The 72,089-nt window shown below is 43.1% G+C and overlaps 2 protein-coding genes across 2 annotated transcripts; both read right to left on the reverse strand.

The window, feature by feature from the left end:
- Positions 1-10,089: 10,089 nt before the first annotated feature.
- bloc1s5 (biogenesis of lysosomal organelles complex-1, subunit 5, muted) lies at positions 10,090-31,938 on the reverse strand. Its single transcript, XM_063036948.1, has 5 exons — positions 31,725-31,938; positions 31,318-31,400; positions 28,113-28,242; positions 17,191-17,249; positions 10,090-10,561 (listed from the first exon to the last, which is right to left on the reverse strand). Exons 1-5 carry the CDS (start codon positions 31,741-31,743, stop codon positions 10,388-10,390), a joined length of 465 nt encoding a protein of 154 aa, XP_062893018.1. The 5' UTR covers positions 31,744-31,938; the 3' UTR covers positions 10,090-10,387.
- A 7,277-nt stretch (positions 31,939-39,215) lies between these two features.
- On the reverse strand, positions 39,216-59,503 carry eef1e1 (eukaryotic translation elongation factor 1 epsilon 1). Its single transcript, XM_063037076.1, has 4 exons — positions 59,385-59,503; positions 55,412-55,612; positions 49,195-49,290; positions 39,216-40,716 (listed from the first exon to the last, which is right to left on the reverse strand). Exons 1-4 carry the CDS (start codon positions 59,439-59,441, stop codon positions 40,576-40,578), a joined length of 495 nt encoding a protein of 164 aa, XP_062893146.1. The 5' UTR covers positions 59,442-59,503; the 3' UTR covers positions 39,216-40,575.
- Positions 59,504-72,089: the final 12,586 nt, after the last annotated feature.

Consider the following 72,089-nt stretch of genomic DNA (forward strand, 5'->3'; position numbering starts at 1 on the left):
TACATAAGCCTGAAGTCCCACACTACCAGTTTCAAGAGCAGCTGCTTCTCTTCAACCATTCAGTTCCCAAGCCAATCTGCACAAGCCTTACCACTACCTTGGCATAGCGACACTATGACCACTGTGCCCACTTTGCACTATTGCTTGTTCTAATTGTGTTCTGTTTGTATAATTTATGTCTAATTTACATTTTTACTTGTGAATGTCATGTATCAGATGCTACGATCTGAACCTGATTCAGATGTGCCTGTGATGCAGCTGCAAGTTTTCCATTGCACCTACGCATACATAGCAACAAACTTGACTCTGACCTTCACAAAATGCACTGCAGCTACTCACAGAAACATAGAAAACCTACAGCACAATACAGGCCCTTCGGCCCACAATGCTGTGCCAAACACGTACTTACTTTAGAAATTACCCAGGGTTACCCATAGCCCTCTACTCGTCCAGTCTATTCTGACAGCATCTGTCAAACTCGCTCTCTCTGTCACCAAGGGCAGCAAGTGCATAGGAACCCCATCAACTGCAGATTCCTCTCAAAGTCACGTGCCATTCCGACTTTTTACCATTCTTTTATCATCACTGCGGCTAAATATTGGAGATTTCCCCCCTTTTCCGCCCTCCGACAACATTGTGTGAGTATCTCCACTGGAAGTAGTTCAGGAAGGTAATTCACCAACATCTTCTGGAGGGAAGAGGCCATAAATGCAGACCCTAGCACTGATCTCCTCACCCTGAAAAATAAATAACATACAAGGCTCTAATTTCTTGAGTGTCTGTCCTGATTATCCCTGAATAAACTAATCACTAAAATTCAAAGTTCAAAATACATTTATTATCGAAGTATGTATACATTATATAATCTTGAGATCCATCTCCTTACAGCAGCCACAAAACAAGAAACCCAAAGGAACCTGTTAAAAAAAAACAACAAACATCCAATATGCAGAGAGGGGTAAAAAGACAAATCATGCAAACAGCAGCATTAAGAATGAAAGTGAGTCCACAGACACAAAGCCCAAAGCAGCAGGAGCAGGCCACAGCCTCGGCCTCAGTTCATTACACGGTGGAGCAAAACGTTATGGAGCTTGGAGACAAGAAACCTGGAGCAGCTGAAGCAAGCCACAGCTTCAGCCTCAATCCGGCGAAGAGTGGAGCAAACATCATGGTGCAGTGAGCAGAAATGGCCTGACCTTCGCCTCTAGTCCTGACAGTTAAATCATCCAAACATTGGGTGGTTTCTTGCTCTAAGACTCAGGCCCTGTCGTGTCAAAACGTTTCGGGCCTGGACCCCACTGCCACCTTCTGGTCCTTACCCGATCTTTCCAAATTGGCCTGTCGCTTAGATCAATCGGACCTCACACGTGGTTTAGCTGGACAGGCTCCGAAACTCCTCCACTATGACTTTTCCCCATCTTGTACTCCTCAATTCCATCTTGACCTCACTCCAACCACTTCTCTTTGAACATGCCTCTACCTCACTTCAACTTTGCATCGCACCTGCATGCCTTGACGCTCGAGTCAGCCTCTTCATTGTTGGCGGTGATCATTTACCATAGTTATTTTTACAGAAGAGGTGTTATTATTAAATTATTTAGTTGTATTTCTTGTTTTGTTAACCTCTAGTAAGTTGTCACTTATGTTCAGTAGAGCCCTCTTACAATCAGAATCAATAGCTCTCTATGTCATGAAGAAGCTTCCCTTCTGCTCAGTCCTGTAAGACCAACTCTTATCCTGAAATAATGTTCCTAATTTCCTGAAGAAACAGGAATTTCTGCTTTTAAGCATCTTCTTAACAATTCCCTTTTAGGATTTGCGTGTCTCTATTTGACACATTTTACGGAAGTCTAAAAAAGAGAGGTGATTTGATTGAGACTCTATCAAAACACCTCTCTCTTTTAGACTTTTATAAAATGTGTCAATCACCCTTGTTGTCTCTTCCCACTAATCCCAGATATTAACACAGTGAAGTTCATATGAAGTGTTTTTGATATGATTACAAGGAAATGCAAAGCTGGGTATCTCCACAATTAAAGTCAGCCAGTACTGCAATCAGGCTAACACTTCAATACAAAGTAATACATCTGTCCTGTACTTCTGGCGCACCAGTCTTACTGAGACACAAAGGAAAACCGAACACTACTGCGGATACTGGAATTAATACAGAAAATTCTGGAAGCACTCAGCAGGTTTGGTAGCAGAAACAAAATGAATGTTTTGTCTGGGACCCTTTGTCAGAAGTACAAGTAAAGTTACAACTCTCATCAATTTACTGGTGAGAATGACAATTAAATATTTTCTATTGGCTTTTAAGACTTTAGAAAGAATATTGAGTCCACAATAAAAGTTATCTTCTAACAATTTTAATATTAGTAAATATTTAGTATTTACTATATTGCCACGGACAGTGATCTGGGTTTTAGTTGTACAACTCTGCTCTCTGGTGGTTAAGTCCATACACTGCAGCCAATAGCTGTGCACTGCCCGAGGTTTCATGGTAAACCTTTTCTGTTGCAGTACACATTTTCTGTTCATATTTTTGTGCTGCAGAGACAACTAGAGCTTCTGGTGTGTCACACATTGAGAAGAAGGGAACTGGTAATTCCTTAAATAATACAAAAGAATTGCTGTGGTATTTAGATTAAGGAAAGCCAATGGAGGGAATACAATCAGCTGGAAGAACTGAGCAGGTGGAGGAATACCAGAAGGGGAAAGATACTGCTAATACTTCAGGTCAAAATCCTGCATCAAGACTGAAAGTAGGAAGAAGTAATGAAATTGGGGCCAGTAGGAGAGGTGAAAGGTGAAGGCAGGTTGGCGGGGGAGCGGTGTGAGGGATGACGCAGTGATGATGGAGTGGGCTGCTGGAGGATGTTAAGTAGGAACACAAAAATTGCCAATGCTGGAATCTGATAAGTGTAGAAGGTGATAATGGTAGGTCATAATCTCCCTCCACTCTCAGTCCCGATGCAGGGCTTTGACCCAAGTCATCGACAATTCCTTTCCCTCCACTGACGCTGCTCAGCCGGCGCAGTTTTGCCAGCAGATTGTTTGCTGCTCCAGATCCCAGCATCTGTCGTCTCTTGTGTCTCCGATGGAGAGGCAAAAACAAGATGAATACTTCAGCTTACTGACAGATCATCAGATCCCACCTTGTGTGCATTAGCCACAGTGAAAGCAAGGCACAATTCAAAGCTCAGCGGGGGTGTGACCCTGCAGTACAGACTGCTGTCCAGTGGTGTTGCACAGTCTGGGTCTCACCACAATCATGGGTCCCAGGCATTGTCATATAGCCCCTATCTCTCCACGGTGATTCTACACCTGGATTTAGAGGGTGGTTAGGACCTTTCAGAAAGTCCATCTCTTCTCTACCTCTGCAGAAATCTCTTTAGCTGAGCTTATGTCTATGTTGACACTGTGTCTTTGTTATATGATCATGTCCACTGTCAGAGCGTGTGAGCCGAGGAAGGTGTGACTCAAAGACCCTGACAGTGGATACAGTCATTGAACACATGCTAACACGAGGAAATCTGCAGATGCTGGAATTTCAAGCAACACACAAAAAAGTTGCTGGTGAACGCAGCAGGCCAGGCAGCATCTCTAGGAAGAGGTACAGTCGACATTGCTGACTCATTTACACTAAGCCTGCACAGATCCCTTCACAGGGGTTCAAGTGTATATGGATAGTCAATTATGGAGTATCAAGGTATTGTAATAATGTGATCTTCTAATCACTAAATAAACCTCCTTTGTAAAAGACAATAAAAAGCCAAAAAAATCCCATTTTCTTCTCCCTTAATTCCCACCAATTTCCCCCATATGCTACCCCTGAACTACACAGTAGGAACAATTTACAGTGATCGATGGCCCTACCCAACAGGTTGGCCTAGGGATGTGGGAGGAAACCGGAGCACTCGGAGGAAACCTAAGTAGCCTCTGGGAGAATGTGCAAACTCTATGCGAACAGCACACAAGGTCAAGATTGAACCCAGATCTCTGTGCAGTGAGATTGCAACACTTGTTTCATATTAATCATTCATTCAGATCCATTTGTTAATTTCCATAATTTAAGTTTTCTAACATATCTTTGCTATGTCTGAAGTATGTTTATGAGATTATCTGTCAGATAAATTTCACCAGATATGATTCCTAGATCTTTCTTCTGAGGATCAGCCTCTTGACTGACCCTTGCACTAACTTTCAGAGTATTAACTTCTCCAGTCAACCTGAACTGAACGCTGTTATTTCTGGCTGGAACAATGCACCATATGATCAGGAGCTCAACTTCTTGCACCTGGATCTCCCAGATTTGACCAATGTTTTGTGAAACTCCCTGTTCAGTCAGAGTGGTTCCTGGTGCAGGAAGGAAACAAGTCAGAAAGATCAAAGCTGCTGTGTTCCTGCTCCTGATTGCTCTTCAATACTCAATGAAGTAGGTCAAAAGAACTTGTATTTCCTTATTGGCTAGCCACCAAATCTATCAACACATTGGCTGCATTGACTACATACATCTTGAAGATATTTACAAAGTAAGCACAAATTTCCAGCAAGGAAACTTGCGATATTCAGCTGAAGTTTAGTGTGCCGTTCCCTTCACCACATTGCACAGAGGGTTTTAGCTTTAGAAAGGAGCGGAGAAATTTTGTAAGTTGTTGCCAGAGTTTAGTAGGCTGGGCTTGTTTTCTTTGGAACAAAGAGGCCAAGGGGAGATCTAAGTGATATTTATAAACAGGAGAGCTATAATTTGGATGAGGGAGGGAACTATTTCCCTTGGCAGAGAGGTTAATAACAAGAAGATATAGATTGGAGATAATTGGAATTTGAATTAGATGGAAACTGAGGAAAAACTTTTTCATCCGGAGATGTGTCTAAACTCATTGCCCGAGAGTTAAGTTAACCCAAACAACAATCCCTTACAAGGTTGAACAGTCTCCTACATGGGTGTAAATTTCTCTGGTTTTAAATTGCTTAACAATTTCCTACCTCCCTGTAAAATTTGGAGAGGTCATTATTGACTGGACTTAACACTTAAATGATCAAAGGACAAGCACGCCAATATCATGGAGTTGGTGCACCCACTTCTAAGGAGCAATCCTCTTCAAGTGAAACTATTCTGGAGTTATTCTACTTTGGTAACAACCCAACTACCAAAAAGAAACCCAAGTCATCACCACCAGATAAACTAACACTAACTAAACCATGTATTATGTTAAAAATACCCCAACATTTATGGCAGCAAATTTGCCTCTAATGCTAAGCAACAACAACAAAAAAAAACAGCCACCACTCCTAGGAGTGGTTTAAAGCATTAAAAATGTGCGAAACAGTTAGAAACTGGAATCTGATCACTAATATTCCTTGGCCAGGATTAATTCATTCAGTTAATATAGATAAATTTCTTCATCTATTGGGTCAAACCCCCAAAGTTTGCTGATGGTCCACAACTGAACTCAGAACACTTGCTTTTACTTTTACTCACCCAACTGAAGAGCTGTGGTCCTCTTCAATATCTTCTGTGGATCATGAAATCTAATGCTGAACTCCTCACTTGCCTTCCTCAAAGTACATAATCATTATATAACCATGGCAGCAAATGGATATATTTTCTCCAGTTTTCTTGTGAAGAATTAATTAAAGATGATTTTATTTGTTGAGTAAGTTAAACTTGTATCTTGTATCTCAGTTGCAGGCAGAAGCAGACTGCCCTCAGAGTTAAGACAAATAAATTCTCAAAGTTGCTACCAACTGTAGATTTGTTTGATTGTGAATGCAGTTTAGGTGTAGATGCTGAGCTCCTGATTTGGTAAATCAAGTTGCTCCATTAAGGGAAGGATTTGGTGGCTTTGGAGAGGAAGCTTACCCGGATGCTGCCTGAATTAGAGGGCATGTACTATAAGGAGAGGTTGGACAAACATGGGTTATTTTCTCTGGAGTGGCAGAGGTTAAGGAGAGACCTGATGGGTGTTTGTAAGATTATGAGAGGCATATATGAAGTAGCAGCCAGTTTCTTTTTCCCAGGGTTGAAATGTCTAATACTGGAAGGTATTTAAGGAGAGAAGGGTTACGTTCAAAGGAGACATGCAGCACAAGTTTTTTTTACACAGAGTGGTGGATGCCTGTGATGTGCTGCCAAGTGTGGTGTTCAAGAGGTTCATAAATAGGCACATGAATGTGCAGAGATTGGAGAGACACAGTCACTCTGTAGGTAGAAAGGACTAGTTTAGTTAGGCATTTAATTACTATGTTAATTGGTTTGGCACAACATTGTGGCCGAAGGGCATGATCCTGTTCTAGGAACTACACAGATCCAAATGTGGCAGTATTGTCTGAAGGAATGCATGTCATCTATGAGCCTTAATCCTATTCAACATGCCTGACCAAGAACAGATTACCTTAAAGCACCAGCCCTGTTGCTTGAGGGATTCAATTAGCTGTTCCGTTGGACCATTTGACTCCAATGGCTAAGGCCTGCTCCTACACCAGTGTTAAGATCTGGAGGTCCCTAGGAACAGAGATGCCTTGTAGACAGTAATTCTCATAGAGTATTGTGAGTGTTTCGGGTCCCTTATCAAAGAAAGGATATGTTGGCATTGGAGAGGGTCCAGAGAAAATTCATGAGAAGGATCCCAGGAATGAAAGGATTAATATATGAGGAGTGTTTGTTAGCTCTGGCCCTGTACTCGCTGGATTTTAGGGAGGGATATCATTGAAATCTATTGAATATTTAAAGGTCTAGATTGAGTGGATGTTTCCTATAGTGGGAGAGTCTAGGACCAGAGGGCACAGCCTCAGAATACAAAGACGTCCTCTTAGAACAGAAATGAGGGGGAAATTTCTTTAGTCAGAGGGTGGTGAATCTGTGGAAGCCAACATTGACTACATTTAAAGTGGGGGTTGATAGGTTTTTGATTAGTAAGGAGGTTACAGGGACAAGGCAGGAGAATAGGGTTGAGAAGGATAATAAATCAGCCACGATAGAATGGTGAAGCAGACTCAATGGGCTGAGTGGTCTAATTCTGCCCCTATGCCTTACAGTCCTGTGGACTTATTGTAGCATGAATGGTTACTTCAAGAAGTATAATCTCCAATAGCAAGGGAATGAAAATCCACTGGCTTCAGAACTCTACAAAATTGATAGAAACTGTATGATTGGTGAACTTCTATCACCCACTCTAATTGACATACAAAGTACTTGTCATATTACCTCAGGAGGATTTTCAATTGATGAAAAATAGCAGTTGACTCTCCAGATTATGGTGTGAGTTGGGATATATTAGAAGTCCTCTAAGTTACCAAAATGAATTAGATTTCATTATCATATTGATAATGAGATAAAAGATCCAATGCATTTGCAGCTGAAGACAGAAATTCAATCGTTAAGTGACATATTAACATTTCTACACAGATTAGCGTTAGAGATGTGTCAATATCCATGGAAAACCATTGACTCACTCTAGTGATAACACGCTCTAATTAATTGTCACATTTATTAGATGGTGTTTCCAATTCTCTTTATAGAACAACCTGGGGCATTTTGTAGACAAGAGATGTGCTGATAATAGTGCTGTTTAAGATTCTGTCCATATAAACTTTCACCATACTTATTTATAAGCACGTCAAATAAAAATGAAATGACATTCCAATGGGCTATATCACAGTTAAAGGAGCCTTCTGTATCACCTCAGGTAGTAATCAGAAACACATTTCAATTATAGATAAATGACCTGTTCTGCTTGCATTGGGTTTCAAGCAAATCCCATTCACTGGCATTTTAAAGATACTAAGGGCCATAACTCACAGCCAACCACAAGCCAGAATGACAGAGAATGTCCAGAATGGCCTGTGACAATTGAGATACACTATTTATAACAAATTATTAGCTATTCTCAAAACAAAGATTCTTCAAAACCAGAGTTTGTTTTCAATTGAGAAATGTGATCTGCACTGGACAAACTTACCTACTGCCCATTATGCAACTGGTGTTAAAGGCAGCAATGAATGTCTTCCTTCTCTGTCTGTATAGAAGGATTCTTTATTGCTGTTTCTGTAATAATTGTTTTTGCCTAGTCAGGATTGTTAGCCCTGAGATGAACCCCCAAACCTGGACCACTCTACCCTTTGACCTGTTTGGCATGGGTGACCCTACCAAGAGCCAAAGCACAAGACCCTGACTCCAGCCAACATAGCTCTCTGGGTCACTGAGGCACGCAAGCTTCCAAACACTATGACAAGGTTGTGGTCCTCTTGGAGGGCACTGGACAAAGGAGACTCTATTTTCATGTTAATCCAACAGTTGATATTCAGGCTGCTAAACTAACCAATCACATAAAAGATTAATAGTTTCTATCACATACAGTAGCAGAACTGAGTGAAAATCTGCCATTTTACATCCAATCATAAGGAAATCGTTTCAAAAACAGTTGCGGGGGTGCAGGTTTAAAGTGAGGAGTTATTTTTCCCCCACAGATTAAGGTGCATAAATGGAATGAGCTACCAGAGGAAATGGATGAGGCAGGTACAGTAGCGAGATTTAAATGATACTTTGACAGGTACTTGGATAGAGGGTTACGAGCCAAACACAGGAAAAGTGGGACTAGATTAGATGGCATCTTGGTCGGCATGGATGAGTTGGATCAGAGATCCTGTTGCAATTGGACTGCATTTAAATGTAATTTGGATACAGTCAAATCTCTACTGAGATTAGCTGTACCGATCTGATTGTATTAAAATTCTGTCTGCATCCTTTGTATCAAAATGAAAATACAGGAAACACACAGACAGCACTTGTGGAAGGAGGAATAAGTTACCATTTTGGATCAAAAACCCTTGAGCTGAAACTATGACTATGTATTTAAACACTGTCACCAGATATTGGGAATGAAATTCTGGAATAACATAGCAGATTGAAGAGTGACTGACAGAACTATCACCTTGCTAGTGTGAGGACTTCAGTAATCTTACTCTGATCAAACTTTTCCCTTGAAATGAAATAATGGCTCAATTACTTCTGTGTAATGGCAGGGAAATTAGTCCAAATATTAATGGCAGTTTGAAAAGCTGTATGAACTGATCTAGAGAACAAAGACCCTATCCAACTCCACCCTGCCAATAAATTAAAACAACACCAAAGCTTTTGCTTTAAACTCAGGTTACACTACAGCAGGCTCTCTGCTTGGGGTGCATACACTTTGGATGCCACTGAGTGATTGATGTTGGATGAAAACTATGACTGTGCTTCAATGGTATCAAAACAGATCTGAAATATTTATTTCATCTGCTCCAACACTTCAACATGCTGACAAGAATGGAACTCCACAATAACCCCTACATAGGGACAGGCACTCAACTTTAGGCTTTTCCCCCCTTCTCTATTGTGGGCATGAGAAATCCATGAAGTTAACAGGACACTTTAATGTGCAGATCGGAAGAAGCACGTAAAATTGCTAAAATTTTTTTAACAAAATGCCTCCTATTGGGCCCCCTCCTGCCCTCCCCACCTCATTTATTTGGCTCCATGCTCCACCTTTCTTTTCAATCACATTCCATCACCTCAGCCCTTTGCTGTCTCCACCTCCCACCTCACAGCCTCTGTCACTATTTCCACTCTTCCCTCCTCACCTGGATCCACACAATGCTTGCCACCTCTTTAGCCTGGCCATCTCCCTCTCTACCTTTCAGTCCAGATGAAGTGTCTGAAACATCGACTGTTCATTTCTCTCCAGACGCAGCTTGACCCACCGATTTCCTCCAGCATTGTTTTTTGTTCCACAGAGACAACATCCACTGTCCTGACCTCATCCATCCTCTTGAAACATTCAGTCACATTTGTGGACATTATCTCTCACAAATAAAGCTGTGTTCATTATCTGTAATCAGTCCTTGCCATTACAAATGCAAATAAATCCTGTCCATTCAGTAACTTTACCATTATTGATGAAAACAGTATTTGCATGAGAGCATAGGAGTTCCATGTCTATCTTTATCTAAGTGCAAGGTGGAATGCTGTTCCCTCTAGCATTTTATTTCTTGTTCCAGTCCAACTTTTAAGTATCATTTTTCAATACCCATGTATCCATAATGAATATGTGCAATTAATGACAAAGCACTGCAGTTGGTGGTTGTAGGTTTTTATAGAAATAATGTCACATAGTGCTTGCATAGATGGTCTGTAATTGTATACAAGTCTGCTGCTGCAGCGTGTTGGAGAACTTGCCGTATAATTTCCTTCAGCCACCATAAACACGACAGAAGTCAGTATTGCACCCATTCTTAAAGTAATTCGAGAATGGAATAACTTCACTTCACTTTCCTCTCTTGCCGTTTTCAGTTTTAGCATCGAGCACCAATCTCACATCCAAAAGGTGAGTCTGAGTTTGAGGACCACTCAGAACGTCTTGAACTTTGCCAAGTCCTTTTCCATTGCCGCGTACTGCTGAGTCAGCCAATCAGCTGCTTTTGTATGCTCCACCTCCACCTCGGCAGCTTTGTGGTGCTGCTCTTTCACAAAGGCCTCCCATTCAGCCTTGCGCCTCTCTCTACTGGCTTGCAGCCGGTCAGTCTGAAGGCAATGCAAAGGAAAACATGCAATTAAGCAGATGCCAACAGGTCCCAATGTTACAGAGTGTCCTGACAGTTCATGAGCAAACATTCCTTTTATCAACCGTGCTTAAGGAACAATTTGTGATTTATTTGCTGTATAGTCAACTGCGTTCACCAGCCCTGCCAGGGTGTGAGACTATGTGCTGAGAGATGTACCTAATCAGTGCAGCCGTTGCAGAGTTTCTGTGCGAAAAGACTGAAGTCTGGCATTCAAGCATAGCTTAGCTACTAAGCTTGGCAGAACCATTTCTACAGATGTTGAAGCTGAGCAAAGGTGGGTAAAAGGTGGGTTAAAGGTGCCTTAAAACCAGTTGCTTTGAGCAAATGAGGCTTGTCAGCTATGGTTGGCAGCTCATCTAGAAGAAAAATTCTGATTTCAAACCTCCACTGCTTTATGGGCATACCCACTCATCACACTTATTGGGAAGGCTTGAGGAGTAAACCCTGAGGAAAAATCTGGAGCTGGAGTCCCTAAGACAGTCCTATGTTGACTTCAATGCTAGCTGAGAACTCCTGTGATGCCAGTGGTGCCAAACTGTATCAGTCTCTGCCGTTCCTTTGGATTCATCAGCTGTGCAGAAAGGGAAAACCTGCTGCATGAGCAAAAGCCTGCTCTCCATATCGTACTGCCCTGACTCATGTAGACAGCTAGGACACAACATCTGTTATTGTCCCTAATCAGTAAAGGGCCTACCAATGGTACAATATATGCAAAGTGGGTATGCATTGCTTGTGATACTTTTTTTAAAAAAAGTATACCTTTCAAATTAATGCAAATATAATTGATTCTGGTTAATTGGGGCACATCGGGACAGGTATATTTTGGCCCAATTAAGCAGCTACCGCAATTAGCTTCATGGAAATAGTTTGAAAGGTATAAAAAAGACAAACTGAGAAACAAATTATGTGATGATGATGATGATAATGATGTCGACTCAGACCTGAGAGGCCGGGCCAGCATCGGGTATTTACATGCCTTACAAGGCGCAGTTTGAAAGGCTGTGTGGGGCCACTCCTTGCACAGACATTTTGCAGTATTATTTTACGAGGCCGAGTTGCGAGCTCGACATCAACCCGGCGTGGATGGAGAGCGCACACAGGGGCAGTCTGTCACTGGATTGAACTCGGGAACCTCCGTTCTTGAGCCCGGCACTGATCTCACTGCACCACCAGCTGACCTAACTATGTACTTAAATGAAATACAGAATAAATTAGCACATTATCAATGGTACTAAAGAGGAATTCATCAAGAGTCCGCAATGAACAAAATCAGTGTAGAAACCTAGAGCAAATAATGGACTGGCCTCATGCAATGCTTTCAATGACTGCATCTCCCAAATCTTCATTTTTATTGTAACATTAAAGATGATTGTTGATACCTTAAAAATTCTTCATAGTTCCTAACTTGTCAAAGTGGTGAAATCATTTCATTTTCACTCTTGGCCATTGAAAATGCAGTAAGCAAAACAGTTCAGAATTATCTTATTGATTATTTCTCGCTAACTATCAGTGACAAGAATCACTGCTTTTTGAACACAAGTACAGACAACTGACGCTACTTAAAAACTGTTCGTTCTAAGCACCACGTAGCATCTAGCAGCCACACAAGTGATTGATGCTAGTTGGAACCTATTCAGTCTCCTGCCCCAATTAAGCAGCACAGCACCCCAAGTAAACAGAGGGAATCCTGGCAATGTTCCCAATTAATTTTTGTTCTTTAAGAGTTGTCCAGATTAACCGATAGTCTAATTAACTGGAATCTACTGCATCTTACTGACCCTGCTATAACTGTGAGTTGAAGGAACAGCAATCTACCACTGAAGGGCTCTGTATTATTGGATCACTATCGTCAGATGTAATGAGGTGCAGTGAATAGCTTTTATTTTGTGTGCCATACGGATAGATGATGCAATACAAAATTATATCGAGGTACTGAAAAGAAAACAGAATGCAGAATCCAATATTCTAATTGCAGAGCAAGTGCAGTGCAGGTACACAAATAAAGTTCAAGGGTCACAATAAGGAAGCCTGGAAGATGAAGAGTTCATCTTCTCGAAAGGTTCATTCAAGAGCCTGAACATTGGGACAGAAGATCTCCTCGAGACTGGTGGTTTGTGCTCTCAAACTTTTGTACTTTCTGCCTAATGGGAGAGGAGGAAAGAAAGAAAAACCGGGGTGTGAGGAGTTTCTGATTATGTTGGCAGCTTTCCTCAGACAGTGGCAAGTGTAAACAGAAGGGGTGCTTTGTTTGTATGACGGATTAATCTGTGTGGTTGGCTGGTTTGATAGAAACACAAGATTACTTTCTTGGTCACCAAGTTGTGCTTTGTTTAATTAAAATGGAGATAAGTCAGCTAAACTTGCGACATGTGGGGCAGGTTTTCTAATCAGTAGCCCAGAGATATACTGACAAATAATACAGAATCTACAGACAAAACATCAGAATTTATTCAGACTTCTATATTCTCTCTACTCCAATTTTACTTTGGAGTAAATCTTTAAAGATGGAACCAGGGCAGTAAAACTCCATATAAACACTGCATGCCCTCACCAGTTTATACATTTTTTTAAAATTAGAAAGCACGTCACTTTTGATAAGTTATTAAACATCAAAATAAATCAGTTTGGGAGACCCATATGACGTGAATAGTGTAATCTATCTGCAAGCTTTTTTCCCCCTTCTATTTTTCTTGTCACTTTGGACCACGATTACTAAGGCCTACATTGTATCAAAGGCTGAAACTAACGCAACTTAGAATCGAGAGACATTAATATAAAGTTGCACTCAAGCACGGTTAACCATGCCTTGCATTGCTGTTGTAGACATACAGCATGAAGAAAAATCCTCTTTGGCATAAATAGTCCACGCCAACCATTTATCTAAGCTAGCCCCATTTGCCCCATATCCCGCTAACCCTTTCCTATCCGTGTTGTTACAGTACAGGCCTCAACCACTTCTTCTGGCAGCTCATCCCACACACATTTTACCCAACAAAACAATGCTGGAAGAATTCATCGGGTTAAGCTTTCACAAAGTGGAAAAGGATAGCTGAAGTGAACGTAGATCCTTTGGAAATTGAGAAAGTGGAATTAAAATTGGGTAAGGCGGAAATGGCTGTGTTGGTCTTCACGGTGGAGGACACATCTAACATGCCAAAGGAAGATGTTATGGACCTGCTGGGAGGTAGGACCTTGATGCAAATCTGTCACTAAAGAGGTAGTGCTGAGCAAACTAGCAGGTCTAAAGGTAGACAAGTCCCCTGCCCCCAATGGAATGCATCTCAATGTAGTGAAAGAAATGACAGAAATTATACTAGAGGCATTTGCCATCATTTGCCAAAAGTCACTTGTCTCTGGGCAGGTCCCAACAGATTGGACGACAACAAATGTCACACCATTATTTTTTAAAAAGGAGGATGTAGGAAAAAGTACAAACTATAGGCAAGTCAGCTTAACACCTGCAGTTGGGAAAATGCTTGAAGCTATCATTAAGGAAGAAATAGTGAGACATCTAGATAGAAATTATTCCATCAGGCAGACACAGCGTGGATTCAGGAAGGGCAGGTCCTGTTTGACAAAATGACTGGAATTGGAGGTAATGAACAGAGTGGATAGAGGGAAGCAGATGGACGCTGTATCCTTGGATTTCTAGAAGGCATTTGATAAGGTGCTGCATGAAACAATTTTCTCATAAGGATGGATGGAGCTGGGTAACATATTAAGCATGGATAGAAGACTGAGTAACCAACGGAAGCATAAAGTTGGGGTAAAAAAGTTTTCTCTGGTTGGCAGTCAGTGCTCAGTGACATAGGGTTGGTGCTGGGTTCACAGCTGTTCACCATATACAGCTGCAAGAAAAGGTTTATAAACCTTTAGCAACTACCTGGTTTTCTGAATTAATTACTCATAAAATGTGGTCTGATCTAAGTCACAATAATAGACAAGCACAATCTGCCTAAACTAATAACACACAAAAAATATTTTTTTCATGTCTTTATTGAACACATTGTCTAATTGCTCACAGTCCAGGCAAGAAAAAGTACATGAATCCTTGTATTTAATAATTGGTAGAACCTCCTTTAGCAGCAATAACCTCCATCACATATTTCCTGTAGCCGCTGATCAGAATTGCACAACCGAGAGGAGAAATTTTAGATCGTTCCTCCATACAAAACTATTTCAGTTCATCAATATTTCTGGAATACCTTGCATGAACAGCCCTCTTCAGGTCATGCCATAGCATCACAATTGGGTTAAGGTCTGGACTCTGAGTTGGCCATGCCAAAACACAAATTTTCTTTCTTTTAAAATCATTCTGTTGTTGATTTACTCTTGTGTTTCGGATCATCGTCTTGTTGCATCATCCAACTTCTATTAAGCTTCAGGTGATGGACCACTAGCCTGACATTCTCCTGTAAAATGTCTTGATACAAATTTGAATTCATTGCTCCCTCAACAACTGCAAGCTGTCCCAGGCCCTGAGGCAGCAAAGCAGCCCCAAATCATGGTGCTCCTTCCACCATGCTTCACAGCTGGGATGAGGTTTTGGCATTGGTGTGCACTGCCCTTTTCCCTCCAAACATAGTGGTGTGCACTTCTGCCAAAATGTTTTGTCTCATCTGTCCACAGAACATTGTCTTATAAGCGTTGTGGAACATCTAAGTGGTCTTCTGTAAACCTGAGATTGCAGCAATTTTTTTTTGGAGAGCCGTGGTTTTCTCCTTAGAGTCCTTTCATGAACACTATTCTTGTGCAGTTTTTTTCTTATAGTGGACATATGAACAGAAACTTTAAAAAGTTCTAGAGATTTCTGCAGGTCTTTTGCTGTTACCCTTGGGTTTTTCTTCATTTCCTTCAGCACTGCCGTTGTATCTTTGGTGTGATCTTTACAGGATACCCACTCCTAGGGAGAGTAGCAACAGCACTAAATTTCCTCCATTTGTAGACAATTTCTCTTACTGTGGACTCAAGTCTTCAGAAATGCTTTTGTAGCATTTTCCAGCTTCATGCATCTTTACAATTCTTCTTCTAAGGTATCTGAATGTTGTTTTGATCGAGGCATGGTGCACACAGACAGATCTTTCTTGAGAAGAGCAGGCTTTCTCAGTAACCAGACTTTGTGTGCCTTTTTTTTATAGGGCAGGGCACCTCTACAATGCACACCTTCTAGCTCATCTAATTGCGTGGAACAACTGACTCCAAATGGCTTTTGTAGAAGGTATTACCCCAGAGGTTCACACTCTATTTTGAACCTAGACTGTGATTGTTTAAATGGTGTACTCAGTATTGACAAAAAGTAGTACAAATGTTTGTGTGCAACTTTTAGTTTAGGGAGATTGTGCTTGTCTATTATTGTAACTTAAATGAAGATCAGATCACATTTTATGAGCAATTAACGCAGAAAACCAGTAATTGCAAAGGGTTCACAAACTTTCTTTCAACTGTGCATGTTAACCATTTGGAAGAGGGGACTGAGTGTAGTGATCTAAGTTTTCTGATGACACTAAATTGAGTGGAAAAGCAAACTGTGGAGGATGCAGAGAGATATAGATTGGTTAAGTGAGTGGGCGAGGGTGCGCCAGATGGAGTAAAATGTTGGTAAATGCGAGGTCATCCACGTTGGAAGGAGAAATAGAAGATCAGATTATTGAAAGCTCACAGGATGCTGTTGTGCAAAGGGACTTGTGAATGCTTGGACATGAATTTCAAAAGGTTAGTTTGTGGGTGCAACACCTTATCAAAAAAAGATAAATTGAATATTGGTCATTGCTAAAGACTGAAGTTTTGCTGCAACTGTAAAAACTGGTGACGACACATCTGGAGAACTGTGTGCGGTCCTGGTCTCCTTACTTGAGGAAAAATTCACTGGCTTTGTTGCCAGTGCAGAGGATGCTCACCATGGTGATTCCAGAGATGAGGAGGTTAGCACATGATTGGAGATTGATTCACCTGGGACTATGCTCACTGGAATTCAGAAGAATGAAGGGATCCTACAGCAACATATAAAATTATGAAAGGAATAAATAAGATAAAAGTGGGAAAGTTGTTTCCAATGGTAGGTGAGACCAGGGTTCGAGGGCATAGTCTCAAGATTCAGGGGAGTGGATTTAGAGAGTAGTGAATATGTGGAATGCTCTACCCAGGGAAGCAGCAGATACTGCCTTATTAAATATACTTAAAACACAGTTAGATAGATTTTTGCACTGTAGGTGATTAAGGGCTATGGGGAAAAGGCAGGTAAGTGGAGCTGGCTCCACAGCCAGATCAGCCATGATCTTATTGAATGGTGAATGAGTCAGTCATTTAAAACTGAGGTGCCTGGAGATTTTCTCTCTCAAACTCTCTGGAAATCTCCGCTCCAAGGGTGATTGAACTCGGATCATTTGATATATTTAAACAGATAAATATTTGAAAGATAGAGGAACTGAGGGGTTATGGAAACTGGCGCAGAAGAGGGATTGAGATCAGTCATGATCATATTCAATGGTGAGGTAAGCTTGTGGAGCCAAGAGGCCTGTTCCTACTCCCATTTTACCGTGTTCTTATGCTTAAACTTGGAGTGAGATTGCTTAGTTCTGTGGTACCGACCTGGTCTGCCTCCTGTTCTTTCTGCTGGATCCTGTTTGCAATCTGGTTTGCAGTTTCCACTGAAAAACAAAGAGTGTAAACCTTGTGAGCTTTCCCAAGTACCTACAGAAAGAGCTGCTCAGGATAGCAACATCCATCACCAAAGATCCCCACCATCTGGGCTGCACCATCACCTTGCAGTTATCATCAGACAGGGGGTACAGAAATCTGAAGTTCCACACCACCAGGTTCAAAAACAGCCATTTCTCTTCAAACGCTTGCTTCTCCGACCAACTCGCACAACCCTCAACACCATCTAGAGCAACACCATGCACTTTGCACTACAATGGATTTTGTTTTTATTTCTTGTATAACTTATGCTTAATTTGTGTTTCTGATGCCATGTATCTGTTATGCTACTGCAAGCAAGTTTTTCCATCGCACCAGGACATACATGTACTTGCGCACATGACAATAAAATCTACTTTGATTAGGGAGAAGCACTAGGAGTGAAATTTCTGTTTGGCAGGACGCCACTGAAGTGAGAAATTCTCACTGAGTGATGGGACTGCTGAAAAGGGCTGTGACCAGAACATGAACCAAAACAGTACAGGTACAAGGACTGCAACCAGACACAACTTAGTCACTTGGGAGTTCCCCATTTGAACTAACTTTTTTCGCACATTACAGAACTGACAAGCTTCCAGTGATTTGCTGCATTTAGGACAGTATGTATCCTTTGTCACGTGGAGATGTGGCTTGTTTGCCAGTCGAAAGCCAATTCCCACCTGAAAGTTGCAGCCGCTCTTTTCCACTAGTTCGTTGGCCAGCACCTAGTGTCTGGTTCCAAGTACCTCAGGGGTATAAAATTAGCATATGTGAGATGCTTGCTCCTTATCCCTCTGTCCCCAGGGTATGCACCACACATGCATTGGGAAAGTATGCTCCAGACTTAAAAGGCGGGTGCACTCTTAGCTGAGTATCTGTTTGCTGAATATTTAGCTTTGTCGTTTGTGTAACTTGGAACAAGTGTTTGGTCGAATTTTTTACGGTTTGTAAATAAATGATTAATATGCTTATTCATAATTAGTGTCTTCTGCCTCACCGACCAAACCCGCAAACCTGCTTCCACATTACATCTGTGAAGCTGGGCAAAAAAAGGCCTCATCACCAGAACATAAGAAATAGGAGCAGGAGTAGGCCAGCTGGCCCATCTAGCTTGCACTGCCTTTCAATAAGATCATGACTGATCTGACCATGGACACATCTCCACCCACCTGCCTTTTCTCCATAACCCTTAATTTCCCTACTATGCAAAAATCTATCCAACCTTGTCTTAAATATACTTACTGAGGTAGCCTCCACTACTTCATTGGGCAGAGAATTCCACAGATTCACCATTCTTTGGGAAAGGCAGTTCCTCCCCATCTCCACCCTAAACTTATTCCCTCGGATTTTGAGGCTATGTCCCTAGTTCTAGTTTCACCTACCAGTGGAAACAACTTTCCTGCCTCTATCTATCCCTTTTATAATTTTATATGTTTCTACAAGATCTTCTCTCATCCTTTTGAATTCTAGTGAGTATAGTTCAGGCTACTCAAACCCTCCCCATAGTATAACCCACTCATCTCTGGAATGAACCTGGTGAACCTCCTCTACACTGCCTCCAAAGCCAGTATATACTTCAAGTAAGGAGACCAGAGCTGCACGCAGTACTCCAGATGTGGCCTCACCAGTACTCTGCACAGTTGCCGCATAACCTCCCTGTTCTTAAATTCAATCCCTCTAGCAACAAAGGCCAACTTCCCACCATTTGCCTTGATAGAACATGAGAAACAGGAGCAGGAGTTGGCCACCTGGTCCATTGTGCCTGCTCCGCCATCAATAAAATTATGGCTGATCTGGCCATGGAATCTCCACCTGCCTGCCTTTTCCCCATAACAGGACCCAGCTTTGCTGAATCCATGCTGCGTCTGCCTGATGGGTCCATTTCTTTCCCAGATGCCTTGCTATTTCTTCTTTAATGATAGCTTCAAGCATTTTCCCAACTACAGATGTTAAACTAACTGGTCGATAGCTACTCGCCTTTTGCCTACATTTTTTTGAACCGTGGCGTGACATTCACCTTCTTCCAATCTGCCAGGGCCTGCCCAGAATCCAGAGGATTTTGGTAAATGATCACCAAAGCCTCAACTAGATCCTCTGCCATTTCTTTCAGTACCCTGTTATGCATTAAAACAAGACCAGGGGACCCGTCTATCTATCTTTAGGCCCACAAGTTTGCTCAGTGATAGTGATAGTTAGAACAGAGGTTGCTACCTAAAGGTCGGAAGTACAGTAGTTTTGGCTATAGGCCGTAGGCTGAGCTTAGAAAACCCTTTTTTGGAAAGAAGAGTTTGTTGGAATTCACAGTGCAGTGTCAAAGAGGTGCGGTGAGGGGGAGAAAGGGGACAAGTGGAGTGGGATGGGAAGTTCTATTTTGTGGCACCCACTCGATCCATCTATTTTGATACCAGAATGTTCACAAAGTCAGCTCTTCAGGGGCGCACAAAAGTGTCGGGCAACTTCTGTTTTCGAACTTTCTGCTGCATTCTGCTTGAACAAAGTGAACAGCAAAGGAACAGTTTGAGTATTACTGCTGAACTGGTCCAATGGTTTTTCAGGTGGTTCCAAAGAAGTTTTACTGTAAAGAGTTCATCAAATATCTTTCACAAAGGACAAAAGACAAGAGTTGATTCACTTAATGGTTCATTGGGTCAAATAATTGCCTTCCAAGAAAGCTCAAATTGTAGTCATAGAACACTATAGCACAGAAACTGACCCATCGACTCTGTGCTGAACTGTTATACTGCCTAGTTCCATCAACCTGCACCTAATCATAGCCCTCCATAACCCACCCATCCACCTTTCTCTTAAGTATTGAAACCCAACCCAGATTCTCCACTTCCACTGGCAGCTTGTTTCACACTCTCACCACTGTGAATGAAGAATTCTCCCTCGGGTTCCCCTTGAATATTTCACCTTTCACCCTTAGCCTATGACCACTAATTCTAGTCTCACCCAAATTCTCTCCGCACTCTTTCAATCTTATTGATCTTTCCTGTAGGTAGGTGATCGGATCTACACATAATACTCTAAATTAAGGTTCACCAACATCTTATTCAACTTCAACATAACATCCCAACTTCTAAACTCAGTACTTTGATTTATGAAGGCCAATGTGCCAAAGCCTCTCTTTACGACATTATCTACCCGAGACACCATGTTAAAGCAATTATGAACCTGTATTCCCATATCCCTTTGTTCTACCCCATTCCTCAGTGCCCTGTTCACTTGTAGTCCTACCCTAGTTTGTCCTCCCAAAGTGCAACAGCTTATAATTGTCTGCATTAAATTCCACCTGCCATTTTTCAGCCCATTTTGCCAGTTGGTCCATATCCTGCTGCAAACTTTGATAGTCTTCCTCACTGTCCACTATATCCCTAACCTCGTTGTCATCCACAAATTTGCTGATCCAGTTAACCACATTATCATCTAGATCGTTGATATAGATGACAAACAACAGTGGACCCAGCACACCACCAGTCACAGGCCTCCAGTCTGAGAGGCAACCATTTACAACCATTCTCTGACTTCTCCCATAAAGCCAATGTCGAGTACTATTTACTACTTCATCCTGAATGCAAAGCAACTGATCCTTCTTGACAGCCTCCCACCTGGGACCTCATCAAAGCCTTGCTAATGTCTGTGTAGATAATATCCAATGCCTTTCCTTCATTAACTTTCCCAGTAATATCCTTAAAAGACTCTGTAAGATTGGTTCGACACAACACGTTGACTGCCCCTCATCAGGCTCTGTCTATCTAAATGCTTATAAATCTGGTTCTTTAGAATACCTTCCAATAATTTACCCATTACAAATGTTTGGCTCAGCATCCTATAATTTGCTGGCTTATTCGAAGAGCCACTCTTGATCAACAGAACAGGTTTATCAATCCTCCAGTTCTCCAGCACTTCGCTCATGGCTAAGGATATTTGAAATATCTCTGCTAGGGCCCTTGCAATTTCTGCATTAGTGTCCCACATGGCAAAAGGGAGACCTTGTCAGGCTCTGGGGATTTATCCACCCTAACGTGCTTCAAGACAGCAAGCACCTCCTCTGTAATCTATATATGGTCCAAGATCTCACTGCTGTTTTGCCTCAGTCTATCGACTCTGCGTCTGTCTCCCCGGCAAATAGAGATGCACAAATCTATTTATGATCTCCTCAGCTGTTTCGGTTCTATGAAGAGATGACCACATTTTTCTTCACGAGGACCAATTTTTCCCTTGCTATCCTTTTCCTTATAGTATCTCCAGAAACCCTTAGATTCTCCTCCACCTTGTCTGCCAGAGCAACCTCAAACCTTCTTTTATCCCTCCTGATTTCCCTCTTAAGTCTTCTCTTGCTTTTCTTATACTCAAATACCTCATTTATTCCTGCCTGCCCATACCCGCTATGCACCTCCTTCTTTTCCTTAACCAGGGCCTTAATATCTCTTGAAAACCAAGGTTTCCAAAACCCGTTTGGCTTTCCTTTTATTCTAACAAGAACATGCAAACTCTGTACTCTCAAAATTTCACTTTTGAAGGCATCCTACTTACCAATTATGCCTTTTCCAGAAAACAACCGGTCCCAATCTTTGGTCTTTCGCCAGTTTAGAATCTCAACCTGAGGACCAGACCACTCCTCCCTAATTACCTTAAAACTAATGGAATTATGATCACTAGACCCAAAGTGTCTCCTTACAAAGCGTCTTCTGTCACTTGTCCTGCCTTGTTCCCTAACATTGATCCAGTATCACACTTTTTGTAGTTGGGACCTACATTCTGTCCCGGCTAAGAGCTGTGTGACATTTTCTTTGACTAGTAATGCTACACCCACCACCCCCGCCCAACCCCTCCAGGCTAACATGTCTAAAACAATGGAGCCCAAAAACACTGAGCTGCCGGTCCTACCCCTCCGACAACCAAGTCTCAGTAATGGCTACAATGTCATAATTCCACGTGCTGAGCCATGCTCTAAGCACATCCGCCTTACCTACAGAACTCTTGGCATTGAAATAGACACAGCTCAGAACATTATTCCTATCCTGCTCAACTTTTGACTCAAACAACAGGAATTCTGCCGATGCTGGAAATTCAAGCAACATACATCAAAGTTGCTGGTGAACGCAGCAGGCCAAGCAGCATCTATAGGAAGAGGTGCAGTTGACGTTTCAGGCCGAGACCCTTCGTCAGGACTAACTGAAGGAAGAGTGAGTAAGGGATTTGAAAGTTGGAGGGGGAGGGGGAGATCCAAAATGATAGGAGAAGACAGGAGGGGGAGGGATAGAGCCGAGAGCTGGACAGGTGATAGGCAAAAGGGGATACGAGAGGATCATGGGACAGGAGGTCCGAGAAGAAAGACAAGGGGGGGGGGTTGACCCAGAGGATGGGCAAGAGGTATATTCAGAGGGACAGAGGGAGAAAAAGGAGAGTGAGAGAAAGAATGTGTGCATAAAAATGAGTAACAGATGGGGTACGAGGGGGAGGTGGGGCCTTAGCGGAAGTTAGAGAAGTCGATGTTCATGCCATCAGGTTGGAGGCTACCCAGACGGAATATAAGGTGTTGTTCCTCCAACCTGAGTGTGGCTTCATCTTTACAGTAGAGGAGGCCGTGGATAGACATGTCAGAATGGGAATGGGATGTGGAATTAAAATGTGTGGCCACTGGGAGATCCTGCTTTCTCTGGCGGATAGAGCGTAGATGTTCAACAAAGCGGTCTCCCAGTCTGCGTTGGGTCTCACCAATATATAAAAGGCCACATCGGGAGCACCGGACGCAGTATGTCACCCCAGACGACTCACAGGTGAAGTGATGCCTCACCTGGAAGGACTGTTTGGGGCCCTGAATGGTGGTAAGGGAGGAAGTGTAAGGGCATGTGTAGCACTTGTTCCGCTTACACGGATAAGTGCCAGGAGGGAGATCAGTGGGGAGGGATGGGGGGGACGAATGGACAAGGGAGTTGTGTAGGGAGCGATCCCTGCGGAATGCAGAGGGGGGGGGAGGGAAAGATGTGCTTAGTGTGGGATTCCCGTTGGAGGTGGCGGAAGTTACGGAGAATAATATGTTGGACCCGGAGGCTGGTGGGGTGGTAGGTGAGGACCAGGGGAACCCCATTCCTAGTGGGGTGGTGGGAGGATGGAGTGAGAGCAGATGTACGTGAAATGGGGGAGATGCGTTTAAGAGCAGAGTTGATAGTGGAGGAAGGGAAGCCCCTTTCTTTAAAAAAGGAAGACATATCCCTCGTCCTAGAATGAAAAGCCTCATCCTGAGAGCAGATGCGGCGGAGACGGAGGAATTGCGAGAAGGGGATGGCGTTTTTGCAAGAGACAGGGTGAGAAGAGGAATAGTCCAGATAGCTGTGAGAGTCAGTAGGCTTATAGTAGACATCGGTGGATAAGCTATCTCCAGAGACAGAGACAGAAAGATCTAGAAAGGTGTCGGAAATGGACCAGGTAAACTTGAGGGCAGGGTGAAAGTTGAAGGCAAAGTTAATAAAGTCAACGAGTTCTGCATGCGTGCAGGAAGCAGCGCCAATGCAGTCGTCGATGTAGCGAAGGAAAAGTGGCGGACAGATACCAGGATAGGCACGGAACATAGATTGTTGCACAAACCCAACAAAAAGGCAGGCATAGCTCGGACCCATACGGGTGCCCATAGCTACACCTTTAGTTTGGAGGAAATGGGAGGAGCCAAAGGAGAAATTAGTAAGAGTAAGGACTAATTCCGCTAGACGGAGCAGAGTGGTGGTAGAGGGGAACTGATTAGGTCTGGAATCCAAAAAGAAGCGTAGAGCTTTGAGACCTTCCTGATGGGGGATGGAAGTATATAAGGACTGGACATCCATGGTGAAAATAAAGTGGTGGGGGCCAGGGAACTTAAAATTATCGAAAAGTTTAAGAGCGTGAGAAGTGTCACGAACATAGGTCGGAAGGGATTGAACAAGGGGTGATAAAACAGTGTCGAGGTATGCAGAAATGAGTTCGGTGGGGCAGGAGCAAGCTGAGACAATAGGTCGGCCAGGACAGGCAGGTTTGTGGATCTTGGGTAGGACGTAGAAACGGGAAGTGCGGGGTGTGGGAACTATAAGGTTGGTAGCAGTGGATATGGGAGATCCCCTGAGCGGATAAAGTCAGTGATGGTGTGGGAGACAATGGCCTGGTGCTCCTTAGTGGGGTCACGATCGAGGGGTAAATAAGAGGAGGTATCCGCGAGTTGTCGGTGTGCCTCGGCAAGGTAGAGGTCAGTACGCCAGACTACAACAGCACCCCCCTTATCAGCGGGTTTAATAATAAGGTTAGGATTAGTGCGGAGAGAGTGGAGAGCAGAGCGTTCCGAAGGAGTGAGGTTGGAATGGGGACAAGGTGCGGTGAAGTCGAGACGGTTGATGTCCCGTCGGCAGTTAGCAATAAAGAGATCCAGAGCAGGCAGAAGACCAGAGCGGGGTGTCCATGAAGAAGAGGAGGGTTGAAGACGGGAGAAGGGGTCCTCGGTGGGGGTGGAAGAGTCCTTGCCGAAGAAGTAGGCTCGGAGATGGAGACGGCGGAAGAAAAGTTCCGCATCGTGGCGAACACGGAACTCGCTGAGGTGTGGGCGAAGGGGGACAAACGTGAGGCCCTTACTGAGAACAGAGCGTTCTGCCTCCGACAGTTGAAGGTCGGAGGGGATGGTAAAGACCCGGCACGGATGAGAGCTGGGATCGGAGGGGGGAGGCTGGGGGTGTCAATGGAGAGGGGAGGGTTGGGGTGAGAGGAAGATGGAGCCTCTGAGGGCCCAGGAGTTGACGGTGGGATCTGAGGAAGACGGGGCTGTGGAGTGGTGGTGGGGGAAGGGGAGACGGGAGTCACAACAGCAGCACTTGAAGACCCGGCCTGGAGCTCAAGGCTGGAGTCGCAGTTGGTGGTTGCGCAATCGCTGTGAAGGTGTCCATGGTCGTTGCTGGAGTCCGGATTTTGAATATGCCCTGAGGTGTTGGAGCCGCCGAGATCAATGGCAGGTGCCGCAATCTGAAGTTCATGCCTGCTAGCGTCAGGGCCGGCAGGCTCTGGAGTCCGTAGATGTAGGATCTTGCGATCTTTGCCTAACATGACAAAGTCAAAAAAACGGCGATTGCAGGCGTGAATCCGACGGAGGATGAAATAACGGGTAGGACCATTACAGACGGCGAAGAAAGTGTCCCGAAGGTATGGAAGGGTCTGGGATAGGGACACCAAGTACCTCCTCATGGCGGAGAGCATCGCCTTCAGAGCTTGACGGGAGAAGCGGCGAGAGGCAGAGTCAATAAAATGTGAGTACCTGGGATCCTCAGAAGGTCCAAATTGAGAGGCTTGGAAACGAATCCTAAAGCCAACTGGAGTAAGTTGGCGACGGAGGCACGTTCCAAGAAAGGATATATGGCTGTGATAGCGAGTCTGAGTCAAAGTGTGGTCGAAAAGTTGAAGAGCCGAAGAAATTACAGATGGGAGCAGTGAGAGATGGTTTCACTGAACTCCTGTCGAAGAGAGGATCTAAACTTCTTCGGTGTAGGCATCACCGGAAGAGGCTTCGCAGTAGTGAATTTAAACGCAAACAACAGGAATTCTGCAGATGCTGGAAATAAGCACATCTTTCCCTCCCCCTCTCTCTCTGCATTCCGCAGGGATCGCTCCCTACACAACTCCCTTGTCCATTCGTCCCCCCCATCCCTCCCCACTGATCTCCCTCCTGGCACTTATCCGTGTAAGCGGAACAAGTGCTACACATGCCCTTACACTTCCTCCCTTACCACCATTCAGGGCCCCAAACAGTCCTTCCAGGTGAGGCATCACTTCACCTGTGAGTCGACTGGGGTGACATACTGCGTCCGGTGCTCCCGATGTGGCCTTTTATATATTGGTGAGACCCGACGCAGACTGGGAGACCGCTTTGCTGAACATCTACGCTCTGTCTGCCAGAGAAAGCAGGATCTCCCAGTGGCCACACATTTTAATTCCACATCCCATTCCCATTCTGACATGTCTATCCACGGCCTCCTCTACTGTAAAGATGAAGCCAAACTCAGGTTGAAGGAACAACACCTTATATTCCGTCTGGGTAGCCTCCAACCTGATGGCATGAACATCGACTTCTCTAACTTCCGCTAAGGCCCCACCTCCCCCTCGTACCCCATCTGTTATTCATTTTTATGCACACATTCTTTCTCTCACTCTCCTTTTTCTCCCTCTGTCCCTCTGAATATACCTCGTGCCCATCCTCTGGGTCACCCCCCCACCCTGTCTTTCTTCCCGGACCTCCTGTCCCATGATCCTCTCGTATCCCCTTTTGCCTATCACCTGTCCAGCCCTTGGCTCTATCCCTCCCCTTCCTGTCTTCTCCTATCATTTTGCATCTCCCCCTCCCCCTCCAGCTTTCAAATCCCTTACTCACTCTTCCTTCAGTTAGTCCTGACGAAGGGTCTCGGCCTGAAACGTCGACTGCACCTCTTCCTATAGATGCTGCTTGGCCTGCTGCGTTCACCAGCAACTTTGATGTATGTTGTAACTTTTGACTCCTGTCTTTGTAACATCATTCCCCATAACCACCCCTCTATTCACCCAGGTAGTGTGGTTTCCACCCTGCAACTCTAGCACAAACAAACCTTCCTACAGGTGCCCAGTGAGCCCCTCAGGTTCAGGTGCAATCCATCCCATCTACACAAGTCTCACTTTCTCTGGAAGATAGCCCAATGATCCAAAAATCTGAAGCTCTCCTGCATGCATCATCTCCTCAGCCAAGTGCTAAACTGTATTATCTTCCTATTTCTGGGCTTCTGAATTCAAATGGTATAATAAAAAAGTCTTGTATTACAACTGAGACCATTACAGTCTCTGGGCCTCAGTATCTTCTATCCATCCAGTCCACTTCCATGGTGTTTTGCTTCAAAAAAAAAAGCAAGCTGGTGGTATTGTCAAGGAGCTTCCCACCCTGGCCCTGCACTGTTCTCTCTTCTGTCTTCTGGGAGAAGATAAAGGAAACTGGATGAGCGAACTTAGGAACAGCTGCTTCCTCCTTACTGCTGAGCTAATAATCTCTTTCTTGACCCTTTCCCAGTGGTGTTTCCACGTTCTTAGGCTCTTAATTCTATCTCTCTTACTGTTACTTTAGCATTTACGTTTGCAGTGCTCAGACTGCACCGCAATTGTTAATCAATCTGTTGTTTTGTGCTCACTGTATTTACTGTGAAATGTACTACCACCACGTGCCGTACACTTGGTGAGCGTCATGCAAGCAAGGAATTTTATTGCACCCGGGGATATATGACAATTTAGATCCGATACAACAATTTCAGATAACTAGCTATGCAATCTTTTTCTTTTCACATATCTTACATTCGCAGTTAGTTTGCTTCTGGTAATTTCAAACATATGTTTGATTTTTATGTTCTTTTCTAGTTTCTTCATGTCACATTATCCACCAGAAACCTTTTGCAGCCTCTTTCAGCGCACTCCTTTCATCGTTCAATCTATCGTCTTCCCTCGTATCGAAACCTATCCTTTTATTCCCTACTTTGTTTCTGCCTTCCTCTGCATCTTACAAGTTTTACCTTCAACTTTCTCTGGTTCTGATGAACCGGAATTTTATCTGGGTGGATGTGAATCATGATGGCCATTTCTCTCTTTGCAGAGGCTGTCTGACGTGCTGTGTACTGTCATATACTTATGCTCAGCTTCAGACTGCCAACATGTAAGTAGCTGACACTGGAATGATGGGGGGGGGGTGAGGAGGGGGAGTGAGATGGTGACTGGGGAAGGGATGAGGGGTTAAATGGGGAGGAGGAAAGGATAGTGGAAGGGGGGTAGGGGAAGTGGGAGGGCATAGAGAGAGAAAACTTTGGACTTACGCCTGTGAAGAACAGTGGGAATGTTGCTCTGCAGAGCCTCACAGGCGTTGGGAATGGACTTGCTGCCGAGCTCCTCTATCGTCTTGCTCACGTTCTCGAGCCCTCTTTGCTCTCGGAAGCCACGCTTCACCTTTGGTGACAGGGGGAGAAAGGCCACAGTTATTAAAAAATTCTGCAAAAGTTAGCCATCTTGCACGAGACACCTTGACGTTGAATGATCAGTCCTGGAAAAAGTAATTTCTGCAATCAGTTCAGCGGGGCAGAAAGGGCTTGTGCAAACTGAGAGAGATCACTCGGTAAAACCATGGGACTTAAAAGTTATTAAATTAATTCTTGCTTTATTTCCTTGTGTCACAGAAGGCTCACTGACCTTCACTGTCAGTCCCAGATTGTAACCTATTCTTATCCACATGTACCTTAGTTCTCTCCGTCTACACTTGGGGACAATACACTGCCGCAAATTAACATTCTAACTCACGTCACTGGGATAGAATCACAGCACAGAAGACCACCTTTGGCCCAACTCGTCCACACTGACCAGAATGCCTTCCTGACCTAATCCCATTTGCGTACACCTGGTCCATAATCTTCTACATCTCCTCTATCCGTACACCTGTCCAAATGCCTTTTGATTTGTTATGAGGATACCCACCACTTCCTCTGGCTGTTTGCCATAGATACCCATCATTCTCTGTGTGGAAAACATGCTCCTCTGTTTCCATTAAAATATTTCCTCTTTTCATCTTAAAAACACGTTCTCTAGTTTTAAGGCTTCCCTCCGAGAACAGCACGGTAGTGTGGTGGTTAGCACAACGCTTTACAGTACCAGTGACCCGGGTTCAGTTCCCTCTGGTGCCTGTAAGGAGTTTGTACGTGCTCCCTGTGACCGTGTGGGTTTCCTCCGGGTGCTCGGGTTTCTTCCCACAGTCCAAGGGCGTACCGGTAGGTAGGTTAATTGGTTGTTGCAAACGGTCCTGTGATGAGGCTAGGATTAAATCGGGGGACTGCTGGGTGGCACGGCTCGAAGGGCCTATTCTGCGTTGTATCGTAATGAACAAGTGAATCAATAAAAGAACCGTGACCATTCACCTAACTATGGATGTGTGAGGAACCCAGAGTCACAGGAACCAGGGTCACTAATTTGTAGGCAGAAAGAATTATTATCCATACCTCGTGAAGTGGCCTAAATTTTACAGTAGTCAGCACAGGACACAGATTTAGGGGACAGACTTTAGGGGAAATCCGTGAGTTGCCATAAGGGCAACACAAGAGACTGCTAATCCTGAAATCTGAGTCTAAAAACATTGACAGCTCCTTTCCCACAGATGCCACCGCTCACCCCACTGAGACCCCTCCAGCCAATAGTTCAATCATTGTTGGCTGTCTGTAGCAGTGACGAATGCACCTTATACACAAAAGCAGGGAAATTAAATTGCAAACAATAATGGTGTTGGTAAAACTAGAGTTTCACGTCTAATTAAATTAGGAAGGATATGTGAGGGCTCAGAAGAAGGGATGAGAGACTTTGGCTATTGGATTATGCTGGAGAGCTGGAGTAAAGGCAGATGAGGAAGAGATTTGACTGAGACACACAAGACCAACGACACACAGGAAAGCCGCTCCCATCTTCAGAGGGATCAAGTTCTGTCCAAGGAAGGAGACATCGAACTTTTACAAACCTCCTCCATCAGTTACCATCTCTCTGCTCTTTCCCCCAGATCCCTACAGCCTTTACTTCTCCAGTTCTCATCAACAATCCTCTTGAAAGCGACTACTGAATCTGCAGAGACACATCAGGCAGTGAACTCCACAATGTGCCCTGTCAAACACAGAGAGTACCGGGTTCTGACCCAGACACAAAGATCAGCAAAGGGGCATCGACAGCACTGTGGGAGTGCACGCTGGTGTTGTAATTAAGAGTAACATAAGCTGCACAGTCTGTGGTTGGGGACAAAGACAGCAAGTGGTTAAAAAAAAACCTCCTGTAAATTAAAGACAAAGGTTAGCTTCACTTGTCCCACGTACACAGTGACATAGGGTGAAATGCGAAACGAGCAACACAATCCAAGGATGGGCTGGGTGCACACTTCTAGCATCAAGATCACAAGCCCACAATTTACCAGGCCGTACGTGTTTGGAATGTGGGAGGAAACCGGAGCACCCGGAGAAACCCACGTGGTTACAGGGAGATCCTACAAACTCCTTACAGGCAGCGGTGGGAGTGGAACACCAATCTTGCAAACGGCGCGGCAAAGCGTTACGTCAGCTGCAACGCTATCGTGCCACTCCTGCTCCTGACCTCACAATGGCCTTGCACCATATCGTCTGCCTGCACTGAACTTTCCCCGCACAGTCCTGCTGAAGGGTCTCGGCCCAAAACATCAACTGGTTATTCATCTCCATAGAAGCTGCCTGACCTGCTGAATTCCTCCAGCATTGTGTGTGCGTGTGTTACTCTGGATTTCCAGAATCTGCAGATTTTCTCCTGTTTATGCACTATGTTTTTTTAATACTTTCCCCTTACACTACCTCGACCTGCTTATGTTTTGAAAGGACGTGCCTGGATGGTGTGCAAGACTACCAGACATCCCACCCCTCCTGGAAGTTCCGGGAGTCTCCTGCATATTGATAGTGGCTCCCTGATGCACACAAATTATATATATCCCAGAAATCGATTTTTTTGAGAGTGAGCAAGCGAGAAAGAGAGAGAGAGAGAGAGAGAGAGAGAGAGCGCGCGCACGCCATGGTAGAGTGTTCCAAAAAAAGAAAATATAAAACGTATGTCACCCCAGACTACACTAAAGTGTACCCTTATGCCTAATAGGGGTCAAAAATAATGACAGTGTTGCTCGCTGCACTGTTTGCAACAGTGACTTTTCTATTGCCCATGGTGGGTTAAGACTGTAAAAGACATGTTGAGGTGAGTTTAACAGGTGTCATTCGTTCATTAGCATAGCTAATGTTATTTAAACTAGCTGGCCAGCTGTTAAGGAGCTACTCTATTGCAGACATCCCACCTCTCCCGGAAGTCTCCCACAAATTGATGGTGCTACCTCCCTGAAATGAGTTTTTGCAGGGTGGGATGTCTGGACTACGATCTTCACAGTACCTTGGTACATGTGGCAATAACAATACCAATTCCAATTTCAAAAGATTCCAGTCCAGTGCAAGAGAGGAACACACAGGGTTCACCGAAGATACTGACCTCAAACTCCTTAACAAAATATCGGATTTCAGCCTGGACAACGGGCCTGTGGTCGAACAGTCTGGAGTAAACCTCACTCAGGTCTGAAAAACCAAAGAAGAGTTCTGATAAAGTTACACTGAACGCAGGCCAGGGGGAAGCCTGGATCCATGGTCAACCCCAGGGTCATCTGCTTCCTGCCCCCTGCCCCCCGCTCCTGGCTTCTGCCCTCAGGAACTTTCTCTGATCCACCCGCCTCCCCATGAATCTACCCCGGCCCCGAAAACAACCTCTTAACCCTGGAGATCCCACAGCCTCTGGCCCCAGGATCGCCCCCCTGTCTCGGTAAGTACTGTCCCCTGACCCCGAGCGTCTCCTAAACCTAACCCTTGACCCTCCCCCTATCCCCATCCCACTCGCTCTCTGACCTCTCCGCGCGCGCTCCATCCTCGGGGCTTTTCCCGTCAGCTGATCTACCGCTGGAGCCACTCCGGTCGGAAGAATCGGGGTGGGGGCCGGGCGATCCGCGGCCCCGTTCCGTCACGTAAGTCGCTCCCCTCCTTCAGCTCCGGTCTTTCCCCAAAGCTACTTATTCTTTCTTCCATGGTGCGCGCTTCCTGATGGGTTCGCCCAGCCAACACCTTACGACGCCTCATCCGATGCAATGACCTCCCTCCATGGCTGGTCGATAGTTTCTCCCGCACCAATTAGTGAGGAGATGTAAGGGCTTCAGCCATTGGTTTAATATGTCTACTGCTGCAAAACGCCCTGTGATTCGCTGCATCTCGCAGGCTGGGCAGTGGACAGCCAGCAGGGGGAGCTGCCGGGCGTCAACGCTCACGGGTCCGCTCAGTGGTGCCCTCTCCAGGTCCCGGAAGGAAATACAGACTCTGGGGGAAAACAGCCGAGTCGAAAAACTTTCTTTTGAATTACTTTGCTCAAAGCACAGGGAAGAGTTTGTGGATTTTTTTTTCGATAAGTTGCCAAACATGCCCTCTCATCTGCCATTCCAGTTTTTTTTTAAAAGTTGAAGCTCAAAGTAAATTGTGGTAGCGTAATGCTTTACAGTGTCAGCAATCCGGACTCAATTGCTCCCACTCTCTGTATGAAGTTTATCTGTTCTCCCATGACTGTGTGCCTCTCCTTTCCTGCTCCAGTTTCCTCCTGTATTCCGAAGATGTACTGGTCAGCATTAGTAAGATGTGGGCAAGTCATGTTTGCTCCAGAAGTATAGTGACACTTGCAGGCTGCCCCCAGGACATCCTCGAACTGTGTTGGTCATTCATGCAAACTACACATTTCATTGTATGTTTTGATGTTTCAATGTAAAGGTGGTAAATAAAGCTAATCTTTAAATATAATTCATCTTTGAATCTGAATGAATACAACACAGTGGACATCGACTTCATGAAGGTCTGTGTGGATGAGTGTGTGCCTCTGAGAACATACCAGACAGACCCAAACCCAAAGCTGTGGATGAACCAGAAGATTCATAGTCTACTGAGGGCTGGATCTGTGGCATTCAGAACTGGAGATCCAGAACTACGCAAACTATGGAAGGCTATTTTAAGAGTGAAAACTCATTCTAACTGAAGTTGGAGTGTGAATACGGTGCACGTCAGCTCTGGCAGGAGTTCCAGGCCATTACTTCTGACTAACGTCATGAACGGCTGTGATACTTCACTCCCAGGTGAGCTCAATGCCTTTATGCACACTTTGAAAGGGAGAATAAACTACACCTGTGTGAATCCTTGTCGCATCCTGTGATCTCGGTGTTGGAGGCAAACGTCAGAACAACTTTCAAGAGTGAACCTTTACAAGACATCGGGCCCTGATGCTGTACCTGGTAGGGCACTGAAAACCTGTGCCAACCAACTGGCGGGAGTGTTCAAGGACATTTTCAATCTCCTGCTTCTGCAGTCGGAGGTTCCCACCTGCTTCAAAAGGCTGACAATTGTACCAGTGCCCATGAAGGGCAAGGTGAGCTGCCTCATTGACTATCACCCTGTGGCTCTCACATCTACCGTGATGAAGTGCTTTCAGAGGTTGGTCATGGGTAGAATCAACTCCTCCCTAAACAAGGACCCGCACCCGCTGCAATTTGCCTATCATACAGTGGATGCAATCTCACTGGCTCTCTGCTCAGCCTTGGACCACATGGACAATAGTAATACCTATGAGAGGTTGCTGTTTATTGATTACAGCTCAGCGTTCAACAGCATCACATCCTCAGTACTAGTCAACAAACTCCAAAACCTGGGCCTCTGTATCTGCAACCTTGACTTCCTCACCAGGAGGTAATAGTCAGTGTGGATCAGAAATAACATTTCCTCCTTGCTGACAATTAACTCTGTGTACCTCAAGGACGTGTGCTCAGCCCACTACTCTACGCTGTTTACACCCACGTCTATGTGTCTAGGCACAACTCAAACGGCATCTATATATTTGCTGATGACACAACCATTGTTGGCAGGATTTCAGATGGTGGTGAGAAGGCGTACAGGACTGAGATAGATCAGCTGGTTGAGTGGTGTTGCAACAGCAACCTTGCACCCAATGTCGGTAAGACCAAAGGATTGATTGTGGACTTCAGGAAGGGGAAGTCGAGGGAACACATACCAGTCCTCATCGAGGGATCAAAAGTGGAAAGGGTGAGCAGTTTTCAGTTCCTGGGTGTCAACATTTCTGAAGATCTATCCTGGGCCCAACATTTGATGCAATTACAAAGGCAGCAAGGCAGTGACTATATTTCATCAGTAGTTTGAGGAGACTTAGTATATCACTGAAGACTCCCACAAATTTCTACAGATGTACCATGGAGAACGTTCTAATTGGTTGCACCATCATCTGGTATGGAGGGGCTACAGAAAGTTGCAAACTCAGCCAGCTCCATCATAGCCTCCACAGCACTGAAGACATCTTCAAAAGGCGATGTCTCAGAAAGGCACCATCCATCGTTAAGGACCCCCATCTTCTCATTGCTACCATCAAGGTGGAGGTACAGGAGCCTGAAGGCACAGACTCCACATTTCAGAAACAGCTTCTTCTCCTCTGCTTCCAGATTTCTAGATGGACAATGAACCCATGTACACTACCTCACTATTTAAAAAATTTTTTGCTCTCTTTTTGCACTACTTATTTAAATATATATATATATTTCTTATTGTAATTTATAGTTTTTTGTTCTACCATATAATATGTAATTACCGTTTATTTCTGCTGCAAAACAGTAAAATTTGCAACATATGCCAGTGATATTAAACATGATTCCTATTCTGATACTTAAATTTATTATCAAAGTAGTTACGTGTTACCTCAAGATTAATTTTCTTGCAGGCATTTACAGGAAAAAGAAATACAGTTGTATTTTTATGAAAAGCTATACATAAGCAGACAAAGACTGGCCACCATCAATGTACAGAGGAACTGTGCAAGTAAAAATAGTACTGAGAACATGATTGTAAAGTCATGAATTGTAGAATGGCATCTGCGCACAAGCCTACAGCTGGGGTTCACAGTGTTTGCAAACTCCCAGAAATAACAATATGCAGACAATATAATCAGACAATGCAGGTTGGGCTGCGTCACCTGCATGCAGGACAGAGGGGTAGATGCCTGTCTGGTCAGCTTGGACTAGAAGATGGCCTTCAATCAGATATCACTCGCATATATATTGGACATGCCCTCTAAAATGGGGTTAGGGAGGGATTTGGGAATTGCATTTGACTGATCTACACATTCCAATTCAATGCCATCTGTTTAGCTTTCCCATCAACTATGGAGGCAGGCAAAGTTGCCCATTCTCTCCTGTCTTGTCTGTTTACTGCATAGAACCCTTTGCTGAACAATCAGGCAGGGCATGGGCACTGGAGGGGTGACAGTGCCGGGCAGTGGTGGCACTCAGATCAAAGCCTCCAAGTACATAGACGATGCTACCATCTTCTGTTTGTATCCAGCTGATCGGACTGTGATCAGTTGGAGTTGGCATTGGGGACCAGGGACAACCACAGGAAGAGTTGTGGCCATGCTCTTTGACAAAAGTATGACCAGTCCACTGCCCCTTTCACCATCAGGTCTGACTATCTGAAGCTGTTGGGGATCTGGTTTGGAAGGGCTGAGATATGTACTAAGAACTGGCTGGAGAAGGTTGCCAAGGTAAAAGGAAAGTAGGGACTTCCTCACAATAATTGGGAAGCACTAGGTGGTCGTGTCTGAGGTGCTCATGGGGCTGATTTACCTGTCCCCTATCCCTCCGTTTAGGAAATCATCTGAGCTACCTTCCAATCCATCTGAGGATCCACCATGGAACGTGTGAGATACTACCGTCAGAGAGGAGCTACAGAAGCCCGAAGGCACACACTCAACGCTTTAGGAACAGGTCTCTCCCCGGCCATCAGATTTCCGAATGGCCCATGAACCCATGGACACTACATCACCATTTTGTTCCCTATTTGCACTACGTACTTAAAAAAAATATTTTATTGTAACTTAGTTTTTTTTTGATGATTGCACAGTACTCCTGCCACAAATCAACAAATTTAATGACATATGTCAGTGATAATAAACCCGATTCTGATTTGCTGTTTTATCTAACCGCTTCCTAATCGAGTTACCCATTATTAGAGATTCTTTCACTAGGAGGGAACACCTCGATAATTTCCGCATCATGGTCCTCAACAACTCAGATGTTTCAATAATTTGTCCCAATTCCAAAAAATATAGATTAATTTCATTAACTCTTATTTAATCTACTTTTGTGAATAATAGTTGCTGTCCTTTATTGAGAAAACAGTTCCGCGAGTCTCACAAATAATAGCTGTTTTTACAAATCTAACAATAAGTGGGAAGCAGGCCTTTCGTAGAGTCAGGTATTATTAATTGGTAATTGGCTTGTAATTCCCACCATGATAAACTTTGTCTTGCATTCCATCCATTCCACTACATCAGTATATCAAGGGGACAGCAACAACAGAATGTTAGAACACGTATTATTAACCAGTCATCTAGGCACAAAGAATTATGGTAGTATCACATAAAGCAGCATATGTGGTCATTTTTTTGTTTGAAGAACAAAAGATATATACAGCCAACTCTGTCAAGGACTTCATTTCTCCCATTAAAGCTTACACTACCCTGTCTTATAGGAACAATCGTGTCATGAAAGATTAGTGTCTATGACATTTTGTTTACAATCCTTTCTTTACCTATATGTGGGAGCTTGTCAGGTTGGCCTCCAGGACATGAAAGGAGGATAATCTGCTGGAGGATTGTGTCATCTAAGTGGCTGTGTCCAGGTCAAACACTTGCAGCAGCGAGGAAAGCCCAAACCTGTTCAGGCAGAACTCAGCCAAGATGAAAGCAATCAAAGTGACAGGGACAGGGTGCGGGACGTTCATTGCGTAAGCCAAATAGATCCGTAGGTAGTATGTGATGGAAAATAGGGTCTCGATTGTGATGATAGTACATTGGTGGGACCCAGTGCTGATCCTGGTCATTGAAGACCTGAGGCGGCAGCATTTGGAGTAGTGCCTCATCGGATTAGACACAGCTCTGCAATGTCTGACGGTCAAACTGAGCAGACAAGACCTCGGGCAAGAGCTGTTCAAGAAAATGATGTCAGAGTGGCAATCGGGAGGAGACAGACGGCAGCCAGCCGAAATAGCAAACAGGATCTGCAGAGTCCTCGCTACAGTTGGGTGCCTAGCGGGTAGATGCCTTTTTGAACTAAAAGAGACGCTGTCAATTACATGTCAAGTTAACCCACAAGGATTAAAAAGGTTTAAGCGCTTAGAGGCAGGGCATTAAGAAGGTTTAATAAAAAAAAAGATGATCCCCATAGGAACTTTTTGTGGATGCAAAATCCTGATGTTAAATGAAAGGCAAAATTAAAGGTTGTGCTTTTTATTGAACACGCCGTACTTGACAACAATTAGGTAGATTATCCACAGTAACCCACGCACTCTGTTGACTCCTCTTTTCCCTAAAATGATAAAGGCCAAAATGAAGAAAATATTGTTCTTCCTGTTAATGACAGGTTGTTGCAAAGTCTGGGTCACAATGATACAAAGTGAAAATGATTCACAGAATGTTAGGCAGCACAAGTGGAGATGCTGCACCTGATATTGGCCTGGTTTTGGGTTTACCCACTGATGCATTAAAAAACAAGGATTCGACCACACAGTTTCTTCAGTGTTTAACCTTCTGATGAAATAAAGTTATCTCTTCCAGTCACCTCGTGGTGCAGTAGGCAGAACTGCTGCCTGACTGTGCTGGGGACATGGGTTCAATCCTGACCTTGGTCTGTGTGGTGTTGTGAGATGGTGTGCTATAAATAATCTCTAGTGTGTAGATGAAGGGCAGAGTCCAGGGAATTTATGAGAATTATTGTGACTGGGTTAATGATGACTATCATTAACAAGTTAGGCCAAAGGGCCAGTTTCCTTGCTGTATCACTTTATGACTCCAGTAGATAGGAGCAGTCACCTAGACTTGCTTCTAGCTGGCGTAAGAAATGTCGACTATGTAGGAGCCATGTATCTATTTTCTGTCTGTGTTGAATTTTGTGTTGCACGTTTATTATGGATAATTTATCACGTGGATTGGGATGTGGCAGGAGCGAAGAGTATAGTTACTTTGTCTTCAGTTTTTAGTCTGGTTGGAACAGGGGGTAGGTCAGGGGAATTTTTTTTGTTGTCCGCTAATGTTTAAATACAGCTAACGCTTATTTTGTTATATCGTTAGTTTTAGTTTTATTCGTGTTTTTAAAAATTTTGACAAGATTGTTCATCTTTGCTGGCTTCTTAATAAAGGATCCAGCATACTTTCTTCAACTTAGGAAGTCACTATTTGTGGGTCACGTCGTAGTGTCAAACCCCCGTGCTTAGACTCCGAGCAGTTTCGGTTTGTTTTCAAGTAATCACTACAGAATACATTGAACAACATATACCACTCAGAAACTTGGAGCCTCTGTAGTGATGGTGCAGACCCGTTACTCTAGGTTTGAAGTCACAGTATTGAGGTTGCAGGACTGAATGAAGAAGCATCATATAAAAAGGCCCTCATCCTAGGCTAATTTCTGACATCATCTGCAGAGGCCTTCAGAGGATGTGCAGCCCAGACTAGAGACTAGGGTGAATGACAAAAACTGTGTTAATGACAGCTGTGGCTGCTTGGAAATTAAGCTGTTGGACTTTTGTATAGTGGTTAGAACAGACGCTTCACAGCACCACAGACTCAAGTTCAATCCTCACCTTGGGTGCTGTCTGTGTGAAGTTTGCACGTTCTCTGTGACTGTGTGGGTTTCCCTGGGTGGTCTGGAATTGTTTCATGTGCTAAAGTCATGCTAGCTGGTTAAATGCTCAGCCAGTGTTGCGGGATGGATTGACCTTTCAGAGATGGGAAATGTGCAACTTCTATTAGTGAGGGGGTTACAAATCTGGCTCTCATTTTCCTGGTCCTGGCTCCAGCTGCAAGCCCAGTCCCTGTGTTTGACCCCAGGTCTGACTGCATCAAGGGCCTATTTACACTCAGTCGGTTAAGTCGGACTATGTGGTCCAGATTCCTGCCAATGCTAGCACCCAGTAACTAAAGCTAATATTCTATTTGCCGCTCTGCTTTATGTACCTGCATATTAACTCTCCTGGACTTTTCCCATTTAAAGCTTCTCAACTTTTAAAGCACGTCCTGATTTTCAATTGTTTCTGGCAAAGTGAAGAAATCTCACTTTCCCCCATGTTAGTCTTCCTAGTGAAATGACATGAAGGAATTGGAAACTTACGAAGTTGAAGCTCGTTAGAATATGGCATAATTTTGAATCATGGAGAAGAAATGTCAAAACTTGCATTCCCAGGCCTGGAAGTATATTGCAAGGTTTTCATACAATTCAAAAATACATACAATGAGGCACTAAATCAGTTGAAATTTACGATTTAATATAGCATACTTTAATTGCAGACATGCACCAATAAATATTAATTGTACAATGTAAAATGATCACTGGATTTAAGAGGGGATCTGTGTAAAGATGGTATAGTCACAAGCCAGAGATCTTCACAATCATCCAAGATTGCTGCCTGCCATTGAGAAAGTTCTTATAGAATTGGCACTTTTCCCTATCAAATCAATAGAATTTAAAAGAAACATAAACAATTTTAAAACATAAGCCACATAAAACACATTGCTTGTGGAACTGTTCCCAACCACAATTAACATGAAAAGAAACATTAACCAGTTGATATACTTAGAAGTGCACATTTAACAGCACAGTCCACAGTGAAACACAATAGAGTATTTACTGTAAAGTTGCCATCAATAGTGGGCAAGATAATTAGCAGTTGATTAAAATATCACAGACAGACAGTAGGCCACGTTCAAACCAAGGTGGCAGTTTGAGAACTCCAACTCTCCGCAACACCTTAAATGAAAAATCTGCTTGGAAATGAGACTTGTTTTTGGTCTTGTCAAAACTAATGATGTTGGCTAAGTAAATTCTCAATAGTGACTGAAGACTAAAGAATCTTACAGTACCAATCAACAAAAAGGAAGTTCTATTTGGGTTTAATTTTAGATAAATAAAATTGAAAAGCCAAGAAGTTATGCAAAACCTGCAGTGAACTTTGGTTCAGTTAAATTTGGAGAACTGCACTCAGACTACAAGGAAGATGTATAGCAAACACTAAAGAAATGTCAGATGGGACCAGAAAAGTCATTCAACTCTCACAAGGGGATGAACAGATTGGGTTTCCCTCTCTTGAAATGAGTAGGTTGAGGGATAAGGGGAAAGCAAAACTAAATATCAACACGTGGCAATCACCAGAAACAATACTGGGGAGTAGGAAAAGCTTCATTACTGTTGGAGCATTAAAAATGTGGAAACCATTACCTGAGGAAGTAGTGAAACAAACAGGAGGCAGCTAAGGAGTGAGGTGGATTCGGAGAGATGGAGTGCAACATCAACACTGATATGCATGTGAGAGCAAAATGGCTCTTTTCTCTGTTGAAAACTAAGTCATTCTGAACATGATTTGATGAAACAAATGGTTGCACATTAGGAAAAAACCTGACTACAGCCTATTGTGGAGACAATTTATAAAACAACTGAAAATTAAAAATTAGCTTAAGAGTTACATTTTCACATGAAGGTGAACAGTCCAGGCGGACAAAAGAAAAGGTGGCTCAATCCCTTCTATGTCAAGATCAGAAAATGTGCCCTTATTAACCTTAATTTCAACCCTGACAAGATTTATGTTTAGTTACAGCCCCAAAGTGTATGCAGCTTTTCTAGTGGACAGTAGGATACAGCCTACTTCTCACAAAGACGATAGCAGCAGAATGTTGTCGGACACCAGGATAATGCTGGATGTGGTTGAACCATCGTGAAACATTCACATATTTCTCTCGATCTTCATGGGTCAGTGCAGCCTAGAAATGGACAATAAAAATTAGATCAGAGGTCAAGTGAAACAGTTATCGATCCAAATGGGTCAGTTAATGAGCTAAATCACACAGACCAGACATACCACAGCTTTGATACCCAGTTTGACTGTTGGGATTATACTGAAGGATTGCAAATTGTCCTTAATATGGCCCAAAACAGCAAAAGCTTTGGAAGCCCACAAGGAAAAACACAGCATATGAGAGATGGAGACAGAAACATAGAAAACCTACAGCACACTACAGGCCCTTCTGCCCACAAAGCTGTGCTGAAAATGTCCTTACCTAGGGTTACCCACAGCCCTCTATTTTTCTGAGCTCCATGTACCTGTCCAGGTGTCTCTTCCACACACTCACCACTCTCTGCATAAAAAAACTTACCCCTGACATCTCCTCTGTAAGCACCTTAAAACTGTGCCCTCTTGTGCTAGCCATTTCAGCCCTGAGAAAAAGCCTCTGACTATCCACACGATCAATGCCTCTCATCAACTTATACATCTCTATCAGGTCACCTCTCATCCTTTGTCGCTCCAAAGAGAAAAGGCTGAGTTCACTCAACCTATTGTCATAAGGCATGCTCCCCAATCCAGGCAACATTCTTGTAAATCTCCTCTGCACCTTTTCTATGGTTTCCATATCCTTTCTGTAGTGAGGAGACCAGAACTGAGCACAGTACTCCAAGTGGGGTCTGACCAGGGTCCTATATAGCTGAACATTACCTCTTGGCTCTTAAGTTCAGTCCCACGACTGATGAAGGCCAATACAGTGTATGCTTTCTTAGCCACAGAGTCAACCTGCACAGCAGCTTTGAGTGTCCTATGGACTCGGACCCTAAGATCCCTCTGATCCTCCACACTAACAAGAGTCTTACCATTAATACTATATTCTGCCATCATATTTGACCTACCAAAATGAACCACCTCACACTTGTCTGGGTTGAACTCCATCTGCCATCAGCCCAGTTTTGCATCCTATTGATGTCCCGCTGTTACCTCTGACAGCCCTCCACACTATCCACAACACCCACAAACTTGGTGTTATCAGCAAATTTACTAACCCATCCCTCCACTTCCTCATCCAGGTCCTTTATAAAAATCACAAAGAGTAGGGGTCCCAGAACAGATCCCTGAGCCACACCACTGGTCACCAATGTCCATACAGAATATGACCCATCTACAACCACTCTTTGCCTTCCGTGGGCAAGGCAGTTCTGGATCCACAAAGCAATGTCCCCTTGGATCCCATGTTCCCTTACTTTCTCAATAAGCCTTGCATGGGGTACCTTGTTAAATGCCTTGCTGAAATCCATTTACACTACATCTACTGCTCTACCTTCATCAATGTGTTTAGTCACATCCTCAAAAAATTCATTCTGGCTCATAAGGCACGACCTGCCTTTCACAAAGCCATGCTGACTATCCCTAATCATATTATGCCTCTCTAAATGTTCATAAATCCTGCCTCTCAGGATCTTCTCCAGCAGCTTAACAACCACTGACAGACTCACTGGTCTATAATTTCCTGGGCTATCTCTACTCCCTTTCTTGAATAATGGAATAACATCTGCAACCCTCCAATCCTCCACAACCTCTCCCGTCCCCATTGGTGATGCAAAGATCACCGCCAGAGGCTCAGCAATCTCCTCCCTCAGTAGCTCAGGGTACATCTTGTCCAGTCCTGGTGACTTATCCAACTCGATGCTTTCCGAAAGCTCCAGCACATCCTCTTTCTTAATATCTACATGCTCAAGCTTTTCAGTCTGCTGTAAGTCATTCCTACAATCGCCAAGATCCTTTTCCATAGTGAATACTGAAGCAAAGTACTCATTAAGTACCTTTGCTATCTCCTCTGGTTCCATACAGACAGATCCCTGAGAGATGATACTGAAGTAAAGACAAGATTGAGTTTGCTTGTAATTGAGATGTTTTGGATTAGTCCCTTGAACATTAGGAAGTTTTTGAGAAGAACAGGCCGTTCGGCCCAATTCTAATGCAGCTGGACCCATTCAGAAAGTCTCAAAAACATGTGAAAAGGGGATAAAAGGAACAACTTCCAACAGGGTTGCCATTCCTCTGTGGGGTAAAACTGAGAGCCTTGTGCAAAGTGCATACTGACCCTCTTCAAAAGTCACTACTCAGCTGCTGGGTTCTGATGAGAATAGAGCCATGGAGCAGAAATAATAATAATAATTATTGATTCTATATGGGAAATTCTTTTGTTATAGCAGCAATATTTAAAAACACACTTAACAGTGTGCAGGCTTAACTAATAGTATACCAATAATGTACCAATGTGCAATAATAATATTACATCATGATGTGTGTTCTCCCGTTGCAGAGATGAACTGCTGTATATGCTTATTGCACTTGGTTTTTGTAATGATCCTTGTGACAGTGAAGCTGAGTGAGCCTGTTCGAAATGGCCCTCTGCTGCCTTTTCATGAAGAGGATCTGCCAGATTGTTTATAAAGAAATGTCTATAATGGTTTTGAACTTACATGAGGGCTTGGACTTCAATGCTTTAATTCTCCCCAGGCTTCCAGAAGTGCAAACAGTTGATTTCCAAAGGAACCTGACATTTTCCACCAGCACAATTTAACCCAGAAGTTCAATTCAGTAAGATCTGGCACATTAAACATGCAACCTCCAGTGAAATTTCAATTTTTTGACACAACTATGAGAAGAATACCTAAATGTTAATCTGTAATCTCAAGTAACAACTGAGTGGGAATGGAACCCTTGCAACAATTTGGAAAACTTTCTAAATTATCTCGTTTCAACTTTTGGGTTTTAAAGAGCCCAGCGCTTGCTATTGTATCTTCTACTTCACTGGAGCCTCACACCATGCATCAAATGTAACGCACCGAACATTATTTTACAGCAAAGGTCAGCGTATTACACAGTTTATTATCCAAATGGATCATTTCTATCAAATTACATCAGATTCTTCTATTGTATTTTTTCTCAGTCTTTATTAGGGTAAGAAACAAGTAGTAATTCCTTCCTAATGTTGATTATTTCTCTCACTGATGCTCATGATCTAATCTCACCTGGTCCCGCAACACCAGCTCCATAGCCAAGAAAGCACAGCAGCATCTCTACTTTCTGCGAGTGCTGAGAAAAGTCCATCTCCCAGACCCCCATCCTCACCACATTCTACAGAGGATGTATCGAGAGCATCCTGAGCAGCTGCATCGCTGCCTGGTTCAGAAATTGCACCATCTCGGATCGCAAGACCCTGCAGTGGATAGTGAGGTCAGCTGAAGGGATCATCGGGGTCTCTCTTCCCGCCATTACAGATATTTACACCACACGCTGCACCCGCAGAGCTAACAGTATTGTGAAGGACCCCACACACCCCTCATACAAACTCTTCTCCCTCCTGCCATCTGACAAAAGGTACCGGAGCATTCAGGCTCTCACAACTAGACTGTGCAACAGTTTCTTCCCCCAAGCCATCAGACTCCTCAATACTCAGAGTCCAGACTGACATCTACATCACTTATTATTATATTGTAATTTGTCCTCTACTGTGCCTATTGTCTTGTTTATTAATTATTGTACTGCCCTGCACTGTTTTGTGCACTTTATGTAGTCCTGTGCAGTTTTTTATGTGGTTTTACGTAGTCTAGTGTAGCCTTGTGCTGTCTCACATAGTCTAGTGTACTTTTCTGTTGTTTCATGTAGTACCAGGGTCCTGGAGGAATGTTGTTTCGTTTCTACTGTGTACTGTACCAGCAGCTTATGGTCAAAATGACAATAAACTTCACTTGACTTGACCTGCTTCCAGCATTTTCCATTTTGGTGTTGGCGTTTCAGTTTTTTTGTTATAATCTCTTTCTAATCTGTCAGCTCCCATCATTTCCCAGTCAATACTTTTAAATATTAGCTCCAAAACTGTACATGCAGTGTAACCGTGAAACAGGCTCTTCAACCCATCACGTCCAATGCTGACCCATCTGCACTAACGCCATTTAATAGACTTGCTCTGCAGCACAGAAGCGGGCCCTTTAGCCTACATAGTCTGTGTTGTCATTTAAACTGCCTATCCCCATCGACCTGCACTAGGACCAGAGCCTCCATACTCCTCCCATCCATGTACCTATCCAAACCTCTTAAATGTTGAAATCCAGCTCGCATGCAGCACTTGTGCTGCCAGCTCATTCCACTCCCACAATGCTCTGAGTGGAGTTGTTTCATCGCATGTTTCCCTTAAACATTTTATCTTTCACCCATGACCTCTAGTTGTAGTCCCACCCAACCCCAGTGGAAAAAGCCTGCTTGCATTTACCCTATCTATACCCCTCATAATTTTGTACACCTCTATCAAATCTCCCCTCAATCTTCTACGTTCCAAGGAATAAAAGTCCTAACCTATTCAATCTTTCCTTACAACTTAGGTCCTCCAGTCCGGGCAACATCCTTGTAAATTTTCTCTGTACTCTTTTAATCTTATTTATATCTTTCCTGTGGATAGGTGACAAAAAACTGCACACAATACTCCAAATTAGGCCTCACCAATGTCTTATACAACTTAAACATAAAATCCTATCTCCTGTACTCAATACTTTGATTTACAAAGTATCAAAAGCTTTCTTTACAACCTTTCAAAGACTTATGGACCCGTATTCCCAGATCCCTTTGTTTTATAGTGCCCTACCATTCACTAGGCAAGACCTAGCTTGGTTGGTCCAACTGAGGTGTAACTTTAACCTCCCACTCAGGAAGTACTTTCCAGATAAAAACACCCCCTGGCAGAAAAATAAACTTCCTCAAATCCCTTCTAAACCTCTTCCTGCCGGGGTTCCCAACCTTTTTTTATGCCATGAACCCCTACCATTAACCGAGGAGTCCGTGGACCCCAGATTGGGAACTCCTGCTTACTGCAAACCGTTATAATGCACTTGCAGCATACACTTTACAATGAAATTAGGGCCTTTAGCCCAGCCCACGCTATTAACTGTCCATTTAAACTAATACTAAATGCATCCCTGTTTTGACAACCCAATTGACATCAATTATACCCAGATTCTACCACTCGCTTGCACATTCGGGTAAATTTACAGCATTCAGTAAACTGACAGACCTGCATGTCTTTGGGATTTGGGAGGAAACCAGAGCACCTTAAAGAAATCCATGTACTCAAAAGAAGAACCTGCAAACTTGACATGGATAACACTCGAATTCAGGATTGAAACCAGATCCCTGGTGCTATGAAGCAACAGATCTACTAGGATAAAGAACAATACAGCACAGGAACAGGTCCTTTGTGCATTAAACAACACACAGAATGCTGGAGTAACCTTTAGCGCTGAGACCCTTGATCAGGACTGGAAAGGAAAGGGCAAAAGCCAGAATAAGATGGAGGGGGAGTGGAAAGGACGAGTACAAGCTAGCAGGAGATAGGTAAAAACCAGGTGAGGGGGAAGGTGTGTGGGTGGGACAGAGTTTCTAACAGGTGGTAGTTGGAGAAGGTAAAGGGCCCTGTGCCTTGTGCCAAACTAATTACATCTAATTAAAGTAATCCTTTCAGACTATGCAAAGTCTATATCTCTCCATTCTCTGACTATCCATGTGCCTATCCAAGAGCCTCTTAAACACTTCCATCACATTAACCTCCACCACCACCGGCAGCACAAACACTTCCATCACGTTAACCTCCACCACCACCGGCAGCACAAACACTTCCATCACATTAACCTCCACCACCACCGGCAGCACAAACACTTCCATCACGTTAACCTCCACCACCACAAACACTTCCATCACGTTAACCTCCACCACCACCGGCAGCACAAACACTTCCATCACATTAACCTCCACCACAACCGGCAGCACATTACAGGCACCCACCACTCTCCGGTTTTAAAAAAATAGTGCCCTGCACATCTTTAAATTTCACCCCACCCTGTAAAGAGAAAAAGGAAATAAAGGTTGTCCTTTAGAGATGCATTTGTAATTCTTGAACAAAGTATCAAATTATGAGACTTTTCAGGATTTACCTATTTGAGTTCCTTACATTTAAAAAAAATATACCATACAATGGCATTAACCACCCTGCCATGCATCCCAAAAATTCATTTTGAATTGGCAACAGCAAAAAAACAAGTTCAGCAATTCTTAGATTAAAATGTTGTAGCCACTACTATTCTCATATCAACAATGCTTGCAATTGTTGATTCGGCAAAGGGTATTTTGATTGAGTACTGCCAACAGCCTTGAAGAAGCACGACTAGTTGAAATCTTTGATCATCTTCCTTCTATCTAAGTAAGCGACACAGTCCTTGTGGGCAATAAAACATGAATGCAAAGTTACCCCAGTCATAATCACAGCTAAAGTTTGGCAAACACATTATCGAAATTTGAAAAGGATTTATTTTTGATTGCTTTGAATTGAATGTTTAGTGGCTCTAAAGAGGTTTTGAAGTCAGTCACGACATTAAGACACCTAACCTATTACATGTAAACATTTAACAGCATTATTGGAAAGAGTTCCACAGACATTTCAGTACTGTTAATACAAGCTTCTTGAATGTTAAATCAATGGTGACTATAAACATAACCTAAAATGTTTTCAAGTTCAAGTTTAAATTATCATTTAACCATACACAAATATCCATTAATACAGCCAAACAAACAGTGTTACTGATGCAAAACACAGTACAAACAGTCATACACATCACAAGGCACACACAGCACATATCAGACAGCACTAAAATACAATCACACAAAAAAATAGTCCAGGTCCCCAAGTCCATGAATGTTGCAGCAGTCTGCAATTAAACACAATGCATCAACTTCTGGCCAGCGAACACTGGGGAACAGCACCAACTCTGCTGCCTTTCCCTTGGGCAGCCAGAAGCAAGCAACACTGCAGCTTGAAGCCTAGACCTTGCCATGATCGAGGCCACACAGCTCCCCAGCCGCCCGCCAACAAATCAATGAATCGGACTTGCAGAAGCCGCTGCATCCGAGATCGTTGCCAACTTACTGGAAGATGTATATTCTCAACCCGTATATGCAAATGTATATGCCTCACTTTATACACGGATTACTTAACTATTGAGCTGAATCTATTGGGGAATTTTTAAATACAGAGCCTAATTATTTAAATTTGTTTTTGCTGCTAAGAAAACAAAATATTAAGTAGAAACCGCAGAAGCTAGAAATCTGAAATAACAACATAAAATGCTGGAAATATTCAGCAAGTCACCAGCATTTGGACAGGATGAAACACTTAACATTCCAGGACTAGGAAACAAAGACTCAAACTTAAGTTGCAGAAAAAAGAAAGGTAGAGAGAACAAATAGAATGCCTGATCAGACAGGATGGTGAAAACTTGCTCACAGGAGCTGTTCTGTCTGGGGAGATGTAGACAGGAGATGAGTGGATTCACAATAGAAAATAAAGATAGAATTAGAGATACTTTGATGTCAATGGCTAGAAATCTAAAATAAAATGGAACTTTGGAAATACCTCTGAGGTATACAGAGAAGAACTAAGTTAATGTCACAATCTTTCATTTGGTCAGCTCAGGTACGAACTGGATAACATTTATCTGAAATTGTTGAATTCAGTGTAGATTGTAACATGTCCAATGAAATGAGATTGGGCCCTATTAGAACAGTATAACAAGTCAAAAAAAGGCCAGGGAATGGATGGAACATTTAGATGATGAGTAACTGGAAGTCAGGAGTTATAGAGTGAATGGAGATGTCTGGTAATGCAGTCACCCAGTTTACAACAGGTTTCACAAATGTGGAGACCATGTCGTGCGTAGAGAATGCAGTACACAAAAGTGAATGTACAAGTCAATTGTTGCATCAAAATATTATGTATGGAACCTCACGTTCTTTATAGATATAATAAGTGCCACAACTTCAATCTCCACCAATCATTCTACATTCTTCCAACCTAAATAATAACGTTCCAGAAATATCCTAAAAGTAAATCAATGTCTGCATGTTTCTGTCCAAATATGGTTAAAACAAGGATGAAGGTAATCAACTTAACTTGAGAATGAGTGGATAGAGTTGATGCAACATTTGTGAATGTGGACTGGCTTATGAATTACTATACTTACTGTGATTTTCTGTAGTAATTCCCTTCCAAATTTAGGATAGTTGGTCCTGGGTCAAAACTTTAAGGGTTTGCATAGAAATTTTAAAATTTACAGTTTGAGAGCACTGTTCACTTACATGCAAAGAGAAAGTAGACTATTCAAAAGATAAAACAGAAGCCATTAAATGCACCTTGTTACATATCCACCGGATTCTTCGATACATTTTACTGCATTGAAACACAAAGGTGTATGACATTTTATCATCTTTTCTGATTAAAAAAAACTTTCAATTGACCTTTATGCTGTTGGAATTAACCATCTTTCATAGCAATTAAACAGGATCCATATATCCTATTCAGAGAAAGTGCAAGAGATAACTTTCCAAGGTTCTACAAATCACTTACCACAATAGGATGAAGACCATTGTACAACATGATATCTGCTAAAGTGAAGCTGTTTCCTGCCAGATAAACCTTATCCTCAAGGTAGCAATTGAGTTCCTGCAGGGACAAAAACAAAAAGAGAACCTGTATATATTTTACTTTACCTATGTTAAAAGTTACTCTGGAGACATACAAATATTTCTAAATAAGGAACTACAGTCATTAGGGTTTTTTTCAAGTTGTGAGTACAGCCAGGTTCTGAGTAAGAGGTCCAATATTTGCACCAGCAATACAAGGTTTGTGCAATGATACAAAATACAATAGCTCCATAAATTAATAGGTATTTAATAGGGATTCTTGTGTTGAGAACTGTCATAAATACAGGGAGAACTGTAATTACCATACTATCTTAAATTACCTTAGGTAAAATCACTTAGTCTTAATGCTCTTTGAAAGTTACACAGAAGAAGTGACCATTGAGCTAATTATAGGCAAATGATAAATTGTACTCTTGCAACACTGATAAAATATACTTGGAAGGGCATCTTCATACTCAATGATATATTCTCTTGGCACATGATGACAACAATCAGGAAGCTGCTCATGATAGCATTGTCTGTAGCACTGACCATTTAATGCGAACTCAGTTAGAAAGCAACAGTCAACATTAACACAGGCAATTAAGCAGTATAGCAATGTTCAACCTTGTGAAAAATAAAATGTTTGTTTCTTGTCTTGTTCAGATGACATGTCATATTTTATTTACAAAGAAAATATGAACTTAACCCACCACTGGACATCCTGAACAATACAAACACCTACGTTAGGATGCTGTTCGTCGATTATTGCTCAGCATTTAACACCATCATTCCCACGATCCTGATTGATAAAGTTACAGAACCTGTGCCCCTGTACCTCCCTCTGCAATTGGATCCTCGACTTCCTAAATGGAAGACCACAATCTATGTGGATTGGTGATAACATCTCCTCCTCGCTGACGATCAACACTGGTGCACCTCAGGGATGTGTGCTGAGCCCACTGTTCTACTCTCTATACACACATGACTGTGTGGCTAGGCATAGCTCAAATATCAACTATAAGTTTGCTGAAGATACAACTATTGGTTGAATATCAGATGGAGATGAGAGGGCGTACAGAAGCAAGATACACCACCTAGTGGAGTACTGTTGCAACAACAACCTTGCACTCAATGTCAGTAAGACGAAGGAACACATACATACCAATCCTCACAGAGGGATCAGAAGTGGAGAGAGTGAGCAGTTTCAAGTTCCTGGATGTTAAGATCTTGGAGGACCTAACCTGGTCCCAACATATCTATGTAGCTATAAAGAAGGCAAAACAGCAACTATACTTCATTATGAGTTTGAAGAGATTTGGAATGTTGACAAAAACACTCAAAAAGTTCTATAGATGTCTTGACTGGCTGCATCACTGTCTGATATGGGGGAAGGGGCTACTGCACAGGACTGAAAGAAGCTGCAGAGGGTCATAAATTTAGTTGGCCCATTCTTGGGTACTAGTCTACAAAGTACCCAGGACATCTTCAAGGAACAGTGTCTCAGAAAGGCAGCATCCATTATTAAGGACCACCAACACCCTTCCCCCCCCCCCCCACCTATGGCATGCCCTTTTCTCACTGTTACTGTCAGGAAGGAGGTACAGAAGCCTGAAGGCACACAATCAGTGATTCAGGAACAGCTTCTTCCCCTCTGCCATCCGATTCCTAAATACCGTGAACACTACCTCACTTTTTAAAATATATATTATTTCTATTTTTGCATAATCTTTAATCTATTCAATAGACATATACTGTAATTTAATAATTTATTTATTTTTCTTTCTATATTATGTATTGCATTGAACTGCTGCTGCTAAGTTAACAAATCTCATGACGCTTGCCGGTGACAATAGACCTGATTCTGATTCGGAGTCACTTTTCAAAACAAAATCCATAATATAAATGTAACTCGCTCACTGGGGCTTGTAACAAAATTGGCTCATTAGCTAACTCTGGCTACCAGCCATGGGGACTCAGCATCCTATGGTACCAGTGAGAAGGCCATCTTCAATAAGCAACACACGTCAAGTGGGAAGGATTCGGGTTCAAACAAACAGGAACATTGGAATGTTCCGATGAGGGAATGATAATTGTGCTGAATGCTGTGCAAATACTACCCTATACAAAGTTATCATTCACCAGGAAATAACAGATCGTATACCAGCATACAATTAAAGTGGAAGCATATTTACAGATATTTCAACTTTAACAGTTAATAGGGAAAAAAAGGGCCCATTACAGTTACACCAGTCTAAGCATGCATATAAACATTGGAGCTCGTTTCTGGAGTAGTCAAGATGCTGTGCTTTGATTATTCGTGCACTGAACCCACACTCCGTGTGAAAGACACCGGCTACAGTTTGAACTTCCCTCAAAGAGCATTGCGAACGAACAGGCTAACTCAGGAGTATAGCCACTTCCTCCTTGGAATCATTCGCCTGCACAAAGCACTTCTTACAATAGGGTCTCCCCTTCGGGTGGGATCCTCTGAGCATTGTCCCTTATGCTCCACCTCGCAGCTCCTCCCAGAAGACCTGAAACCAGACTACTGACCTTCACAAATCTGATCCCACCCAGTTCTTTCGAATGCTCCATGGCACCCCCACCCCCCACTGATTGACAACATTCCCAGGCTGAGCAAACGCTCACTATCTCAGCTAAAGTCAAAACACTAGTCTATGAAGTTTAGCTAACAGAATACATTGTGTTTGCAGAAAACTGCTGAAATAAAATGCCCAACAGCATAGCAATACAAATACAATATTAAACAGGGCATTACATTCTCCCCTACCAAAAATAGTCACGTCCTTATGACTTTGTATGTTTTTGGAACTCCGCAATCCATTATTAATAACACAGTATTCAAATGAATTTCATGATCTCAGGACCCCCAATCTATTTGTAAATGGAAGCAACACATCGCACTATTGGGATGGACGCAGTATTCTGTTTCCCAGGTGCATCATATGCCAGCTCATGTGGGGATTTCCTGACTTTCTGAGGTCTCCTTATCTCATCTTCAGTTTCTTCAGCCTCAATCACTCCTTGTGACTGTTCCTGTTAACTTCGGGATGCCTCCCAGTCTACCACTCGTATCTTCCAGTGTCTCAGCTAATCCTGGCCCCTGACTGAATTCAGCTTCCTTCAGTTTAAGCAAGTGCTGACAAACATCTTCAACCTCCGTTGGTGCTAACTGGTGAGACCTCACTTGGAAAGGGGGTGTCCTCTGTAACTTTAGCTACTCCTCCAGGACTCAACATGACTGGTTTAGACTGGGTGTACTACGCAGTTCATAACTTACGTTCATCACTCTGCTTAGGAGGAACTTGCACCTTCTCAAAAGCAGCTCTGAACACTGGGTGAATGGACAAGGTTTTCAAAAAAATCTCTCCATTTCACTCCTTGCATGCTTCAATGAGCCTTCTAACACTGGGAGTATTTGTTCCCACAAAAATGGAAGCTTCACTCTTTTCAGCGGCCGGACCCTTTAGACTTTCTCCCAGGCTCTGTTTTCTCATATTATCTGAGCACTGCCATTCATCCAGTAACTGAGATGTCTACTAGCCCAAGCCTCATTCTCTTTCCCCATAGGGTGTGGGTTTGACTCCAGAAAAGATTCTCAGCCTACGATAACTTTTGGCTCTCCGGAGGTATTTGGTATTTATCAACCGGTGATGTGATAGCCAAAACTAGCTTAGTACTTAAACCAAAAGCTGAAGGACTTTTCACACCAAAGTCTTCCCCTCACTGCACAGAAAAGAGAACTTATCTTCAAAATCTTCACCCTTAGCTACATTCTTGCCAACTCTAGAGATATGAACTCCCACCTCTCTAGGTACCCCTATCCTATAGGGCAGCGTGACTTCAGTCACGTCACTGGAAACGTTATTGCACCCGACCTTAATTATACTTAATCAATCCTTATATAGCTTTCCAATCTGGACAAATCCCCCAAAAAGTAACCCTCTCACCGGGGCTCGTAACTTGGGTCATTAGCTAACTCTGGTTAACAGTCACCAGACTCACAAGCAGGTGTTTGCGAAGAAAAAGCTTTGCTTTTCAGGATGTATGTTGTATACATTTCTCTAACATTAAATTGTACCTCTGAACCTTTGAAAGCGAAGTGGGGGAAAGAGAAGGGAAAGTTGAGTTTGGAGGTAGGATAACGTTAAATATGGTGGAAATTGCAGAAAATGATGCATTGGAAGCACAGGTTATGGGGTGGTAGGTGAGAACAAAAGGAAATCTATCCTTGTCAAGGTGGCGGGAGGATGGGGTAATGGAAAATGGAGGAGACGTGGGTGAGGGCAGCATCAATGGTGGAGAAGGGAAACTTTGTTCATTGATGGAGGTCAGTTCTGATGTCACGAAAAAGAAAGCCTCAATCTGGGAACAGATGTGGCGGAGATGAAGGAACTGAGAAGAGGGAATAGCATTTTTACAGGAGACAGGTTGGGAAGAGGCAACGTCAAGATAGCTGTGGGAATTGGTATATTTATAAAAAGATATTTTTATAACCATGGTGGTGTCCTTCTTCCCTTTGAAAATTTCTTCTTATTTGGAATATGTCTTGCACTACCCTTATTTTTCGCAAAAACTCCAGCCATTGCTGCTCTGCTGTCCTTCCTGCAAATGTCCCTTTCCAGTCAATTTCCGCCAGTTCCCTCCTCATGCCATTGTAATTTCCTTTATTCCACTGAAATACTGACACATTGGATTTTATTTTTTCCCTCTCAAATTTCAATGTGAACTCGATCATATTGTGTGAACTGTTCCCCAAGGGTTCCTGAACCATAAGTTCTTTTATCACCTCCAGACCATTGCACAACACCCAATCCAGCATTGCCGATCCCCTAGTGGGCTCAACAACAAGCTGTTCTAAAAAGCCATCTCTTAGGCATTCTACAAATTCTCTCGAGGTCCAGTACTGACCTGGTTTTCCCAATCCACTTTCATGTTAAAATCCCCAATGATTATCATGACATTGCCTTTCTGACGTGCCTTTTCTATCTCCTACTGTAAATTATAATCCACATCCCGGCTGTTGTTTGGAGGCCTGTATACAACTGCCATTAGGGTTCTTTTACCCTTGCCATTTCTTAACTCAACCCATACAGACTCTACACCTTCCAATCCTATGTCATCTCTTTCCAATGATTTAATATTATTTCTTGTACACAGAGCCACACCACCCCCTCTGCCTACTAACCTATATTTCCGATACATCGTATATCCTTGGGCGTTCAGCTCCCAATGGCAGCCATCCTTTAGTCATGTTTCAGAGATGGCCACAACGTCATATTTGCCATCTGTAGCTGAATTTCAAGATCATTCATTTCACTCCTTATGCTGCGTGCATTCAAATACAACACCCTCAGTCCAGTATTTGTTGCTTTCTGTTTTAACTGCACCACGCCTTTATTGCTCTGTAACTCATGACACTGGCTTTGATTAAGCCTCATCTCCTGCCTGTTCTTTCTATAATCTCTGTTGCATGCTATCTTTGATTTATTTGTTTTCCCCTTCCTCAGCCCTATCATTCCGGTTCCCATCCCCCATCCAAATTAGTTTAAATCCTCCCTAACAGCTCTCTTAAATGTGACTGCTAGGATACTGGCATCTCTTTGAGTTCAGGTGTAACCTGTCCTTTTTGTACAGGTCGTACCTCCCCCAGAAGAGGCCCCAGTGATCCAGAAATTTGAAGCCCTGCCCCCCTACACCTTACATCAGTCTCTCAGCCACACATGAATACATTGATCATGCTATTCTTGCACTTGCTAGCACATGGCACAGGCAGCAATCCTGAGATTACTACCCTAGAGACCCTACCTTTCAGCTTCCTCCCTAACTCCCTGAATTCTCTCTTCAGGACCTCCTCCCTTTTTTTTTAACCTATGTTATTGGTGTACCAAGACTTCTGGCTGTATATAGGTACATTTGCAATAATGGCACAGGAGAGGCCAGATGAAAAAAAAAGATTAAGCTCAGACCATACCCCAAGATTGCCACTTACTACTTCAGACCTTGACCTCCTGGGCACAAATTACATATAACTTTGGAAGGTCAACGAGACATTGGGCAACACAGCTCATAAATGAAAATAATAAGCAGTAAACCTTTCATTCAGCTACCCCACAGGAAATTAAATTAACCCATACCTTTAAAATCATTTTTTTATCATCTTGAGTGGTACATTTGTCTACTTGAGTTACTCTATATTCAAGCCACTGCTGAACAACAGCACACTTCTCAGGGGTGGTCCCCAGTAGTTCCTCTCTTTTAGCTGCTTTTACCAGATGAGACGCGATGGTTATCAACCCCTCTAAACAAGGTCCATTATTTGTCTGCAGCACTGGAACCTGCAAAGTCAGAAAAAGATTATTTAACAAGCCATGCTCCTATAGTGTATTGTATAAACATTTATAAACTGTAAACCAATGGATGGGCTACTCAAGAAAATAGCTGTACATAATACTTTATTGATCAAATATTTATCAGTTTTTAGGTATAGCGGCTGGGTGGACTAGTGAGCCCATCAAATGGGATTTTGCTTTTAATATGTGCACTGGCTGTTTTAACAGCTTCAGATTACCCTCGTACCTATAGACCGTCAGAAGAAAAGTAAGTCAACACAAAACAAATGATATTATCCTAGGCTCCTGAACAGCATGAAAAATTTTACTTGCCTCAACGTTAAACTGACTCCATAATCTGTTGCAAACACGAGGAAATCTGCAGATGCTGGAAATACAAGCAACACACATCAAAGTTGCAGGTGAACGCAGCAGTCCAGGCAGCATCTCTAGGAAGAGGTACAGTCGACGTTTCGGGCCGAAACGTCGACTGTACCTCTTCCTAGAGATGCTGCCTGGACTGCTGCGTTCACCAGCAACTTTTATGTGTGTTCCATAATCTATCGATTCACTTTCAAGGACTCTACAACTCACGTTCTTGTTTAAAATTATTTATTTATTTATTATTGGCACGATTTGTCTTCATTTGCACATGGGAATTTGTTAGTCTTTGTTATGTACAGCTTTTCATAAAGTTTATCATGTTTATTTTCTTGTAAATGTCTGCGAGAAAATGAATCTCAGGTAATATATGGTGACACATACATATTTTGATAATAAATTTACTGAACTTTGAATAATTGTTTATCTCTTTTCTTGATCAGCTTGTATATCTAAACTTCAGGGAGGTTTGCAGGAAGAAGTCAACCAGTGTGATAAAGTGTAAAAGCTTTTCCCACTTTTATTCCCCTCCAGCAAAAACAAAAGCTGTAATTCCAAGTGGTATCTTTTAAAAATGTAGTTTAAATGATAATTTCAAATTGGGGAAGATCCAAGTGTGTACCTTAGTGTGTAGAGGTGGGGCAGGGCTTGGTGGTGGGAGTTGGGACAAATGTGGGGAGCAAAAAAGAACAGTAATGTGTCAATAGGTGCTTGATAGTATGTGTGGACTCAGTGGGCCAAAGGGTCTATTTCTGTGCTCTGATCAATCTCTATACTTGCTCTGTACATTCTGCTAGTATACAATTATCTTTAATGAGAGTTGGTCACTGGGTCCCAGATCAGAAAATTGCAGTTCACTAACCTGCAGAGCAGGTCAAAGCAGTTAGCACCGTACACCCACGGCTGCTCTGAAAATACTGGTGGCTGAACTCCATAGATGGTCTTGCAGAGTTAACGAGAATGCAGAGGAAGGAATTGGCAACACAAAAAGGGTGTTGTCACAATTTCACGGGAAGGGGGTCAGGCAAGTTTAGGATCTTGGGGTCCATGTCCATAGATCCTTCAAAGTTGCCACCGAAGTTGACAGGGTTAGTTAAGAAGGCATATGGTGTGTTGGTCTTCAATAGTCGGGGGATTGAGTTCAAAAGCCGTGAGGTAATATTGCAGCTCCACTATACCCCAGCACCAGGGTATAATACCCTGGTTAGACCACACTGGGAATATTAGACCATTAGATATAGGAGCAGTATGGGGGTGGGTGTCAGGGGCTGCTTTTCCCTTCAGAGCGAACGAGGATGAGGAAGAGACGTTATAGATGTGTACATGATGATAAGAGGCATAGATCAAGTGGATAGGCAGAGACATTTTCCCAGGGTAGAAGTGGCTAATATTCGGGGATATAATTGAACAGAATATGGGGGTGGGTGTCAGAGGCTGTGTTTTTGTTTGTTAAACACAGTGGTGGGTGCATGAACACCCTGCCATGGCTGCTGGCTGAAGCAGATACATTAGGCACATTTAAGAAACTCTGAGATAGGCACAGGGATGATAGAAAATGGAGGGCTATGTAGGACAGAAGGGTTAGATTGATCATAGAGTAGATAATGTTAGTACATCACTGTCATCCAAAGTTGTAACTTTCTATATTCTAAAGATGTGAAATCATCAGGATTTGTTGTCATTCAGAGATCAATATGTTAAAAAAATCTGCTTTTAAGGAGATGCCAGAGGTTTCAGAAGTGATCAATGGAAAATATCACCTATCCTTATAGCAACTCTTAAAAAGCCAAATCACTTCCCTGATTAACTCTACCCATATGTCTTAGCAAAGGATCTACAAGGATGCAACAGGATCTAAAAGGATGAGGATGACAGGATAGGTTCATAGCACCGTAGGCTTAGGATGACACAAGTCTTCTACTCCATGATCAACCCCCTTTGAAATACACCAGCCTTTAGATTGCGACAGATGGAACTGTACACCTAAAGCTGCTCACACTCAATTAATATAGATGCTGGGGCAACCTCATTGGAGTGGGGCAATGACATCATCATATGGCATATCGCTGATGCAATGCCCCCTCAACCCAACATCCTGTCATGTTTTGAAAGAAAGCAAGAATCGAGACATTCTGAAACTTTACAAATTGATGCAAGTAATTTATAAGTTTAAAAAAGTTGATGAGAAACATTTCAATTAATCTGCCTCACCCTCTGACCCTTCATCCATAGTTAGGGAATACAGTCCCCAATCCTACATGGGTCTGACCTGAAGTGTGATCAAAGAGAATAGTTGCTCCCTGCAGTCTAGCAGCAATGTTTATGAAAGATTTGTTGTCATATATCACTCTCCAAACCATCAGGACATCATGCTAGTGATTTTCTTCAGAGCCGTCAGGAACAGCTGGAGAATCTTCTCCACAGACTTGAAACATCCTATTCACTTTATTTAACCTCTTGCTGTTCTAAACTTAAGTCTCAAACGTATTAGATTACGCTTGAAGAAACAGGCTGATTACTCACAACTGCAGAATCATTTTGTTGTTCACTTCCTTACCAGAGCAGCAATAGCATCATGATTTGTGACTGCAGTTACATGACGTTCCAGAGGCAAGGTCTGACTAAAGCCTTCAGAGCATTAACCGAAAGACCTGAGTCAGTGGTAACAATATTACTTCCAAATCACTGCTAACTACTATAGATTTTAAAATCTCATACACATTACACTATCATTTAAACCCTCACCATCTCAGCCCAACATTACCTGACCAAGAAAGATCTACTTAGACAAATTCCATTGACCAGTCCTCGGTCCACAACATACATGTTAAGCCACTCCAAATACGCACCCAAATTTAAAGGTTTCCTCAACTACCACCGTTTAAAGTTACAAATTCCAGAAGACCAGAAGGAGCGAGTGACAGCAGGGAAGCGATGGGGAAGAGGGGTCAGCCAGGTGACAGAACGCGAAGGGGTGGGGAAAGGGAGCCGAGGGTGAGATGGGGGAAAGTGAAGGGAAGGGGAGGGGAGGGGGGGGAGGAGAGGAAGGGACGGTTAATAGGAGGGAAAGGGGAGGTAAAGGTTGAAGAAGAGGAAGGGAAGTGCACCAGTACAGAATGAGAAAGTGGCGCGGTGCCGGGAGGGTGATGCAAGAGTTGGGTGACCAGAGTTGTTCGTCCCTTCCCTCGGTCACCCTGCATCCATCCATCCATCCATCCACTCACTCACTCGCACTCCCACCATCATACGCGACCTGACCGATTGACTGGCTGACTCACTCACCCCTTCCTTACCCTCCCTTCCCCATTCCCCCCCCCCCACCGCCACTCTTTTCCGATTCCCTCACTCACGTATCACCGACCCACAACCACCCTCCCCGACCCACTCCTTCACTGACCCTCCTCAGCCCCAGCGTCTTTTCCAGCGACGATAACTCCACCGCCGGTGACACCATCTTTCAGCCTCTAAATGAACGCCGCTCTTATTGGCCGAGCCGTTGCGGCCGGCCGGCAATCACTGGGACTTGCAATTGGCTCGGGCGCAGGCGGTGACGGACAAAGCCCCGCCCCCCGGATTTGGGCATCTGCAGCACCGCCTGCGGAGTCTGCGGGAACTGCAGCTGTCTTGTTCAAGTTCATTGTCATTCAACTGTACACATATTTACAGCTAAACTGAACAACGTTCCTCTGGGGCCAAGATGCAAAACACAGTACATACATAAAATACAGTACATAAAGTTAACAGATAATATTAACAGATACAGGCAGAGAGACGGATGATGGGGTGGGGGGGGTGGTGGTGCAGTTTCTCCAGAACTATTGAGAATCCCGTCTCAGCTTTCCGAAGAACTGTACATGGTTGCGGAGCAGAGACTGAACCCATTGTAGGTGCCATGTCTTCTGTGCTGTGCATACATCATGTGTATTATGGTAACTAGTCATATTAGTGGGGGCATGGTAAAGGTGAAGGGAATAAGTTTCATATTCAAGCTTATTTCAGGGCAGTTTGTAGCTTGGAGGTCATACCTTTGCTCAGATAATGCTCAATAATGTTTCACTGTAGGTTTTCTAATTGCAAATAAAGGATCGAAATAAAGAATTGGACTTTTGGAGCAATCATGGGAGCTCAGGGCATGTCACAGGCAAGAGGCAATTGTTTTGTTTGATCTTGGATCAGTCTTTCGCCACTACACCCTACATCATAAGCTATGTTATCAATTATCTACACTTTCTGAAAGATCAGAATATTAGAAAAGGTGACAATTGCTGATAACATTAATCTAATTGACTAATCCTCAAATAAAGAAGCAGCCCACTGGCTCTTGGAGCAAAATCCCGATGATATTGGGAATAAGAGAGTTGAGAAAGTCTCTTGACCATCCTTTAATGAGAACATGTGCTATTCTTCTAAACTGGAATGTCTAATCAAGTCAAGTTTATTGTCGGTAAGGTACAATTAAGAACTTGCATCCAGCAGCATCACAGACACATTGAGTCAGGCAATACGCAGAACATGAATAATACATAAATTATACAGGCTTTTCTTCAGTCATAATGGATAATTGACCTGAAATGTTAACTGTCTTTCTCTTTCCATATTGTGTCTGATCTGCTGAGAATCATCATCACTTTTTAAAAAAATATTCTGCTTTTCAAATGGATCACAGCTAACTTTTCCAACACCACATTCTCTGCTACTTCCTCCATTTTCAACAGGATCCTACAACTATACACATCTTTACTCCAACCCCCCCCCCCCACCAACGCTCTCCGCTTTCCGCAGGGATTGCTCCCTCCATGATTTTTTTGTCCATTCGTTCCTCCCCACTAATCTCCTTTCTGGCAAGTGACTGAAATGCTACACCAGCCCATTCATGTCCTCCCTAAAGTCCTTCCAGGTGAGGCAGCAACTTCACCTGCAACCTGTTGAGGTTGTGTACTGTATCCAGTGCTCCCGATGCAAGCTCCTCTACAATGGTGAGACCCAATTTAAATTGGGGGATGGCTTTGTCGAGCACCTTAGCTTCATCCGCCAAAAGCAGAATTTCCCAGTTACCAAACATTTAATTTCTATCCCCTCCTGACATGTCGGTTCGTGGCCTCAGCTTCTGCCACGGTGAGACCACTCTCAGGATGGAGGAGCAACACTTCATGTTCCCTCTGGGTAGCCTCCAACCTGATGGCATGAACATTGATTTCTCCTTCTGGTAACTTTTTTTCTCTTCTTTTCTTTTCTCCTCCCCCTCCACTCTTCATCCATTCTCTACTCTTTCCTCTTACCCACTTCTCCTCACCTGCCTATCATGTCCACCTGGTGCTCCCCCTTTCTCCCATGGTCCACTCTCCTCTCCTATCAGATTCCTTCTTCACCAGCCCTTTACCTCTCCCACCAACCTGGCTTCACCTTTCACCTTCTAGCTTGTCCTCTTTCCACTCCCCCCAACCTTTTTATTCTGGCACCTTCCCCCTTTCTTTTCAGTCCTGAGGAAGGGTCTTGGGCTGGGATGGCAACTGTTTATTCATATAGACGCTGCCTGACCTGTAGAGTTCCTCTAACATTTTGTGTGTGTCACTTTGGATTTCCAGCATCTGCAGAATCTCTTGTGTTTAACTTTTCTCAATCTCTTATGAAGCTGGGATATAGAGTCTAATAGCAATGAAGCATGCTCTTCCCTCTTTGACAGTTTATTCCTCTCCATAGATGCTGCCTGACCTGCTGAGTTCCTCCAGCAATTTGTGTGTCTTGCTTCACCCCACCAAGTCTGCACTGACCCTCAAGTGCCAACTTGCATTAATCCTACACCAATCACCATTTATTTTGTTCTCCCCCCATTCTCATCAGCTCTCTCTCTCATCTCTCACTGACGCACACATTATTGAATTGAATTGAATTTATTCCTTGCATCCTTCACATACACGACGAGTAAAAATCTTTATGTTATGTCTCCGTCTGAATGTGCAATGTGCAAATTATAAATAGTATGTACAGTAAGATATACAACAGAACAGTCAATATAGCCTAGAAATACAATTGTGTCAGCGTGAATTAATCAGTCCGATGGCCTGGTGGAAGAACCTGTCCCGGAGCCTGTTGGTCCTGGCTTTTATGCTGTGGTACTGTTTCCTGGATGGTAGCAGCTGGAACAGTTTGTGGTTGGGGTGATTTGGGTCCCCAATCATCTTTTGGGCCCTTTTTACGCATCTGTCGCTGTAAATGTCCTGAATCGTGGGAAGTTCACATCCACAGATGCGCTGGGCTGTCTGCACCACTCTCTGCAGAGTCCTGCGATTGAGCGAAGTACAGTTCCCATACCAGGCAGTGATGCAGCCAGTCAGAGTGCTCTCAATTGTGGCCCTGTAGAAAGTCGTTAGGATTTGGGGACTCATGCCAAACTTCTTCAACCGTCTGAGGTGGAAGAGGCGCTGTTCTGCATTTTTCACCACACAGCCGGTATGTACAGACCCCGTGAGATCCTCAGTAATGTGTATACTGAGGAACTTGAAGTTGTTCACCCTCTCAACCCCAGATCCATTGGTGTTACTGTCTCCATTCCTCCAGTAGTCCATAACCAGTTCCTTTGTTTTTGCGACATTGAAAGAGAGGTTGTTTTCTTGACACCACTGTGTCAGGGTGATTACTTCTTATCTGTAGGGGAAATTTGCAGTGAACAAGTGGCCTTCAAACCTGCTCATCACTGGGCAGTGGAACCACTATGGAGCAACTGGAGAAGGTACGTGTAGTCACCAAGAAAGTGTTCTAATTCCACACTGACAGCACTCAGAAGTCAGGATTGAATCTGGGTCACTTGAGCTGTGTGAGGGAGCAGCTCAGCATATCTTCACAGGACAATCGCTCACTCTGGAATTAACCTTGCAAATCTCGGATGCTGAACTGTAGAATATATGAAATAGGAACAAGAGTTGTTCACCTCTCCTCAAGCTTTCTTGGCCTTTCAATCGGATCTTGGTTCCACCTGCATTTTCCTCTATTACCTCCATAATCTTTGATTCCACTCAGGTCCAAAAATATGTTTGTTTTCTTTTGCACATTGCTTGCTTATCAGTCTTTGTTTGTCTGCAGATTTTTATTGATTCTATTGTATTTCTTTGTTCTACGGTGAAGGCCCGCAAGAAAATTAATCTCAGGGTAGCATTTGGTGACATATATGTACTTTGATAATGCATTTATTTTGAACTTTGAACCTAGCAGTGTGGGACCCAAGGCTTCTGTACTTCCTGCCCATTTACATTAAACCTATCATCTAATCTGTGCTTTAAAACTGTTAGCCAATGCCAGGATGGGAATGGTGAATTTGTTTTCCTCGTTAGTGAAGTATTAATGCTTTTTTGTTGTTATACAAAGCAATGTAGGAATGGTTTTACACAAAGTGGTGCAAATACATAATTTCTCCATTGAGTATCGTGTAGTTCCAAGATTATGCTGGCGTATCAACTTTAACAGAGTGAAATAACACAGAGTTATCGTACCAAGACTCCTTCTCTGTATTACAAAGAACCTTGAAGCGAACACAGATGGATGGCCAATTTCTAAATTCATGCTGTATCAAAATACAGGTAATAACTTCAGGAACACTAGCTCAGATTGGTGGGAGAACTGCTCCAGCTACATTGTTCTGCTTTGACTCTGAATTTATAAATAGAGAATTCTCCTCTAGCCCATGCTTGTCTTCCTGATGTGATTCATTGCCTCATCCTCTGTAACTTCATGTGACTCCATAACTTATTTGGTTTACTGTGCTTCTCAAGTTCTGATGTTCTGTGCATCCCAGATGGTGACTATGCTAGAAATATCTGGCTCTGCTATTTCTGCTCAGAAACTCTCTCTCTCCATTAACTCGCTTCTGAAGACAACTCCCATTTACACGTATCTTCCTAATATCTCTGTAAGCGGCTTTGTGGAAGTGGCTGGAGTTTCTACGGTTGTAGGGTTAATTTAGATCAAGAATTCTGTACTAATTGCATGTTAGTTGTAGAATATTTAAGCTTGCCCTCACTGGAGCACTCATTTTCCTTGTAGGAGTGTCACCATTTATGTAAAGTGATCTCAAATGCTTGCAAGAGTTTCTCCTGCCAGTCACCATTGCCAGTAAAGTCTGGGTCATCTTCCCCCCACCACCTGACTAGCATTTTCTTGCCTCAAACAATGTCCAAGTCTCTCTCACTGATTTCAAAGTTCAAAGTAGGTTTATTATCAAAGTACATACATATCACTGTATACTTCCCTGAGAATCATTTTTCTTGCAGGCATTCACAGTAAATGTGAAGAAACACAATAGAATCAATGAAAACTACACAAAAAAAAGATGGGCAAACAATGGGAAAAATACAATAATTGTGCAAATACAAAAAGAAAAACAAATTATTAATAATAATAAGAGGGGTGATTGATAAGTTCGTGGCCTAAGGTAGAAGGAGTCAATTTTAGAAAAACTAGCACATTCATTTTTCAACATAGTCCCCTCCTACATGTACACACTTAGTCCAGCGGTCGTGGAGCATACGGATCCCTTCTTTGTAGAAGTGGTCCACTGCAGGGGTGATTGATAAGTTCGTGGCCTAAGGTAGAGGAAGATGAGTTGAAACTCTAGGAAGAGGTGCAGTCGACGTTTCAGGCCGAGACCCTCCTGACGAAGGGTCTGGGCCTGAAACGTCGACTGTACCTCTTCCTAGAGATGCTGCCTGGCCTGCTGCGTTCACCAGCAACTTTTATGTGTGTTGCTTGAATTTCCAGCATCTGCAGAATTCCTGTTGTTTGAGTTGAAACTCATCCACTTAGTCCAGCGGGTGATTGATAAGTTTGTGGCCTAAAGTAGAAGGCAATGAGGAGAAACTTCAAACTTTCTGCATTTTCACTCAAAGTGTTGAACTGTACGTGCATGTAATGAGAGCGTCTTGGACGTCTAAGTGGTCCACAGCAGGGGTGATTGATAAGTTTGTGGCCTAAGGTAGAAGGAGATGAGTTATACAGCTCTCGTTACATGCACGTGCAATTCAACTCTTTGCATGAAAATGCAGAAAGTTTGAAGTTTCTCCTCATTGCCTTCTACTTTAGGCCACAAACTTATCAATCACCCCTGCTGTGGACCACTTCTGGAGGTCCAAGACGCCGACTTCTACAAAGAAGGGATCTGTATGCTCCACGACCGCTGGACTAAGTGTGTAAATGTAGGAGGGGACTACGTTGAAAAATAAATGTGCTAGGTTTTCTAAAATTGACTCCTTCTACCTTAGACCATGAACTTTTCAATCACCCCTCGTAGATAAATAAATAATATTAAGAACATGAGTTGTAGCGAAAGTGAGCACATAGTGAGGCTGTGGAATTCGGCTCAGTGATGTAGTGAGTGAAGTTATGGTTGGGGGGTAACAACTATGCATAAACCTGGTGTGTGGGACCTAAAGTTTCCTGTACCTCCTTCCAGATGGTAGCAGTGCGAAGGGAACATGACCTGGATGATTGCTGCTGCTTTGTTGTAAGTGTGCTCATTGGTGGGGAGGGCCCTACCTGTACTGGACTGGGCTGTATTCATCACCTTTTGTAGGCTTTTCCATTGAAGGGCATCAGTGTTTCCATACCAAGCGGTGAAGCAACTAGTTAGTATACTCTCTATCATGCATCTATAGAAGTTCATCAAAGCTTTACTTCACAAGCTTCTAAGAAAGTCAAGGTGGCTCCTTGCCTTCTTTGTAATGGCACATGTGTTGGCCCAGGACAGATCCTTTGAAATGGTAACACAGAGGAATTTAAAGTTATTGACCTGCTCACCTCTGATTCCCTGATGAGGACTGGCTCATTGACCTAAAGTTTCCTCCTCCTGAAGTCAATAATCAGCTCCTCGGTGTTGCTGACGTTGAGTGGGAGGTTGTTGTTGCGGTCCCATTCAGCCAGATTTTCAATCTCCCTCCTAAGTGCTGTTTAGTCACCAACTCTGATTTGGCCAATGACAGTGGTGTTGTTAGCAAACTTAAATATAGTACTGAAGCTGTAATTAGACTCACAGTCATAAGTATAAAGCAGGTAGAGGAGGGGGATGAATATACAGCCTTGTGGTGCACTTGACTGACAGAGATTTTGGAGGAGATGTTGATGCCAATCTGAACTGACTACAAGTGAGGAAATTTGAGGATTCAGTTGCACAAAGAGGTATTGAGGCCCCAGGTCCGATGGTGTCAAACAGAGCAATAGTTCCTTCCTTGCAGTGGGAAGAAGGACTCTGGTCACTTCCTGCCTCTATGTTCAACGTGTTGTTGTTGAGTGCCATCAAGTTGTTGTTGACTCATGGCGACCCAACAGAAGTAGATACTGTTGCTGCCCAGGTTGGGACCTGGCTGGGTTCGAACTCAGGACCACCTACCTTGAAGTCCAGTGCTGATGCCACTACACCAACGGCCTGCCCAGGTTTAAATTAGAGGAAATTATTTACAGAGCCTTATACATCATGCATATCTCAGCAGAGGATTTCAAAGCATCTAAATTACATTGTGTGTTTGGTACATGTGACAGCGTTTGAATTTCTGTCCTTTTGCCCAACAACTTTTGCACCCAAAGCAACCTTTGCAAAGCCTGAAACATTTAGGGGAAACGTGAACTTATGCTTCACTTTTCGAATTCTTTGCAGTCACTCAGCTGTGCTTTACCATAACACTTTCATTTTTGTGCCATTTCTTCAATGTTGAGCTCCCAGTGTAAGGTTCAGAGCCCCTAAAGCTAAATGAGATTCAGTAATAAAGTAGCCTTTGACAGCTATCCCATTGAAAAGCGGCCATTAGTGTGCTCACCGTTTAAGTTCTTTAACTGTGGTCTCCGATCTAGTAAGAATGAATGGCATTGCTACGGAGTTCATCAAACCACAGGATAGCTCTCTAAACAGTTGTTCTAATGCATAAACCATGTGAATAAGAGGCAGCTGAAAGCACAGTTAAGGCATCATTATTCAGAGGCTTGCTGCTCCTGGCGACACGTCAGGATCTATATCTACGCTGATGATATTCAGCTCTACCCTATTCCATCCCATTCACTGCTCCTGATGTATCACATTGCTCGGCACAGCAAGTCAATGGCTACAGAACAGAAACAGACCCTTCAGCCCACAGTGTTGTGTTGAATGAATAGAACTAGTAATTAAGTGCCCTACTAAACCAATCCCTTCTGCCTACACAACGTCTATATGCATCCAGATTCTGCACATTCATGTGCCCGTCCAGTAGCTCTTGAATTTCTGTTATATTTACCTCCACTACCAGTTCGCCATCATTCTGTGTAAAAAAAAATACCCCACACATCCCCATTGAACTTACTCACTTTCACCTTAAATAAATGCCCTCTAGTATTTGACATTTGAGCTCTGGGAAATATATATTGGCTGTCTAATCTGTTTACGCCTCTCATAATCTTATAAACCTCCTCCCAGTCTTCCCTGAGCCTCTGCTGCTTCAGAGAAAACAGCTCAAGTTTATTCAGCCTCGCTTTATAGCACCTGCCCTCTAATTCAGGCAGCAACCTGGTAAACCTCTTCTGCACCTTTCCAAAGCTTTTACTTATTCCTATGTTGGAGTAACCAGAACTGAATGCAATACTCCAGGCGTACCAAACTAGAGTTTTGTAAAGCTGTGAAGTAACTTCCTGACTCTTGAATCCAATGCTTTGACTAAAAAAGTCAAACATGCCATATACCTTCTTTACCACACTATCATCCTGTGCTTTGATTTTTCAGCATTGTTTACTTGTCAGACATGGACTTGCCAAAATACAGCTGTTCCCAATTAACCCTCCTTATTTTCTGCCTAATATTCTTGTAATTTGCATTGCTTCAGTTTAATACTCTCCCAAAACTTCCATACTTAAGCTTGTCTGTAGCTATCTTATAATATGTAGGACTAGATGAGCCAAAATCTCCTACAATTAGACATCAGGAATATTTAAGCTTATAGTGTCATCAGCCAGTACTTCTTGAACCATGTCTCAGTATTATTCTCTCCAACAGACTGGAAAATGGTTTAAATTAACTTGGGTGGTTTATAAATAAAAACTTATAGTATCTGACTGCATCTCTTTCTGCAGAGACAGACAGATGCTAGGGAGTTTCCCATACTAAACATTGTTGTAGTGGTACAACACATGATACGTTCCTTAAGGAGGTATGGCCATAAAGTAGCTTGGGTGGTTTCCAACCATATTGTATATGACACGTTGATAATACTAGTGCCGTTGTCTAGTCAGGCAGATCATGCCATTTGGCCTTGACTACACCTACTTTATTAATACTACTCGCCTCCACCTCTGTAATATTCCTCCTCTTCAACACCCTGCCTCGGCGCATCTCCTGGTGAGTCTCTTCTTCATGTTTTCATTACCTCAGGGCTGATCTTTCCTGCAAGTTTACAGTTAGCATCCACATTTCACTCTGTACACTTGAACTCAGATTCCGGTACCCTATAAATGCAGCTCCCTCTCACTAATTCGTGGGGCAACAATTTAGACAACTGACACATTTTCTTTTAAGAAATAAGTGCAGAATGAAATAATGTTTACATATTAATAATGGAGCGTTGACTCAGTTCAGTCATGGCTAGTATAAAAATATTCCTTCATCAAGGCAGTTATTTAAAAAATAACAGATTGTAATAATGAAAACAATGATACTAACAGAAATTTATTTTTAGTTATTACAATCCAAAACCAAAAATCTAATTTCATGAGCATGAATTATGAGGAAGTGAGAAGGAGAAAAGAAGTCAGTTTTTGTTTGTCTTCATTTCATGTTGTAATTAAATCTCTAAGGTGTCTTTGCATGAAAGTACTTTGAAGTGCAGGGACAGCAGAATCCTACACTGCCAACATGTTCTGCAGTGCACACAAAGTTTTAATTCTCACTTGTCTTTTCAATTACAGGTATTTTGAACAATGTCTACGGCTTTCCTCAGAAAATCAATGCTACCAAAAATTACTTTCAAATTGAAAACATGGTTTGGGATAATTGGTTTCTATGCTCTATAGCAACACAAACCAGCCCTCATGTTCGTTTACAATATAAATGCAGAAATCAAAATGTGCATTAGGTGAAACTCACTGTGATTATTTGGCGATTAAATTGCTAAAGGCTGTAAAAATTGCTCGATTTGCAACATTTCTGCTGTCAGCAAGTACAATCTAATCTATTAAACTATTAGGGCACATAAACTTACAGCTTTGAAAACAAGGAAAATAAACAACTTATTTACTTTTGCCTAATTGGATTAAAGGTAGTCATTCAGCAAATATTCAGATAAATCACACTCAGCAGCTGAGGTGATACACAAGTTCATGAGTGGACACAGTTGGAAAGTCTGGCCGTTAAATGTTTTCATTTTCACAGACCTTCTTAAGTCTATTTTGTTCATGAGTTGGAAACTACACAAAAATAATTTGATATAGTAAAGATAGCATTGTAATGAATGGCATCAAAACAAACAAGACTGATAAGAAAGACACAAGAGGGAATGCAGATGCTGAAAATCTGCAGCACACATAAAATGCTGGGAGAACTTAATGGGACAAGCAGTGTCTATGAAGGAAAATGGACAGTTCACCTTTCGGGTTGAAACCCTTCATCACACAGAACATTTTATTAAAAGTGGAGAGAGAGAGAGAGAGCAAGAGAGAGAGAGAGAGGGGTGGAGAGAGAGGAAGGGAGAGAGAGGGAGAGAGAGAATGACAGAGAGAGAGGGAGGGGGGAGAGAGAGAGAGATAAATCGATGGTCTACATGTGTGTACAGTGACAATCCTTCCCCCTAAGTTAGGGGATGAATAGTGTTAACATGTTAAATTACAAGGAGTACTCCCTAGTTCAGAATGAATATATGATGAGAAAAATTATAAATGGAAATGCACTTGTATTTATTGTGTGGAAGACGCTTGAACAAATACTGTGACTTGGCTTTTAAGATCAATGGGAGAAAGAAGAGTTCATCAGAAATCTTCAACACAACTTCCAGATAGGAAACGTACATCTTCAAGGTTATAGTAGAGTTTATAGGTCACATGTGTTGGCGCGTGGCCAAGTGGTTATGGCGTCAGTCTAGTGATCTGAAGGTCGCTAGTTTGAGCCTCAGCTGAGGCAACATGATGTGTCCTTGAGCAAGGCTCTTAACCACACATTGCTCTGTGATGACACCGGTGCCAAGCTGTATCGGCCTTAGTGCCCTTCCCTTGGACAACATCGGCGGTGTGGAGAAGGGAGACTTGCAGCATGGGCAATCCTCTAGCAACTCATTCCACATACTCACCCTCCTTGTGTGAAAAGGTTGCCTCTCAGGTCCCTTTTAAACCTTTCCCTTCCCTATGCTGCCCTAGCTTTGGACTCCCCTGCTCTGGGGAAAAGACTGCTACCATCCACCTCATCTCTGCCTTCCATAATTCTAGACATTTCTCTAAGGTTGCCCCGCATTGTCCTTCTTTCCAAAGAATAAAGACATAGTCTTGACAACCTCTCCCTACAAGTCAGAGTCTCTATCGCTGAAAATATCCTGTTAAATCTTTTCAGCACTCTTCCTATAACAGGGTAACCAAAAGTGTACACAGTACTCCAAGTACGGCCTCCCCAATGACTTGTACAATTCCGAAATAATGTCCTAATTTCGATATTGTGCCCTGACTAATGAAGGTCATTGTGCAAAATATCTGTGCCTATCTGTGACACTGCTTTCATCATTCTATGCATTTGTACTCCTAGGTGTCTCTGTTCTATTGCAGTCCATCGTGGTCTACCATTCATAGTCCCGTGATAGCTGACTTTCCAAATTGCATCACCTCATACATATCTGTATTGAAGTCCAATTTTCCACTTCTCGACCCATTTCCCTTACGGGTCAATATCCCCCTGTAATTCGCCCTTTGTGGATTATTGACTAGTGGTGTTCCACAGGCGTCGGTATTGGTACTGCTTAATTTCCTGTTATATGTCAATGATTTGGATGATGGAATTGATGGCTTGTGGCCAAGTTTGTAGACGATGTGAAGATCAGTGGAAACGCAGGTAATGTTGAAAAAGCAGGAGTCTGCAGAAAGATTTAGGCAGGTTAGGAGAATGGGCAATGAAGTGACAGATGAAATATAGCGTAGGGAAGTGTTTGGTCATACACTTTGGTGGAAGAACAAAGTGTTCTCGTAACGGATGATTTAGCCTGGATCCACAACTTCTCCTCATTAGTGAAGAAGCCACAGCAGCACCTAAACTTTTTGAGAAGATGGAGGCGTGCAAGTCTCCCCACCCCCATTCTAACAACTTTCTACAGAAGCTCCATCAAGCTGTCTGGCTGCATCATTGTGTGTTATGGAAGCTGCAAGGCATCAGACCACGTCACCCTACAGATAAAAACCGCCGAGAGGTCACGGGGATCTCCTTCCTCCTTATTTGTGACATTTACAGGAAGTGTTGTAGACGAAGGGACCAAAACATTGTTGAGGATCCCTACCACCCATCCCACAATCTCTTTGACCCTCTACCATCAGGAAGGAGATACAGTAGAGCAGGACTAGGTCTGCCAGACCGGGTAACAGTTTCTTACCCCAGGCTGTGAGACTAATGAATACACTGCCACCACTCAGGTCTTGTCACTAGGACAGCCAACTGGTTACTGTTCACCGTTTACCTATGCTGCACACTTCATGTGCATTTTGAATGATATTTTATTAATTTATTTGTAATAATATTTTGTTTAATGTGCTGTGTGTGATATATGTATTGTAGGTGCACCATAGGCCAGAGGAGCATTGTTTTGTTTGGTTGCATATATATACAGTCAGATGACAATAAACTTGACCTTGAATAAAGCCATAGGTTATTTTCTAACCAGGGAGAAAGTTCTGAAATCAGAGGTGTAAAGGAATTGGGAGTTCTTGTGCAGAATTCTCTAAAGGTTAACTTGCAGGTTGCGTTGGTGGTGAGGAAGGCAAACACAAATGTGGCATTCAGTTCGAGGGGACTAGAACACAAAAGCAGGGATGTAATGCTGAGGCTTTATAAGGCATTGACCAGACTGCACTAGGAGTATTGTGTGCAATTTTGGGCCTCCTATCTAATGAAGATGTGCTGGCATTGGAG

Source organism: Mobula hypostoma, chromosome 1 (assembly GCF_963921235.1).
Source record: "Mobula hypostoma chromosome 1, sMobHyp1.1, whole genome shotgun sequence".
NCBI classification, from domain to species: Eukaryota; Metazoa; Chordata; class Chondrichthyes; order Myliobatiformes; family Myliobatidae; genus Mobula; species Mobula hypostoma.

What these genes read in the sequence shown, in the direction of transcription:
- bloc1s5 (XM_063036948.1), bottom strand. An exon ending in ATTTTGTTAAGGAGTTTGAG is followed by an intron (nt 28,243 to 31,317) that starts GTCAGTATCTTC and finishes CTGTCACCAAAG; the next exon opens with GTGAAGCGTGGCTTCCGAGA. An exon ending in AAGAACAGGAGGCAGACCAG is followed by an intron (nt 10,562 to 17,190) that starts GTCGGTACCACA and finishes CATTGCCTTCAG; the next exon opens with ACTGACCGGCTGCAAGCCAG.
- eef1e1 (XM_063037076.1), bottom strand. Translation starts at nt 59,441, where the DNA reads ATGGTGTCACCGGCGGTGGAGTTATCGTCGCTGGAAAAGACGCTGGGG. An exon ending in AGACGCTGGGGCTGAGGAGG is followed by an intron (nt 55,613 to 59,384) that starts GTCAGTGAAGGA and finishes CTGACTTTGCAG; the next exon opens with GTTCCAGTGCTGCAGACAAA. An exon ending in ATGGTCTTCATCCTATTGTG is followed by an intron (nt 40,717 to 49,194) that starts GTAAGTGATTTG and finishes GTCCATTTCTAG; the next exon opens with GCTGCACTGACCCATGAAGA.